At 44.0% G+C, this 71,900-nt stretch overlaps 1 protein-coding gene and 2 pseudogenes across 6 annotated transcripts in view; 2 read left to right on the top strand and 1 right to left on the bottom strand.

Moving 5' to 3' along the window:
• The window catches only part of LOC309653505 (myosin-8-like), a 17,788-nt pseudogene extending 9,577 nt beyond the window's left edge, over nucleotides 1-8,211 (top strand). Inside the window, exons 16-25 of the transcript in view lie at nucleotides 1-134; nucleotides 1,271-1,454; nucleotides 1,539-1,704; nucleotides 1,800-1,924; nucleotides 2,861-3,169; nucleotides 4,133-4,336; nucleotides 5,312-5,437; nucleotides 5,521-5,757; nucleotides 7,642-7,837; nucleotides 8,201-8,211. The exon at nucleotides 1-134 is cut by the window's left edge and continues 63 nt beyond it. The product of the transcript in view is annotated as a myosin-8-like (transcript). The remainder of the gene's footprint in view (nucleotides 135-1,270; nucleotides 1,455-1,538; nucleotides 1,705-1,799; nucleotides 1,925-2,860; nucleotides 3,170-4,132; nucleotides 4,337-5,311; nucleotides 5,438-5,520; nucleotides 5,758-7,641; nucleotides 7,838-8,200) is intronic.
• Nucleotides 8,212-15,306: 7,095 nt separating this feature from the next.
• On the top strand, nucleotides 15,307-51,297 carry LOC309653507 (myosin-13-like). Of its 4 annotated transcripts, XM_082478448.1 has the most exons (9): nucleotides 15,307-15,384; nucleotides 19,114-19,235; nucleotides 32,529-32,606; nucleotides 43,739-43,882; nucleotides 43,968-44,124; nucleotides 45,949-45,976; nucleotides 46,781-46,892; nucleotides 49,771-49,834; nucleotides 49,926-51,297. In XM_082478448.1, the coding sequence occupies exons 4-9, from the start codon at nucleotides 43,772-43,774 to the stop codon at nucleotides 50,105-50,107; spliced, it is 654 nt and encodes a 217-aa protein (XP_082334574.1). In that variant the 5' UTR covers nucleotides 15,307-15,384; nucleotides 19,114-19,235; nucleotides 32,529-32,606; nucleotides 43,739-43,771; the 3' UTR covers nucleotides 50,108-51,297. The 4 variants fall into 4 exon arrangements, with proteins under 4 accessions (XP_082334574.1, XP_082334576.1, XP_082334575.1 ...); XM_082478450.1 differs by lacking the exon at nucleotides 19,114-19,235 and having other exon boundaries at nucleotides 15,326-15,384; XM_082478449.1 differs by lacking the exons at nucleotides 15,307-15,384; nucleotides 19,114-19,235 and having other exon boundaries at nucleotides 31,940-32,606.
• Nucleotides 40,052-42,473, bottom strand: LOC309653503 (UBX domain-containing protein 4 pseudogene; annotated as a pseudogene). The gene has a single exon. The product of its transcript is annotated as a UBX domain-containing protein 4 pseudogene (transcript).
• Nucleotides 51,298-71,900: the final 20,603 nt, after the last annotated feature.

Below are 71,900 nucleotides of genomic sequence, written 5' to 3'. Positions count from 1 at the left end.
CAGTATGAGGAGGAGCAGGAAGCCAAGGCCGAGCTGCAGAGGGTGCTGTCCAAGGCCAACAGCGAGGTGGCCCAGTGGAGAACCAAATACGAGACGGACGCCATCCAGCGCACAGAGGAGCTGGAGGAGGCCAAGTGTGTACTGTGAACTCTAGAGGAGGGACATGACATGGTTTCCCAGCTGCCCAACTCAGCAACTCCCAGAAACAGCTGTGATGATGATGATAACATAATAAAAGCAGAAGCTACCCTAAGTGCATACTGTGTCAAATACTATCCTATTATTAACTCATTTCGTTTTCATAGCAACATTACATTGCATTATTATTCGTATCCCTGTTTTACAGATGAGGAAATTGAGACTGTGAGAGGTTAACCAACTAACACAAGAGCATATGATTAATAAATAGTACAGCTGGGATTAGAACCAGACATTCTGATTCCAGAGACCACCTTCTTAAGTATTGTAGTACAAAGACAGATCTCTTAAAACTCATGTTGGAGGCCATCTGAACTGTGCATAATGTTCAGGGTTAGTCTGAATAAAGTAAAGTCTTAGTCTGGGTACAGACCAAAGGAGACCTTCAGGTAGATCTTCTAGAGCATTACGGCTAAAGGTTTTTGTGTACCTTAGGCATGTATAGTTGGCACACAATTGGGAGTAAAGCAAGAATGTAGACAATTCAGAAGGAATAAAAAGAAAAACCCTGCCTTTGCTTCGACTACATGAATTATCCTGATTTATTTATCCATTTCTCTCTCAGGTGAGACTGACCAAATATATATTATTAGAAGAAACTGGCTATTTTTCTCTAGGAAGAAAAGTATATAAAATAAAATGTAAAGTCTGAGAAAGCAAAAGAATATGCCCAGTATATCTGTGACCAATAAAATATCTAGTTAGTCTCAAATCCTTTTTGGAATGAGATGAGATATAAATCAATCAATAGAACTGCCCTGGCTAATCATTCTCCATACCATACTCAATCAGAAGCCCTGAAAATCCTGAAATCATATGCTGTAAGATACATACAATGTCAGCTCCAACAATGGCCTCTAACAATTCAAAAACAAAAAGGACTTGAGTCCAGTTGTTCACCACTTTGGACCTTTTCACAGTTTAATCCATCTGGAAAGCAGTTCTGGCTACCACAGTTTTGAAAACCATGCTACTTGACATTGTAGAAAAAGGACTATGAAAGGGGGCTGAGGAGTTTAGCACTTGCCCCTGTTCCTGACCTCTCTCCTTAACTGCCTGGCTAACTTTTCAGGAAGAAGCTGGCCCAGCGTCTGCAGGAAGCCGAGGAACACGTAGAAGCTGTGAACGCCAAATGCGCTTCCCTTGAGAAGACCAAGCAGCGGCTCCAGAATGAGGCGGAGGACCTCATGCTTAATGTGGAGCGGTCTAATGCTGCCTGCGCGGCTCTCGATAAGAAGCAAAGGAACTTTGACAAGGTGGCCCAACCTGCTCAAACTCCACCGATGTTTTACTTAGTCTCCCTTTCTCCTTCCATTAGCTGACAGTTTACCGCTTTTCAGGTCCTATCAGAATGGAAACAGAAGTATGAGGAAACCCAGGCTGAACTTGAGGCCTCCCAGAGGGAGTCCCGGTCTCTCAGTACTGAGCTGTTCAAGGTCAAGAATGCCTACGAGGAATCCCTGGAACAACTTGAAATGCTAAAGAGAGAAAATAAGAACTTGCAGCATGAGTGCTCTTGAACTTCCCTACCCTATATGGCCCTGGAAAGACCTTTCCATGTTATATCAGTCTGACCACTTCTCCCTTCTGTTCACCCACAGAGGAGATTTCGGACCTCACTGGGCAGATTTCTGAGGGAGGGAAGCAAATCCATGCACTGGAGAAAATAAAGAAGCAAGTGGAACAAGAGAAATGTGAAATTCAGGCTGCCTTAGAGGAAGCAGAGGTATGCATATTGATGTTGTGGGGGGAAAATCAAAGATAAACATTGGTGGAAACACCACTGTTTTCATTGGGCAATGGTACTATGAGATGGATCCATTATTACAGAGCAGGTGAGAATCTGAACTCATATAACCTTTATGAAGGGCAATTTGGCAATAGTTATCAAAAGTCTTAAAAATGTAATAATATGACCTATCAGTTCTATTTCTAAGAATCTATCCCAAGAAAATTATCCTAAATGTAGGCAAAGCTTACACACAAGATGTCCAATCCAAAAACAAGGTAAAGCAAACTATAGAACATCCATATGATGTAATTTTCTACAGCGTTTAAATGTAGTTAATATGGGGAAATATTTATGGTAGAGGATAATTTTTAAAGCAAGACACACATTTGCATATACAATAGAACTTTATCATGTATAAATATATATAAATAGGAAAAAAACTAGAAAAAAATGTACCACATTAAAATTGTGCCTCTAAGTGGAGGCAAAATAGGAAGGTTTTGTTTTTATAAATTACCCCACATTCCACAATGGACACATATTTTGTAATCAAAAATATGGATATGTTTTAAAACTGAGAATTTCTACAACAGGAATCACATGAACGTTTTAATTTATAGAACGGGAGAGAATTCCTGTTTACTACACATAAGTTTAATCATATAATTTTTGTTACTACTCATATGAATAATATTTGTATAGCACTTTATACTTTACAAAGCACCCTTATTACAGAGTTGCCCAATAAAGTCTATGACTGAATAAATTAAAGGATGATTTACCTAGTAGGGTCCTAGAGCTGTTTTATTATACTTTGTAATATTAGACAAACTGATATTAGTAAGAGTTTGGCTCACAAGGGAATACCCTCCAAATATTCATTTTCCATTATTAATTGATTATTAATTAATTGATCACTGTTTTGTTAAGGCACCTCTTGAACATGAAGAGGGAAAGATCCTGCGTATCCAGCTGGAGTTGAACCAAGTCAAGTCTGAAGTTGATAAGAAAATTGCTGAAAAAGATGAGGAAATTGACCAGCTGAAGAGGAACCACATTAGAGTCATGGAGACCATGCAGAGCACACTGGGTGCTGAGATCAGGAGCAGGAATGATGCCCTGAGAGTCAAGAAGAAGATGGAAGGAGATCTGAATGAAATGGAAATCCAGCTGAACCACGCCAACCGCTTGGCAGCAGAGAGCTTGAGGAACTACAGGAACACCCAAGGGATCCTGAAGGTAGATGGGTCCACATTAACAGCCCAGACAAGTCAGGGAAGTGACCCGTCTCCCATGCATCACAACACCTTCTTGTTACACCATCCTTTTTTTTTTTCTTTTAACAAATTATACAGTTCATAGTATGGAGGTAGCTAAAAATAAATACACATAGAATATATATTTATTTATTTTTGGCTGCATTGGGTCTTTGTTGCTGCACTCAGGCTTTCCCTAGTTGCGTCGAGCAGGGTCTACTCTTCCTTGCAGTGTGTGGGCTTCTCATTGCGGTGGCTTCTCTTGTTGCGGAGCATGGGCTCTAGAGCGCAGCCTCAGTAGTTGTGGCACACGGGCTTAGTTGCTCCGTGGCATGTGGGATCTTCCCGGACCAGGGCTCGAACCCATGTGTCCTGCATTGGTAGGCAGATTCTTAACCACCGCACCACCAGGGAAGTCCGAATATATTATTTTTAAAGAAACGTTCTATAAAAGAACAAACAGAAGCCCAGAGATAAGCTATGATATGAGAGAAATTAAAAGACTTTGGCACCAATAGGCCTGAGGTCGAGTCTTAGTTTTGTCACTTACTAGCTGCCTGATTTTAGGCAAGTTATTATAACCTCTCAGACCCTCTGTTTCTTCTACTAATTAAGAATGAAACTACCCACCTCATAGGGTTACTTGTGAGGATGAAGCGAGAAGACAGATGTCAAGTGCTGGGTACAGCATATGGAAAATGCTCCATAAATTATAGATACTGGTGACTCACACATGAAAAATAACAAGTTGATGGCATAAAACACAACAAGAATCAGTCTCCTGATAATCCTCTCTCACCTAAGCAGGTGACATCCCCATTCTCATGCTCCTCCAAATGACAGGCCTGTCATTTCCCGTTCCTGGCACCAACCCATTCTTCCAGTTCATCTCCTGGGATGTTCACATCCTCTTCAGAGTGTCTAAGCCTTTTTATTAACTTAACAGGATACCCAGCTCCACGTGGATGATGCTCTCCGGGGCCAAGAGGACCTGAAGGAGCAGCTGGCGATCGTGGAGCGCAGAGCCAACCTGCTGCAGGCCGAGATCGAGGAGCTGCCGGCCACCCTGGAGCAGACGGAGTGGAGCAGAAAGATGGCAGAGCAGGAGTTCCAGGACACCAGCGAGCGCGTCCAGCTCCTGCACACCCAGGTGGGACCCTCACATCAAACAAATGCTGGTGTACTGTAAAGTGACGAATCAGAATTATAATATGGAAGTACTCTATTTTTATAAATATGTGTATATTTAAAAGGATGGGGGAGATGCTTTAAAATATTAATTGCAATTACCTAGAAGTGATGCGATTATAGATGATTTTTTGCTGTGTGTTCTTTTTAAGATTTTCTACCAAAACGGGGCAGGGGTATTACTTTTTTTATTTAAAAAGATTTGACTAGATTATTTTGAAAACCATGGTGTGGAATAAACTTGAATAAAGATATCTGTTGACTCCAAAATCTGAAAATGTTCCGCGTAGCGTTTCCCATCAGGAGCACTTCAGCGTTCAGCACTGCTATGTTCACAGTCCCTGTGCCTTGCAGGACACTCAGCATCGCTGACCAGCCCGGGCGTTAAATGCAGTAGCACGCCCTAGTTATTCTGACAACCACAAATATCCACCCCCATACATTTCCAAATACCCACTGAGGTGATATTGCTTCCCTTAGAGAACCACTGGGTTGAAATTTTAAGAAAATGTTTCGTAAGAGTAATTCAGTATTCCCCAAGGGAGCAAACCATTCAAGCTAACAGAGAATAGATTCCTTCTAACTGAGAAACTCTCAGTGCCAGGCTCTCACAAAAAGAATCGACTCTTTTCTAATATTTCCAACCTTTTAAGGACAGAACACTAGCGATGTCTGGTTGACATATAATTGAAAGAGCAATTAACTAATATAGACATTCTTGAACCTCCATGTCCTTATGCATAAATCAGATGGACATTGGGGCAGTGGTGGGGCGGGGTAACCAACCTTGCAAATGATTAACATTTTGCACTGAACAAATATTTAAAGTTCAGTGAAATGTTGCCATTAGTCCCCTGCATAAGCCAACGAGTAAGACATTTGTAAAATCCCAAGTGTGCAAACTGCACGTCTTGTAAATTTCCACTCCTTTTAACAGAACACCAGCCTGATCAACACCAAGAAAAAATTGGAAAATGATGTTTCAAAACTCCAGAGTGAAGTGGAAGAAGTAATTCAAGAATCGCGCAATGCAGAAGAGAAGGCCGAGAAGGCCATCACTGACGTGAGCAAATGAGCATTTGTTTAACGACACTGTGTGTTACCTGCCATTACCAGGTTTATTATACTGGTTTATTTACTAATTAGGCGGCCATGATGGCAGAGGAGCTGAAGAAGGAGCAGGACACCAGCGCCCACCTGGAGCGGATGAAGAAGAACCTGGAGCAGACGGTGAAGGACCTGCAGCACCGCTTGGACGAGGCTGAGCAGCTGGCCCTGAAGGGCGGCAAGAAGCACATCCAGAAGCTGGAGGCCAGGGTGGGTCTCTCAATCTCTCTGAATCCGGGAAGTGAAAACGGCACTCCCCCATCCTTCTCTCTTCTTGTATGTTGACTCCCATCCTTATCCTGTGGCTGGGGACAGCCACCCAATATCGTCAGTAGGTCCTGAGTTAATTAACATCCCCCAAAACTGACTATATAAGTATCTTTCCTGATTGTAGGTACGTGAGCTTGAAGGAGAGGTAGGTTGAAAGTGAGCAGAAACGTAATGCTGAGGCTGTTAAAGGTTTGTGGAAACACGAGAGAAGAGTAAAGGAACTCACCTACCAGGTAAGGGGAAGAGCTTTCTAGAATATCCAGACTTCCTGCACAAAGGGAAATTGAAAACCTGGTGACTATGTGGTACTCACAAATAGCTACATGTTAACTTGATATACATAAGGGGCAAATGACACAATCACCTATCACAGACCCTTTCCTAAGCTAGGAAAATCAGGAAGGCCTTTAGAAAATCGAGTAAGTGAGGAAAGAATACAGGTTTCAAAGACAGATAAACTGGTATTAGTCCTAGTTTGGCCTCTTACTTTTTAAACTCGGATAGGTTACCTAACACTCTCAACCTTAATTCATCACCTGTAAAATAGAATAAAAACATCTACTCACCAGAGTAGGGAGGTAAGGATTAGAGACATGTATAACTCTCCAATATAGTGCCTGCACACAGTGGACATTTAACAAGAGTGGCTACTGTTAATACTATGAAGGAAGCCTCAGAGTGGACCACATTTACCCCAGGCCCACCTGCCATCATATCAAAGTGATTTACTTCACCACCTGTAGTGGGTTGATTTTGTTGGATTCAATGCAGACCATTTTTTTCAAACTTCCAGACTGAGGAAGACCGCAAGAATGTTCTCAGGCTGCAAGACCTGGTAGATAAATTACAGGCAAAGGTGAAATGATACAAGAGACAAGCTGAGGAGGCTGTAAGTATCTTTAAGCCCTTGAGGGAAGAAGGAAACTTCGTTGGGGGTAGAAAGTATATTAAGAGAATGTGTTAATGAGAAAGAAAGAGACCAAGTAAGAATATGTCATTCTTATTTTACGAGAGAGGATATAAATATGAATTTACCCCCAAATCCTAATTATAGAATAAGACCACAGGACGAGATATTTTTATTATTAAGCAATTTGTAGGGGTTGGGGGGAAAAAAGAAAATTCCAAATAACCCACCTTACTTGATAGCTGCAAAGAATATCCAGCAGAAAATCTAACACCATGATAAATATTCCTCTCCCTCTAGAAATGCACAAAATCAATTGTTCCCAAAAGCCAAACAGAAATCTTTTACCCCAGCTGATTCCTTCCCTCACTACCACTGTCATCAGCAGGGACTTATCCCTGCACATTCGCTGTAGCAAATTAGGATGTGTTGGAAGATTCTCCAGCTTCACTTTTCCTGGTTGTTCCCCACTCTTTGAGACACAATGTAGTGGGTAAGAGGTAAGAAAAGGGAACACGAAAGGGAGAGGCACGAATGGTAGTAAGTGCAACCAACAAAGGGCATACTTTCTTCCTATCCCCATCCCCCGACCCGCAGCGTCTCTGTATACCAGAGTCAAAATATATGGCAAAAACATTTCAACTGGGATTTTCCCGAAGTTAGAATTTGACCTTACATTTACTGTCTATCCTCTGTGAGCGAGCGCACATGGGTCTCTTCCTCCTTTCCACTCAGTCCATACATCGTAAATAGACTTCACGTATACATGGGTTTGACATAATGAGCTCGTCTCTTCCATTTCAAAACTACTTCTTCTTTCATTCTTTAGAGTAAAAAATGTAACTGAAGTTACAAGTTCTGTCTGGATTTGAAATCAGATATGACAAACCGTTAGAAGGAAATATCTGAGTTGAGGAAATAATCCTGTTTGTGACAAGTGCAATGAGAACCACCAAGTCTAACTCTCACAACTTTATTCTTAGGAGGAACAATCCAATGCTAATCTTGCCAAATTCCGCAAGCTCCAGCACAAGCTGGAGGAGGCCGAGGAACGGGCTGACATTGCCGAGTCCCAGGTCAACAAGCTGCGGGTGAAGAGCCGGGAGATTCACACACAAGTCAGTGCAGAGCGAACACATCTGCCTGATGCTGCCAAGGGGCTGAAGAAATGCACAAAATGTGCTATTTTGGGTCACTTGCTTTCTGATGTTTTTCTCTTCATGTTGAATAAATAAAAACTACAGTGAACTGATAAACTGAACCAGACTCATTTACTTCCAAAATTATTTACTCTCAAACACAGTTCTCACCTAGCTATTATTATTCTAACATTATATATGGCTTTGTGGAACATTCAATATCTGTACCTCCCTCACCACCCCACATCCCCGTTCCCATCTCCAGCTCCACCACACACACACACAATGACCTTTTACTGGACTTAAGTTTATTAAATCTCTCTAGACTGTTACAAATTACTAAGGAAACCACTCACTGAGGTTACCCCTTCAGACAGGACACACTCATGCACCCACTCCACAGGTGGTTACTGAGCATCTACTATGCGCCGGGCACTGCTCTCAGTACTATGGGAAGAGCAGTGAACAAAGCATAGTTCCCTCCCTCTGGGAACTTATATTCTGCAAGGAAAGAAAGGCAGTCAACAGATAAGAAGCTGTGTCTACTATATTTAAACTAGATAATCAACAAGAACCTACTGTATAGCACAGGGAACTCGGCTCAGTATTCTGTAATAACCTAAACGGGAAAAGAATCTGAAAAAGAATGGACACTTGTATGGGTATAAATGAATCACTCTGCTGTACGCCTGTAACTAACACATCATTGTTAATCAACTACACTCCAACATAAAATTTTTGTAAAAAGATCTACAAAAAAAATAAGAAGCTGTGTAATGTGTCAGGTAAGTGCTCATGAGAAATAAAAAAAGTAAGAGGGAGGCAGTTAGTACTTTGTGGAGAGGAGTCAAGCAAGGCCTCTCTAAGAAAAACACATTTGAGCTGAGACCTGAAGGAAGCAAGAGTATTCCAGGCAGAGGGAACAAAAGAAAATGCAAAGGCCCTGAGGCAGGGGCAGTTTGGCATGTCCCAGGGACAGGAAGGAGGCCAGCAGGGCTAGAGGAGAATGAGCAAGATAGTTACAGCATAAGAGAGGAACCTGGGGCCCCAGGGATCATGTAGGGCTTCAGGGCCACCTGAGGACTTTTTTCTTCACTCAGAGTGAGATGGGACATCTTTGGAGTGTTTTGAGCAGAGGAGTGATATTAACACACATTTTAAAAGAATCACTCTGGGGACTTCCCTGGTGGCGCAGTGGTTGAGAATCTGCCTGCCAATGCAGGGGACACTGGTTCGAGCCCTGGTCCTGGAAGATCCCACATGCCGCGGAGCAACTAAGCCCATGCACCACAACTACTAAGCCTGTGCTCTAGAGCCCGCAAGCCACAACTACTGAGCCCGCATGCTGCAACTACTGAAGCCCTCACACCTAGAGCCCGTGCTCCACAACAAGAGAAGCCACCTCAATGAGAAGCCTCTGCACCGCAAGGGAGAGTAGCCCCCTCTCGCTGCAACTAGAGAAAGCCCGTGCGCAGCAAAGAAGACCCAACACAGCCAAAATGAATAAATAAATAAGTCTTTAAAAAAAAAAAAAAAGAATCACTCTGCTGCATTGAGAATACAGTGAAGGAGGCAGAGGTAGAAACTGTGAGACCAGTTAGGAGCCTACTGCAAAATAAAAGATAAAAAATGACAGTGGCTTAGACCAGAGAGATAGGCACTGGGAGATGACGAGAAGCAGATGGATTCTAGATGTACTGTGAAGGTAGCGCACATAGGGTTTTCTGACAGATTGGATGGATGAGTGGGTGAGGGAGAGAGAGAGAGAGAGGACTTATGAAAAGAGGAAGAATAAAACAAGAAAGATTTAGTGCAGTATAAACATGAGGAGTTTGGTATCTAGAAAGAGAGGAAGCAGTAGAACAAAAATGCAATCTAGACAAAAATTGTACTTTATGCACCCCTGTCCCACTTCCTCCTTCTACCATCCACACTCCCTTGCCTCCCAACCCCTATCAGCCTCACTCCTTTACAGTATAAACTGCACAGGCCTCAATCGCAAAAATGTCTAAAATTAATAACAGTTTAAAACAAAAAAATTCAAAATACTCTCCTAAATTAAAGTTTAGATCAAAGAGGAAACCAAAAGTAGAATCACAAAAACTTCTAGAAGTAAACGTAAGAGTAAATCATTGTGACCTTGGTTTACACAAAGATTTCTTAGATGCCAACACCAAAAGCACAAGCCATGAGAGAAAAAATTGATAAACTGGATTTCATCAAAATTCAGTTTCTGCACTTTGAAAAACACTGTTAAACAGAATGAAAGGACAAGCCACCGACTGAGAAAAAGTATTTGCAAATTATACCCCTGATAAAGGACTTGTGTCCAGAATACATACAGAAATCTATATCTTCACTAAAAAGAAAACAAATCACCCAATTTTTAAAGAGCCAAAAGATTTAAACAAACATTTCACCAAAGAAGATATACACAGAGCACATGAAAAATGCTCATCATGAATCATTAGGGGACTAATAATTAAAACATAATGAGATATCACAACACACCTATTACAATGACTAAAAGTCCAAGTGTTGGCCAAGAGGTGGAGGTACTGGACCTCTCACACTGGCTAGTGGTCATGTAAAACAGCATAACCATTTTGGAAAATAGTTTGGCAGCCTCTTAAAAAGTTAAGAAATTACCCATTTGTTCCAGTCGTTCCACTTCTAGGTATTTACTCAAGAGAAATGAAAACGTATGTCCACACAAATATTCACAGCATATTTATCTGTAATAGCCCCAAACTGAAAACCACTCAAATGGCCATTAACAGGTGAATGGAAAAACACATTGTGGTAAATCCATATAATGTAATACTACAAAATGATAAAAATAAACTATTGGGCTTCCCTGGTGGCGCAGTGGTTAAGAATCCGCCTGCCAATGTAGGGGACACGGGTTCGAGCCCTGGTCCAGGAAGATCCCACATGCCATGGAGCAACTAAGTCCATGCACCACAACTACTGAGCCTGTGCTCTAGAGCCCGAGAGCCACAACTACTGAAGCCCACACACCTAGAGCCCGTGCTCCACAACAAGAGAAACCACCGCAATGAGAAGCCCGCACACCGCAACGAAGAGTAGCCTCCGCTCGCCGCAACCAGAGAAAAGCCCGCCCGCAGCAACGAAGACCCAACGCAGCCAGAAACAATAAATAAATAAAATATTAAAATAAATAATTTTTTTTAAAAAAATGATGAAAATAAACTATTAACACACACAAAAACATGGATGGATCTCAAAATAATAATGCTGATGGAAAGTAGCCAGACCAAAAAAGTGTAGACTCTATTATTCCATTTATATAAAATTCTAGGGAAAAAAAATGAATCTATAGTGACTGAAAGCTGACTAGTGGTGGTTGCCTAGGGACAGAGAGGCAGGATTTATGGGAGGCACAGAAGGACAGTAGGATGTATTACAAAGGACCAGGAGGAAACTTTGCGGGTGATGGACATGTTCATTATCTTGATTCAGATGATGGTGTCACAGTGTCTACATATGTCGAGACTCTTTAAATATGTACAGTTCGTTATACATCAATTATATCCCCATAAAGCTGTTAAAATTTTTCATTGGGGGAAATACTACAATTATAGTGCTTTGGGAAAATAATAATTAGGATACTGTATGTCCAACTTTAAAGCCAGAGTTATAATTTTTGATAGGAATTACATTAAATCTATTTACCAGTTTGGGGAAAATTAGCTTACTTACTATGTTGATTCTTCCAATTCGTGAATAAAGTATGTTTTTCCATTTATTCAGATCCTCTTCAATTTCTGTCTTCCTTGTTTTACAGTTTCCAGCATACAAGTCCTGTACATGTTTTGTTAGATTTACACCTAAATTCTTCTTTTTCTTTCTTTTTGTTTTTAAGTAATTGTATATTGTATTGTATTTCTTTGTTTTTGTTTTTGTATTTTTTTGGCTGCATTGGGCCTTTGTTGCTGCACGCAGGCTTTCTCTATTTGCAGAGAGCGGGGGCTACTCTTCATTGCGATGCGCAGGCTTCTCACTGCGGTGGCTTCTCTTCTTGTGGAACACGGGCTCTAGGCACATGGGCTTCAGTACTTGTGGCTCTCGGGCTCTAGAGCATAGGCTCAGTTGTTGTGGTGCACGACCTGAGTTGCTCCATGGCATGTGGGATCTTCCCGGACCAGGGATCAAACCTGTGTCCCCTGCACTGGCAGGCAGATTTTTAACCACTGCGCCACCAGGGAAGTCCCTGTATTTCTAATTTTGGTGTCCACATGTTCACTGCTAGCATACAGCCTAAAGAAATACAACTGATTTTTGTATGTTTATGTTATACCCTGAAACCCTACTGAACTCATTTCATAGTTCTGAGTTTGGGGGGAAATTCTTTGGGATTTTCTACATCAACAATCATGTACCTCAGAAAACAACCACTTAAGGTGAATCTAAATTAATTAAAATGAAGTCCAAAATTACACAGTAAATTGTGGGGAAAAAGTCTGACTGGGATTTTATCATAAAAATCAAGCCAGAACTACTGAAATAAATTTATTTTCTCTTATACTTCACAAGATTTACGTTATAACTGCATCTTTGTTAATTCTTAGAACAAAGAATGAATCAATGTTGGAGTTGGGAGGAAAGGAACATCCTTCTCACAATCTTGTATGATGTGGCACCCTTTATGTTTAACTTTTGCAATGCAATCATAAAGAATGTCCTTTTTTGCAAAAACTGTATGATGTCTTCATTGATATTTTAAGGGTCTTCCTAATTCTTTGATCCTAAACTCACTCCCTTGAAGCACTTATTGGATCATCATTGACCATGTTCAGAGTTTTATAATTATTAACTAGTTCAGTGCTGCTGCATCACCCTGGCCAGTGGCTTTGCAAAATTCAAGCAGGTTTCTAATACCACTTTCATCAACTTCATTAAATTCTGAAAATTTTGCAGTATTTGCCATTTTATTTTGCAGTCATGTTGCACTGACTATTGCATATTTACGACACCTGATAATCAGTATGCTCATGTACTAGGGAATAACAAAACTGACTCCATATCAGATCTGTTTCTTTTACTTTAACCTTTGTACTTTGTTTTTGCTACAACTTAATGTTGCCTATAGCCTGAAATATACAGGATAGCCAATTCTCAAGGCTCTGGCCTTTACAGGTGTAACACTTTTCCATTCATAGAGAGAGAAAAAGTTGCAGAACAGAGAATAACGTTTGTCTTGTTGGAGGTTTACAGGAACACCATGACCTGACCTAAGTGGACAGCTACAAGAACAAAGGATTCCGACACCAAGTTTGCAACAGCTAACAACACTCTCTCCCCTTTTAGTATAAAAAAAGCCTGAATTCTACCTCGGGGAAGATGGTTCTAGCCCATCTTACCTGAGGACCCTAGCCCACCATCTTCTCGGTCTGCTGGCTTTCCGAATAAAGTCATTATTCCTTGCCCCAACCACTCGTCTCTCAATTTGTTGACCTGTTGTGCGGCAAGCAATATGAGCTTGGGCTCCGTAATGATCATTAGAGAATACTTATTGTTTTCTTACGCCACATCACTACTGTGGAGACTCTAATAACAGGCATTGTACTACTGCAAACCTTAAAACAGTCATACCCTTTGCCCAGAAAGTCTATTCTATAAATATCGTCAAGATATGCATAAACATATGCACCCATATGTTTACAGGAATATTTAAAAGAAAAATTAGCGCACCCTAAGTGCCCCAAAGTAGAAAACTGAGTACAGTCATAGGATGGAACGATATGTAACTATTAAAAATCATGATGTAGAAGAAGAGTTAATATCATGGTAAAATTTCCCATAATCTGTTAAGTTGCAAAGGCAGAATACAAAACCATGCTTACAGGCTGATACCCTAACTGTGTATTTGTTTAAAGCACGTGTTTTAAAAAAAAAAAACAAAACTGTGTGTATGTTTACAAACATAAAAAAAAGTGTAAAAGGACTTAATCCAAATTCCAGTAGAGATTACTTCTATGCTAAAATCTTAGGAGTGATTTAAATTTTTCCTTCAGTATGTTTGATTATGTTTTTCAATCTTTCTACAATGTGTACCTCACTTTGGGAATTTTTTTAAAGGCTCCTATTTTTTAAATACAATAAATAAAAGGAACGTGCTTCTTAAGAGGACTTCATATCCAATTCTCATCAAAGACATGGGTATAACTGACAAGAGAAAGGTGCAGAGGAGAGGGTCATTTGATGGACGAGACTATTAGCACAACTACTAAAAGCTGTTGCCTTTCAGCCAAGTTTTCCATAAGCATTACCATTCCAGGGCTAACACAGCAGCTGTCGGTGAGCAAACTTAAATTCTGCCTCTTGGCTGTGACAGAGGTTTGGGCACATGTTACATTGACACCAGTGGCCCCAGGCACCTTCACTGTGGACTTAGTCGGTCACATTTTCCTAAGTGGGAAGCTGAAGAATCAGCTGTGGGCAGATGCAAAGAACCTTACTTCCTTAAGGATGGAATTTACCAGCCTGATTCCTCCCTCCTGGCTCCAAGCGCCACCAAGATGCTGCTTCCGGAGCCCACGAGAGAAAAAGAAAGCCTCTTCGCTGATGAAGGAGAAAAACATTCCCCTTGGGGAACACACCCAAACCAGGGCTTTTCTTAAATTATAGTAGCCTGACCTTCCCAAGAGGGCGGGCTATTTTCTCAGCTCCTCACAGAAACAACGGCTTATGGCTCTCTCTCAGGGAAACTGAGGTACAACACAGGGGGAGCCCTCAAAGTATGAAAAATGTTGTTAAGAGGATGTTTGGGAAAGGTGGTATCTTTGGAACAACAGAATCATGTTTTTTTCCGGTATATTCTGAAAAATAATTCTATTGATATCCACAGTTTTTAGTACCCAAAAATGGATTTAGCCCTATATATTACATAAGTACATGTATATGCAATGTAATAAAACGCCTACAAACGTACTGGAAAACTTCAAATGGAATTTGGCGACTTGAGACTTTTCAGAAATTTCCTTGCGGCCCAGTAACGTCAAGAGCTGGGGGTTCGAATTCTCTCGCCACTTCCAGCTTCACACCCTCCCACCACATGCACAGTTAAGCTCTGGGATCGTGGAGCTGACGAGAAACGCCTGCCTCTCTCACAAACTCCAAACATACACTCACCGGCCAGGGCCCCTCACCGTCTCCAGGCTGGTCCCAACCCTGGCGGAATCACTTCCAGCCTTTCCTTCCCCGGTGGCGCACTCCTCCCATGATGCCCCGGGGCGCACCCCTCCCATGATGCCCCGGGGCGCACCCCTCCCATGATGCCCCAGGGCGCACTCCTCCCATGATGCCCCGGGGTGCACCCCTCCCATGATGCCCCAGGGCGCACTCCTCCCATGATGCCCCAGAGCACACTCCTCCCATGATGCCCCGGGGCGCACCCCTCCCATGATGCCCCGGGGCGCAACGGAAGCAACTCCTCACCTCTCTGGGAAATTGAAACCGCCTTTCTTCTCGGTAGTTACCGTGTGTTTCCTTGGAAGTCGACGGTTGCTGATTTTTTCACGTGTTTTCAATACTGTGATCCACCCACCCTCCCCGAACTAGATGGTAAGCTGTTTGAGAGAACCAACTTCTAATCCCCAATGCCTGGAACGGTGTCTTTATAAGCCGTTTGCTAAATGAAGAGCAGCTAAACGTTTTGTTTGACAGAGTGAAGCAAAGCTGAGTAGAAAAACAGCAGATAACAGAGCCAACGCTCAGCAGAGAATATGGAAGAATAGTGTTACCTTTATAATAACAGCTGGCATTTAAAACCCTAAATCCTTACCTTAGTTTGCAAGGCTCTAAGCATCTGGACCCTAGCCGCTTCTGCCACTTCATTCCTTGCTACTGTATCCCTGGCTCCTTTCATCCCTGCCCTACAGGCCTTTATTCTGTTCCTGTGCAGGCAAGTTCCCCTCCCAGAGCCTTTGCATTTGTTTCCTCTGCCTGGAATACTGTGCCCCGTTGATATTCTCCTGGCTTGCTCTTCCTCTAAGTGCTCAAATACCATCTCTTTAGAGAAACTTATCCTGGTTGATCCATTTCAAACCCACACAGCCACTGTTTCCTTATCCTAATTTTCCTTTCCTTCAGAGAATTTATCACTCATTGACATTTGATATCTGTTTGTTTGTTGTCTGTCCCCACATACACACACACTAGAATAGAGTTTCCATGAGGGCAGAGACTTTGCCTGTTCTGTTCCCTAGTGCTTAAAATCTTCCCAGCATGTAGTAAGCCCTCAATTAATGTTTGATGAATAAACAATTGAATACGTGCATGCTCCCTGTTACCGGCTCTGTGCATTACAGCTTCAAAATTAGCAATTCCATATGTGAATTTCATCACCATCCTGGTTTTGTGAGAGATCTCAAGCTGGTTCCATCTAGCACCATCTTGGTCAAGTTTGAGGATTTTGCCATCATACCCCCAACCACCTTTTGGGTAGGGTGATAAATTTATCTGGGTTTGCCCAGGATTGTCCTGATTTTAAAACTGAAGTCTCAGGAATCTCTTCAATTCCAAGCAAATTAGGAAGGTTGGTCACCCTGCTTTGAGGTATCTAGGCTCCATCTTCCTCGTCTTGTTTTATTGTTGTGAGTGTGTGGAATGAGGGGGTGGGGGGTGGGGGTGACTTAGGAGTGTTCTGGGCCATCTGGAGAGGAAATTGGCTATATGTAGTGGGTAGAATGGGAGGGCTGGATGGCCAGTAGTGAGGCTGTGGTCAGCTGATGGGCCTTACCAAACAGCAACAAAAAAGAGATGAAAAAACAACATAGAAGATGCTGTCCTGGCTTCCAGAGCCCTCTGGCACAGGCAATGGTTGGTACATTCTCTAGAGAAAGTTCCTGGCTTCTAAGTCTCAGGCTCTGCTGTTGACATGGCCTCACCCACTCCATGTCACTTTCAAAAAGTAGCCTATCATGCATTTATTAACTCAGTTGTCACAAGAACCCCATGAGTTAGGTATTGTTATTATCCCCATTTTACAGATGAAGAAACTGAGGCTCAGAAAAGTAGAATAAGTTGCGCAAATTCAAATAGTTTAAATAGTGAAGTCAGGATTTGAACCTCAGTAATCTGACTCTCAAAGTCCACTCTTAGTCACTACATTATCATGCAGCTCTTAACAATGTAAATATGCATTTGGGCTATGCCTAGCCAAGGGCATAAAATCTTTTTTTTTTTTTTTTAGGCTATGTTGTTTCATACCCCAACAGTTGAAATTAAAAGTAATTGATCACGCGTTTCTTAGTTCTAATGAGGCTTTAAGCACTGAAGAAACCAAAAAAAAAATACAACTACTAGACAAAAAAGGGCAAATGACATGGACCCTAAGTTTCACAGGCATCAGTCAAGATTATGAGGCCAGATAAGAAAGTCTCCAGTTTACTGGACAGACCTAACTGGTAGAATTTCTTCTCTGAACACAATGTTCCCAGGCCATGCACACACTCTCTCCATGATATTTTCAGAGAAGGATGCCTCGTTTGCGTGTAATTCTGAGAAGCATGTATAATTCTGAGAGCGTTAGTGTCTTAACAGGATCTTGCAAAGCCAGAAACAGCTGTCTTGTAGTGAAAACACAAACTGGACTTGGATTCAAACCTGACTTGTTCTAGCTCCCATTCTGCCACTTACTAGCTGTATGACTAGTCACTTAATCTTGCCAAGCCTCAGTTTTCCAACCTGTAAAACTGATAAATCTATGTCCTCACTGATTGAAGGAAAATCAGTTTAAATATTTCTCTGGATAATCCCCCATCAACTTTTTGCTTTGCAAAATTGTAGTGTAGAAATGCCAGCAGTATGGAAGTTTATGTATTGCACTTGAAAGAGTTCTGAACTAGCGCTCTTGGATCTGAGAGTAGAATGGGAAGGGGGTCTGTCTAATTAATTAGCATTAATTAGGTAACCTGTCCAGAACCTCAGTTTCTGATTCTGTAACATCATGGTTAGATTAGGTAATATTCAAGGTTCCCCTCTAGTTCTGGATCTAATATTCTCACTCAATATTTTTAATTACGTGATTAAATATAAATTTGTATCATTCACTAATATACCTGTCCTGTGACTTTTGCCCAGAAATTTCTGTTTCTGGCTGGGGAACTTCTTGCTGCTTTTGGAAATTTCATCTGTTAGATAGCTCTTAGATAGTTGTAACGGGTAAGGGATGATCCTCCTATCAGCACAATTAACTGCCCTTTCTTCTCAAGTAGCCCTCTGCGGAATGAACTTGATTACACTTGTTTCCTGGGCCTCTCTATTTGGCCCTGCTGCTGCTTTCTCCATCCAAATCTGCATTTCCTCTGAATGCGCCTCATATAGTGATTGGTGGAGAGATTTGCTCCCAGGGAAATCAGGAAACCTTTTTCCTCCTCCTTAACACCTGCTCACTCCTTAATCCTTGCCTTCAAAGCTACCACCACCACCATCCTGCTGACATTAATGTCAGGATCACCTCTCTGACTGACCCAATGCCCTTTTCATGGTCCTCCTTTTCTCCATCTTCTCTGTAGAGCTTTTTACTATATCCTCTCTCTTGAAAATACCACCCTCTCGAAGATACCACCTGCCTTGACTTCTTCTGACACTAATAATGAAGTTCCCATCACTTTAGAGTTGACAAAATGATTCTGTAACAAGACTGGAGAAAACCCTCATTGGCAGAACTCCTCTCAGGGTTGGGAGAGATGGAATGATGGTGTGGGGTGTGAGCTGGGGACTACAGGGCATAGTGGTGGGATAAAGATGAAGCTCCCAAAGGGAATATGTGAGTAAAAATAGGTGATCACCAAACTTGCTAAGTATAAAACTGGTGTTCTTTACTTGAGGACTTTTATTTTGTTGAGTAACCAGAGGAGTAGGCATGCAGGTCAATGGCAGAGCTAAAGGGCCCCATGTAACAGAGGAACAACTGAGTACCCATAGGGGTCGGGCAGACACCTCAGGGGAAGAAAGGAAATCAACCACCTGCATCAGTGTGATGGAAAATGGACTTCGTGGAAGTCATTGCTGATGGAAACTGAATACTTTAGGGGATGTAATATAATCCTCTTCTAGTCTGCTCTACAAAATCTTCAGTAAAGCCTGCATTGCTCACCTATGTTTTTTGTGCTAGTGGATTATTTGCCAAGGTCTGTGTCAAGGTTGATACAGATTGAAGCATACTGTTTGGCACTGGCTGGAAAGAGACTGCCTGCGGAGACAGCCACATCTTGACCGTATCTCATTTGATCCCCACACTATCCTCATGACTTGGGCACAAACAGAATTATGTTTATGATTTTGCAGCGGAAGGAGGAAACATCACAGCTGCGAAGAGAGGTGATGGGACTTGCCATTTATGGCAGTAAATGACAGAAGTAAAATATGGATCCACGTGGCTCTTTTGACTCCAGCAAGATCTCACTCAGGTATTTGTTTACCTGAAGAATAACCTTTTATTTTCCCACTCTTTTTGTCTTCATTTCCGCCTCTCACCTCCTCAACATGCAGCCTTTCTCTGAGAACCCAGCTTCCTTAATAAGTTCAACTGTCAACTGCATACAGGTGACACCCTCATACTCACAGACCTACATCTTCAGTCTTTTTTTTTTCTTCACACACACACACTGTATTTTATTTTTACAAGAGATAAATAGCCTGACACCAAGCATTGTACATGGATGACCACAACAAAAGCAACAATGATTGCCATTACCAAACATGAAACACACTCATACTATGTCATAATATTGACATTCAGTCCAGTAATCCTCCACTGTAACAGCTCCTTTACTTTGCCGTGAAAATTGATTTGTATATTCTTTGCCTCTGAGTCCTTGTGGGATTTTTTTTTTTTAATTCAGACAGAAAGTCACAAAAATTATACTCATCCTCATCAGTTCACTCAGTCCCATGTAATTAATTGTTTTTTTTCATCTTGATCTTTTGTTAGCACTTTTATGAGTTCATCAGTTTTTCATCAGAGTTCTGAAAATGCTTATTCATTCAGTTCAGCAGTACAGTCAGTTACCAGAAACCTGTACATGTCAGAGTCTTTTCCATGAATTTCTTGAAGATGAAACCCTTTTATAGGAACATATTTGCAAAATCATCAGAGTACACCCAGAACTGTCTGTAAACGACAAAAGACTTAAAAATGACCACGGTAAAAGATTTGATGAAAGTTCATAATAATGCATTTGACAAGAAAATTAGTTATTTCTGAGATATACATTTTAAAGTAATAACTAGGATTATTACTTATAACATTATACCAGAAAATATAAGATTTTTAGAAATTTCATGTAATGTCTGAAACATTAATATTAACATATTTCCATACAAATACAAATATAAGATTTTTAGAAATTTCATGTAATGTCTGAAACATTTATATTAACATATTTCCATACATATTTCCATACAAATACAAATATAAGATTTTTAGAAATTTCATGTAATGTCTGAAACATTTATATTAACATATTTCCATACAAATAACCCAATGAAAGTTTAGTATTTGTTGTTTTCTTTGCTTTTTTATACTGCAGGTTCTTATTAGGCATCAATTTTATACACATCAGTGTATACATGTCAATCCCAATCGCCCAATTCAGCACACCACCATCCCCACCTCACCACAGTTTTCCCCCCTTGGTGTCCATATGTCCATTCTCTACATCTGTGTCTCAACTTCTGCCCTGCAAACTGGCTCATCTGTACCATTTTTCTAGGTTCCACATACATGCATTAATATATGATATTTGTTTTTCTCTTTCTGACTTACTTCACTCTGTATGACAGTCTCTAGATCCATCCACGTCTCAACAAATGACTCAATTTCGTTCCTTTTTATGGCTGAGTAATATTCCATTGTATATATGTACCACACTTCTTTATCCATTCGTCTGTTGATGGGCATTTAGGTTGCTTCCATGACCTGGCTATTGTAAATAGTGCTGCAATGAACATTCGGGTGCATGTGTCTTTTTGAATTACGGTTTTCTCTGGGTATATGCCCAGTAGTGGGATTGCTGGGTCATATGGTAATTCTATTTTTAGTTTTTTAAGGAACCTCCATATTGTTCTCCATAGTGGCTGTATCAGTTTACATTCCCACCAACAGTGCAAGAGGGTTCCCTTTTCTCCACACCCTCTCCAGCATTTGTTGTTTGTAGATTTTCTGATGATGCCCATTCTAACAGGAGTGAGGTGATACCTCATTGTAGTTTTGATTTGCATTTCTCTAATAATTAGTGATGTTGAGCATCTTTTCATGTGCTTCGTGGCCGTCTGTATGTCTTCTTTGGAGAAATGTCTATTTAGGTCTTCTGCCCATTTTTGGATTGGGGTGTTTGTTTCTTTGATATTGAGCTGAATGAGCTGTTTATATATTTTGGAGATTAATCCTTTGTCTGTTGATTCATTTGCAAATATTTTCTCCCATTCTGAGGGTTGTCTTTTCGTCTTGTTTATGGTTTCCTTTGCTGTGCAAAAGCTTTGAAGTTTCATTAGGTCCCATTTGTTTATTTTTGTTTTTATTTCCATTACTCTAGGAGGTGGATCAAAAAAGATCTTGCTGTGATTTATGTCAAAGAGTGTTCTTCCTATGTTTTCCTCTAAGAGTTTTATAGTGTCCAGTCTTATATTTAGGTCTCTAATCCATTTTGAGTTTATTTTTGTGTATGGTGTTAGGGAGTATTCTAATTTCATTCTTTTACATGTAGCTGTCCAGTTTTCCCAGCACCACTTATTGAAGAGACTGTCTTTTCTCCATTGTATATCTTTGCCTCCTTTGTCATAGATTAGTTGACCATAGGTGCGTGGGTTAATCTCTGCGCTTTCTATCTTGTTCCATTGATCTATGTTTCTGTTTTTGTGCCAGTACCATATTGTCTTGATTACTGTAGCTTTGTAGTATAGTCTGAAGTCAGGGAGTCTGATGCCTCCAGCTCCATTTTTTTGCCTCAAGACTGCTTTGGCTGTTCGGGGTCTTTTGTGTCTCCATACAAATTTTAAGATGATTTGTTCTAGCTCCGTAAAAAATGCCATTGGTAATTTGATAGGGATTGCATTGAATCTGTAGATTGCTTTGGGTAGTATACTCATTTTCACAATGTTGATTCTTCCAATCCAAGAACATGGTATATCTCTCCATCTGTTGGTATCATCTTTAATTTCTTTCATCAGTGTCTTATAGTTTTCTGCATACAGGTCTTTTGTCTCCCTAGGTAGGTTTATTCCTAGGTATTTTATTCTTTTTGTTGCAATGGTAAATGGGAGTGCTTCCATAATTTCTCTTTCAGATTTTTCATCATTAGTGTATAGGAATGCAAGAGATTTCTGTGCATTAATTTTGTATCCTGCAACTTTACCATATTCATTAATTAGCTCTAGCAGTTTTCTGGTGGCAGTTTTAGGATTCTCTATGTATAGTATCATGTCATCCACAAACAGTGACAGTTTTACTTCTTCTTTTCCAATTTGTATTCCTTTTATTTCTTTTTCTTCTCTGATTGCCGTGGCTAGGACTTCCAGAACTATGTTGAATAATAGTGGTGAGAGTGGACATCCTTGTCTCGTTCCTGATCTTAGAGGAAATGCTTTCAGTTTTTCACCATTGAGAATGATGTTTGCTGTGGGTTTGTCATATATGGCCTTTATTATGTTGAGGTAGGTTCCCTCTATGCCCACTTTCTGGAGAGTTTTTATCAGAAATGCGTGTTGAATTTTGTCAAAAGCTTTTTCTGCATCTATTGAGATGATCATATGGTTTTTATTCTTCAATTTGTTAATATGGTGTATCACGTTGATTGATGTGCGTATATTGAAGAATCCTTGCATCCCTGGGATAAATCCCACTTGATCGTGGTGTATGATCCTTTTAATGTGTTGTTGGATTCTGTTTGCTAGTATTTTGTTGAGGATTTTTGCATCTATATTCATGAGTGATATTGGTCTGTAATTTTCTTTTTTTGTAGTGTCTTTGTCTGGTTTTGGTATCAGGGTGATGGTGGCCTCATAGAATGAGTTTCGGAGTGTTCCTTCCTCTGCAATTTTTTGGAAGAGTTTGAGAAGGATGGGTGTTAGCTCTTCTCTAAATGTTTGATAGAATTCACCTGTGAAGCCATCTGGTCCTGGACTTTTGTTTGTTGGAAGATTTTTAATCACAGTTTCAATTTCATTACTTGTGATTGGTCTGTTCATATTTTCTGTTTCTTCCTGATTCAGTCTTGGAAGGTTATACCTTTCTAAGAATTTGTCCATTTCTTCCAGGTTGTCCATTTTATTGGCATAGAGTTGCTTATAGTAGTCTCTTAGGATGTTTTGTATTTCTGCGGTGTCTGTTGTAACTTCTCCTTTTTCATTTCTGATTTTATTGATTTGAGTCCTCTCCCTCTTTTTCTTCATGAGTCTGGCTAATGGCTTATCAATTTTATCTTCTCAAAGAACCAACTTTTAGTTTTATTGATCTTTGCTATTGTTTTCTTTGTTTCTATTTCATTTATTTCTGCTCTGATCTTTATGATTTCTTTCCTTCTGCTAACTTTGGGTTTTGTTTGTTCTTCTTTCTCTAGTTTCTTTAGGTGTAAGGTTAGATTGTTTACTTGAGATTTTTCTTGTTTCTTTAGGTAGTCTTGTATAGCTATAAACTTCCCTCTTAGAACCGCTTTTGCTGCATCCCATAGGTTTTGGGTCGTCGTGTTTTCATTGTCATTTGTCTCTAGGTATTTTTTTATTTCCTCTTTGATTTCTTCAGTGATCTCTTGGTTATTTAGTAACATATTGTTTAGCCTCCATGTGTTTGTCTTTTTTAGGTTTTTTTCCCTGTACTTCATTTCTAATCTCATAGTGTTGTGGTCAGAAAAGATGCTTGGTATGATTTCAATTTTCTTAAATTTACTGAGGCTTGATTTGTGACCCAAGATGTGATCTATCCTGGAGAATGTTCCGTGCACACTTGAGAAGAACGTGTAATCTGCTGTTTTTGGATGGAATGTCCTATATATATCAATTAAATCTATCTGGTCTATTGTGTCATTTAAAGCTTCTGTTTCCTTATTTATTTTCATTTTGGATGATCTGTCCATTGGTGTAAGTGAAGTGTTAAAGTCCCCCACTATTATTGTGTTACTGTCGATTTCCTCTTTTATAGCTGTTAGCAGTTGCCTTATGTATTGAGGTGCTCCTATGTTGGGTGCATATATATTTATAATTGTTATATCTTCTTCTTGGATTGATCCCTGGATCATTATGTAGTGTCCTTCCTTGTCTCTTGTAACATTCTTTATTTTAAAGTCTATTTTATCTGATATGAGTATAGCTACTCCAGCTTTCTTTTGATTTCCATTTGCATGGAATATCTTTTTCCATCCCCTCACTTTCAGTCTGTATGTGTCCCTAGGTCTGAAGTGGGTCTCTTGTAGACAGCATATATATGGGTCTTGTTTTTGTATCCATTCAGCTAGTCTATGTCTTTTCGTTGGGGCGTTTAATCCATTCACGTTTAAGGTAATAATCGATATGTATGTTCCTATGACCATTTTCTTAACTGTTTTGGGTTTGTTTTTGTAGGTCCTTTTCTTCTCTTGTGTTTCCCACTTAGAGAAGTTCCTTTAGCATTTGTTGTAGAGCTGGTTTGGTGGTGCTGAATTCTCTTAGCTTTTGCTTGTCTGTAAAGCTTTTGATTTCTCCATCAAATCTAAATGTGATCCTTGCCGGGTAGAGTAATCTTGGTTGTAGGTTCTTCCCTTTCATCACATTAAGTATATCATGCCACTCCCTTCTGGCTTGCAGAGTTTCTGCTGAGAAATCAGCTGTTAACCTTATGGGAGTTCCCTTGTATGTTATTTGTCGTTTTTCCCTTGCTGCTTTCAATAATTTTTCTTTGTCTTTAATTTTTGCCACTTTGATTACTATGTGTCTCGGCGTGTTTCTCCTTGGGTTTATTCTGTATGAGACTCTCTGCGCTTCCTGGACTTGGGTGGCTATTTCCTTTCTCATGTTAGGGAAGTTTTCGACTATAATCTCTTCAAATATTTTCTCTGGTCCTTTCTCTCTCTCTTCTCCTTCTGGGACCCCTATAATGCGAATGTTGTTGCGTTTAATGTTGTCCCAGAGGTCTCTTAGGCTGTCTTCATTTCTTTTCATTCTTTTTTCTTTAGTCTGTTCCGCAGCAGTGAATTCCACCATTCTGTCTTCCAGGTCACTTATCCGTTCTTCTGCCTCAGTTATTCTGCTATTGATTCCTTCTAGTGTAGTTTTCATTTCAGTTATTGCATTGGTCATCTCTGTTTGTTTGTTCTTTAATTCTTCTAGGTCTTTGTTAATCATTTCTTGCATCTTCTCAATCTTTGCCTCCATTCTTATTCCGAGGTCCTGGATCATCTTCACTATCATTATTCTGAATTCTTTTTCTGGAAGGTTGCCTATCTCCACTTCATTTAGTTGTTTTTCTGGTGTTTTTTCTTGTTTCTTCATCTGGTATATAGCCCTCTGCCTTTTCATCTTCTCTATCTTTCTGTAACTGTGGTTTTTGGTCCACAGGCTGCAGGATTGTAGTTTTTCTTGCTTCTGTTGTCTGCCCTCTGGTGGTTGAGGCTATCTAAGAGGCTTGATGGTAGGCTCTGGTGGTGGGTAGAGCTGACTGTTGCTGTGGCGGTCAGAGCTCTGTAAAACCTTAATCCACTTGACTGTTGATGGGTGGGGCTGGGTTCCCTCCCTGTTGCTGTGGCATCAGAGCTCAGTAAAACCTTAATCCACTTGACTGTTGATGGGTGGGGCTGGGTTCCCTCCCTGTTGGTTGTTTTGCCTGAGGCAACCCAACACTGGAGCCTACCCGTGCTCTTTGGTGGGGTTAATGGCAGACTCTGGGAGGGCTCACACCAAGGAGAACTTCCCAGAACCTCGGCTGCCAGTGTCCTTATCCCCACGGTGAAACAGAGCCACCACTCGCCTCTGCAGGAGACCCCCCAACACCAGCAGGTAGGTCTGGTTCAGTCTACCCCAGGGTCACTGCTCCTTCCCCTGGGTCCCAATGCACACATTACTTTGTGTGTGCCCTCCAAGAGTGGGGTCTCTGTTTTCCCCAGTCCTGTCAAAGTCCTGCAATCAATTCCCACTAGGCTTCAAAGTCTGATTCTCTAGGAATTCCTCCTCCCGTAGCCGCACCCCAAGGCTGGGAAGCCTGACGTGGGGCTCAGAACCTTCACTCCAGTGGGTGGACTTCTGTGGTATAAGTGTTCGCCAGTCTGTGAGTCACCCACCCAGCAGTTATGGGATTTGATTTTACTCTGATTGCACCGCTCCTACCGTCTCACTGTGGCTTCTCCTCTGTCCTTGGACGTGGGGTATCCTCCTTGGTGAAGTCCAGGGTCTTCCTGTCAATGATTGTCCAGCAGCCAGTTTTGATTCTGGTGCTCTCGCAAGAGGGAGTGAGAGCACGTCCTTCTACTCCGCCATCTTGGTTAATCCTCTTCATCTTCAGTCTTAATGTCTCCTGTATGTAAACTTTGAATCCTTATCTCTACCTACTTAGCTGGATATCACCATCATCTCAATCTCAATCTGTCCAAAATCGAAATTCCTATTTCCCCCCCTTCACTATTTCTCCTGGGCAGGTATCATGCCCCTAGATTTCTAGGCTGCAATGAGGGCTGGATGAAAGGTAGGATCCTCTGATTCCTTTTTCCTCCTCAAACTCAGCATCATCAAAGTCTTGTGGATCCTGCCTTCAGGGTATCCCTTGGGTTTTCTCTTTCCTTTTACATCTCATTTCTGTACTGCTTAATCAAGGCCCTCTTCATTTTACACCATGATTATTTTTATATTCAATGCAAATAGATATCACTTGCATGTTTAATATTATGTTGAGAGGATTGTAATATATTATTGTGGGATAGGGCCTCGAAAAATAAGTCTAGAGGACTTCCAAGTGGTCCAGTGGGTAAGACTCCGCGCTCCCAATGCAGGGGGCCCGGGTTCGATCCCTGGTTGGGGAACTAGATCCCACGTGCATGCCACAACTAAAGATCCCGCATGCCACAACGAAGATCTCACATGCCGCAACTAAGACCTGGAGCAGCCTAAATAAATAAATAAATGTTAAAAATAATAATAATAAGTCTAGAGCTCAGAGAGGTCTTAAATGAGAGAAACATATTCCTTTCACCTCCTGGGGTTCTCTTTTTGCCAGGCCTAAATGGGACAGTGAGGCAGACAACTTCAAGCCCACACAATACTCTTCTTGAACCTACGGGATGGACACGGAGATACCAGGGGACAATCACTGGGAAAGCCAGCCCTCTGGTGCTATGGAGAATTTTAACACACATCTGAACTTATAGGGTCATCCAGGGGTTAATTCTAACTGCCCACCTACTCCCATAAATCATATCAGAGCCTGTATAATCATCTTGGCAAGTTGTACACCAAGATTTTCTAAATAGTTGCTAAGTGGTTCTAGGACCTCAGGTTCTCCCTCTCCATTATATCCCACCATCAGTTCTATACTAATCTTCAGATATATGTGTGTGTCTACACACACACACACACACGTTCACTTTTCTGCTTAAAGCCTTGAAAGGTTCCCCAATGATCTCAGAATAATGTCCTGACTCCTTCCATGGGCATTGGGAGCCCATCACAGACAAGCCCAGCCCACTTCTCCAGCCTCACCTCCGTGTTATCCCCAACCCTTCCATCCAGGCTTGCCCATTCCACCTTCCTGAAACACACCCTGGGAAGTCTTGTTTCTAACCACAATCCCTACGTTCCCTAAGCCTGGAACCTCCTTCCTGTACTCTTAAAATCTGCCTCCTTTAAGAGAGAGTAGAGGATAGAGGAAAAGGCGAGGCTTTGGAATCAGCAACCTGGGATTCCAATTCTGGCTCCATTGCCTACTAGCTGTGGGGCCTTTTGGTCAATCACTTAACTCCCTTAGGCCTCAGTTCCCCATATGGACAATGGGAATAATAAGAATATAAACAGTATAACCCCCTAAGGCTTGCAGAGAAAAATAAACATAATAAAATATACAAAAGTGCTATGTAAACTGGAAAGAACTACAGAAAGCATTATTATTTTTTTATTATTATTATTATTATCTCCACAGTCACCATCCCCTTCAGATCTCTTCTCTCCTCCAAAGCAGTATCATTATCATTAATAACAATTCGAGAATATTTTACATACAGAACACACCTTACGGGTTTTAAATACCTTGTCCATACATCTAGTCCACTGTGCATCTCAGTCATCTTGGCACTTAACCTTGGAAAAGTAATTTATCTTTCCGTGTCTATGTACTCTCTTCCCATGTCCATTATCACCTCCTTTGGAGCAATGTCCCTATTTCATATCTCCTTTCCCCATTGCCAGCACTCAAAAGTGATGGGCTTGCAAAAGTGAAAGGTTATAGGCATTGGCTCTAGAGCCAGAGAGGATTTGAATCCCATTTCTGCCACTTACTAGTTGTGTGGCCTTAGGCAGTTTATTTAAACTCTCAGTTGCCCAAATTTCTTCAGCCATAAAATGGGAATGATGTTAGCACCTACCCCACAAAACTATTATGATGCTTAAGTGAGCCAATATGGATAAAGCCTGGCATGTAGTGAGTTCTTAATAAATATAAACTATTACTATTAAGTGAGACTGAGTCTGATTCCATTCTTTTCTGCCTTATCACTTCAGCCCTCTTTCAACACAGATTCCCCATGAATCGTCCTTATTCATTTATACGCAGGAACAAAATCTACTGAGCATCTGTTACATACAAAAGACTGTCCCTTGGATAAAAGCAGCTGTGTTTATGCCTGATCACTCTCTGTTGCTTTCTCCTGGGCCAAATGGTACTAAGAATGACACCAGTTCTCTGTGGATTGCAGCCTTCAGCCTTCTCCTCTTGTTTTCTCAAGCAGGGAGTAAGATGGTGTTCCAACATCAGATCACCAGGTACAAAAAAGTTCTTCATATTTTTTTTACTGAAAGGCTTCTCAGGCCCCTTAACATGCTAGTATTTATGGTGAATCTCCAACAACAGGGAATAGAGTTGGCCACATTTCCTGGACTCATTTAGCCACGGCACCTTTTGTTTCACAGTTTCTCTCAGAATCAGCATTCTGTCAAATCTACTTTGGAAAATGCTATGTGGAAATCCTATTCCTATCTGTTTCTCCTTTGTCCACAATTTCATTTTGACTAATGCAAACTGTCCTTGGAAATGCCTCACCTATATGAGACTACCCACAGGAAGACTAGAGAATCTTTTTTTCTTTTTAATTGAAGTATAGTTGATTTACAATATTGTGTTAGTTTCAGGTGTACGGAAAAGTGACTCAGTTTTATTGTTTTCAGATTATATTCCATTATAGGTTATTACAAAATATTGAGTATAATTCAGTACACATTGATCATATACAACATAAACAAGTCAGGCTGTATTGCTGTAAATGGCTCTAACTTCTAAAATGTATGGTAATTCCTACATACTCAAATATTACTTATGTTTCAGCCAAAAAACAACCCCGAGCAACCATAAGAGTTGTCACAAAGACCATGTATTTCCATTAGAACTTCTAGAACTTCCCATGGAACTTATGACTCCTTTTTTTTGTTTGTTTTTTCCTTTAGCTTGCTCATCTGTTTCCCATTCTATAGCAGATTAGAAAAAGGAAGATTGGGCTCACAGAGGCAAACACACTAACCACAGACAGAATACAGCCGTGAAGGTGTAGATATAAAAACTAGAAAGGTGACACAAAAATTCATTGCAACCTAGGAACAATTAGTGCAGGGTAAAATCCACGAAGAATCTATAATATCCCTGACGACTTTATTACATAACCTCCCAGGCCCCTGAGTGATCAAGGAAAAGTTGAAGTCTATTCAAGATAGTAGATTAAATAAATCAAGATAATATATAATACATTTTAGAAAGTTTTCCATCTACAGTGGATTTTTTTAACAAAATAAATTAATGGCTAAGAATAGATGGGTTAGATGGACCTAGAGATTATCACACTAAGTGAGGTAACAGACAAAGACAAATATACGATATCGCTTATATGTGGAATCTAAAAAAAAAAAATGATACAAATGAACTTATTTACAAAACAGAAGTAGACCTACACATATAGAAAACAAATTTATGGTTACCTAAGGGGAAAGGGAGGTGGGGATAAATTAGGAGTTTGGGATTAACACATACACACTACTATATATAAAATAGAAAAACAACAAGGACCTACTGTATAGCACAGGGAACTATATACTCAGTATTTTGTAATAACCTATAAGGGAAATGAATCTGAAAAAGAATATATAGATATATATGAGTGTGTGTGTGTGTGCGTGTGAGTATATATATATATATATATATATATACATATATATATATATATATATATATATACACATACATGAATCTCTTTGCTGTACACCTGAAACTAACACAACATTGTAAATCAAATATACTTCAATTAAAAAATAATGTTTTAAAAAAAAGAATGGATGTGTTAAATGGTCAATCTTATGTTTTCCGGAGATTTCTGAGGAGAGGCGCACACCACCTCATGTTTACTATGCTGGGTAAAGGAGATGTACTTAGTATCCATGCTATTGATCATCCCTCGCTTGACAATTCACCCTGTGGCTCTGCCCTTCACTGACCTTCTTAGCACACTCTGCCCCAGTTCTGCTCGGCCTCTAGAACTCTCTAAGTCTCAAAGATCTGTGTCCAACGTCAAAATCCCTACGCAGCTGACTTGGCATTATACAGCCTCCGCTGGTCATTTATCCAAGTAACTTAACAAGAGTGAAAGATCAGGGCTACGATGCATTTACATCTAAGGAGTAAATGGTGATCCCCCAATACAGCCACGTTAGAGTGCTGGGCTTGCGCATTTGGGAGTATAAAGGGAGCTGGGGGGCCACACTTTCGAAACTGCTTCGACCACAGCATCGCAAGGTAAGTGTTCACAAGTGCCCTCTTTTTTGCTCCATGTAGCTGTGATTATACCTGATCAGGTTACCTGGCGAGGAGAGAAGGCAACACAGCAGCCTTTGCTGAGGGCCTACTAAGCGTAAGGAACTGTGTTAAGGGCAATATGGGAGACAAGATGGCGAGGCCTTTCAAGAAGCTTCTACAAAGAGTAAAAAGACAAGAATATAAGCAATTATGACACCAAAAAAAAAAAAAAAAAAACTAACCTGCAGGATATAAAGCTGAATATAATACGTGCTTACCCCTCTAATTGTTTAGGTCAATATTATAATTGCAGTTAGCAAATAAACATGCTAGTTTGTGATATCTCTTCTGTGATTGCCTTGAAGTATTATTTGAAATTTTTGTGGTTGGTTATGTAAATTTTTTTCTTATGTCAGGATTTCTGGGAGATGATTGCGGGAAGAAATTCTCCCATGCATTTTATCCATCTCAGAATGCATCCTAGTTTGCTTATTAATGACCAGTTTCCAGACTGCTCATGCATGGCATGCCTTGTGGACTTTGGGCTGGGTCATGTCTGACACTGCAGGAGCATCCCTCAGAGGGATTCTATAGCTTTAGGAGCTTGCGATGCTTTGATTTCTGGCCACCATCTTCACCAGAATACCTTCTGTCGTACATTCACAGGGTTAAGAGAAATCGTGGGGATTTTCTGGTCCATCTGTCTCATTTACAGAAGGAAACCAAAGCTCAAGGAAATTACAATAGCTACTTTACAGAGCTTGCATTAGAAAACCGAGGTTCTGCCTCCATGTGTGATTTCGTTTGAACCAAGGATTCAGAATATGATAATTAATCATTTAATCTTTTCCTGAGAAAGTTGTGAGAATTTTAGGATATAGCTGGAGATTATTAGAAACTCATAAAAGGAAGAGACCAAGAGTACGTGACCAAAGTAGGAAAGCAAGTGTTGAAATGTCTCTTCCTGCCTAAATGGTATTTCACGACATGTTCCCCAGGTTCCATAAAAGTACTGTGTGGTAAATGGGAAGTTTAAGTTAAATTTGATATTGAAAATTATTCAGACTCTTATGGTATCCTGAGATCTTCATGTAGGTTATCAACTTCTGGACTGAGATTCCTTAGTCCCAAGTAAGTTATCAGCTATCCTACCTTCATCTTCTCCAAGAGAATATAGGATATTTAAGAGAGTGCCCTTCCTAGACCTCTTAAAGAAGTCTTGCCCATAATTCACAACTTTTCTCTCATTGCCAAAGAATTCAACTTCTGATCTAAAAGCATCCAAGTTACAATCCGGATCATTCCCCTCCCTCCCTCCTTTCTTTTTTGACCCCTCACGGCCCCCTACCCTCAGCCAGAAGCATCATCTCTCTAAGTCCCCATAACACTTCATTTAGACGCTTACAGAATTTGTATTATTCTTCCTTGTTCAAAGATTTATTTGAGCATTTCTCTTAACTGTTCCTAAATTTTGCATTCCTTTAGGGTAGAGACTGTCTTTATCCTCTTTTATACCCCCTTAAGGAGCTGACATGGTACTTTGCACACACAGAAGATACTCAAAAAAAATGTTAATCAGTGCTGTAATTACCCAATTATTTAAAGAATGATGACTTAACCGAAGGGAAAAATGGAAAATGTATTTCCATCCCACACCATCCACTGTGTACTATTTAAATGTAACTAAACTTAGAAAAGTACAATTTCTAGATTTATTTAAACTCTTCATAGTTCATTTGTTCTTTGTTTTGTTTAGTTTTGATTTCCGGAATCACTCTCTCAGAAGCCACTTCATTCCTGAAGGACACTAACCATTGCTTTGGAAACCAAGAAGGTAAGAGTCACTTTCATCTTGATTGGGAATACAATAATTGAAATTAGCAAACAGTGTTTTACACATTCTCATTCTTGCCACACTCATAGGAATCTGAAACTGATGAAATTAAAATCCATTACTTAAGTATTTCTAAAGGCAGATTACAAAATATGCAGCTAAGGAAGCAGGGCTTCCCAAATTTGCTCATCACACTAACAGGAATAAAACACACTGCAGAACTTTGACACACAAGCTCCAGGTCAATATACTTAGGTTGGCCCCAAACATGATGTTCGTAGGCTCAAGATTCAGTCTTCACACAAGTCTAACTTTGTTGTTTTTTGAGCAGAGGCCGCACCCGTGAATCCCCTCAGCTGTGTCTTTACTCACAAATGATGCTGAGAGAATAAGGAGAAATGGATTCAAACCTATGTCCACTGTAGTAATAAAAAAAAATTACTCCCCCACCTCAAGATTTGTGTTTATTGGAAGTAATTCTAGATGAATTAGGACCAAGGAAACCAAAGTATAATTAAGTCATGACCACACCATTGCTGACAAGATGCAGTAGCTGAGAAATTCCCAGGAGAGGGCTGAAAGTTGAGAGCAGTGTCATAGCGCACTGACAGCAGTAAGAGGGTTTGGGGAAAACTCAGAAGGTGGTGCTGCAGGTCAGGGAGACTGGGATGGCCATCCCCATTGGAAGACCCCTAAAGACAGGAACAGAGGGGATGGTTGGAGGGACACAGCTGTGTAGGGCTGGAAGCAGGTCAAGCTCTCAAAACCAAGAAGCAGATAATTAGGGGACTTTCTGGGGGTAGAGTTTCCAGGGACACGATGAGTCATGCCAAGAGAGTTGGATGAGACCTAACAAGGGAAAGTTTTATCAGCCAAGAATACATGGTTTTAGCCCTGGGTCCCAGAGTACAGTTGTATAAATATGGGGACAAGATCTGACTTAGCAACCAGACGCACACAGCGTGCGTTGAGGGGCTTTGCTTGACAGTGAGTGGTGAGCCATCGGTGTAAGGAGGCTGCCAGAGGGCAGTCACCACCTCGGGCATGACACCTAGGTCAGGAGAGGTGAGGGCACATGCTGATGGAGGATAACATGTGGTCTGGATGTCACACTTAAGAGATTAACAGGAGTGTGCTTACTGTGATGGTAAAGGAGATGCAGAAGCACATCACGGAAGAAACAGATGAAGAGAGCACTGGGGCTACTTAGCCTGGAAAAGAAAAAGCTAAGGAGGGACTTCCCTGGAGGTCCAGTGGTTAAGACTTCGCCTTCCAGGCTCAATCCCTGGTCGGGGAGCTAAGATCCTACATGCCTTGCAGCCAGAAAACCAAAACATAAAACAGAAGCAATACTGTAACAAATTCAATAAAGACTTGAAAAATGGTCCACATTAAAAAAAAAAAAAAAAAAAAAAAAAGCTAAGGAGAACCCAGAGCAGCCATCAAATGGGTGAAGTGTTGTCTTGTGGGGAGAAGGTTTGAACGCTTTCTGTTGTTACCGAGAGCCGAAAGGAGGATCAAACATCCTGAAGTCACAGAGAGCCAGATTTCAGTTTAAAGCAAGAAGTATCTTTGGCCTGCAGAAACTACCCCAAATGATTTTCCAAAATTTTCAAAAGGGAAAAAAGTCATCTTGAAGGCATTTGAGTAGGCTGGACAACACATTTGCAAGAATATCGCTGAGACAACTCATGCATCATCTAGGCAGTAAAAGTAGGAGATACTGGATTCTGAGTCATGGTTAGAGCTGTGGGTGGAAGAAGAAAAATCTTCACCTCAGCACACGCAGTGACTTGAATCCCAGACGGAAAGTCTTGTTTTTCTAAGAGACCTAAAGGTATAGTTTGACCATGAGTCATTGTAGTCTTTCCCCAACTTCAGACTTCATTCTTATACTACTATCACAAATTTTGCAATACCCATTTAAGACCAGTACTGCTAATTCACTTAATATTTTGATTTACCTTGATTCCTTTTTCTTCTTAGATGTGTTTTACAAAGTTACCCTATATGCTTGCTATGAAAGTCTGGACCGTCTATCTCAGCATCAGCTGAGACATTTAGATATTCAAAATCTCAAACTCTACTCCAGATCTGCTGAATCAGAATATCTATTTCAACAAGATTCCCAGTTGGATTCCTATGCCCACCAAAGTTTGAGAAACACTGCTTTATATCACTACTATAAACAGATATTTCACTGTCTCTAAGTCGTTAGCACATATTATTCTATTTTATTCTAACTTTCTTCACATTTTCACAAAATATTATCTCTAAACTTGGGATGCATCTTATAATCAATGAAAGGAGTACTGTAATTAGCAGGGTGTTTTCCTTTATTAGTGGGACACAAAATAGGTTATCTTACAATCGATGGCATCTTACATTTTGCTAAAATAAGGTAATAGACTTTAATATAACTATTAAAATTAAGAAAGAGTTGCCTAAAATCATTTTGTATTTGACCATTGGGACTATGCCATGGTTTTGGAAAGAGTGGCTTTATAAAAGCAAAATAATGCTCTCAAACATCACTGTGTTTGAGGCCCTTGAGAACAATTCAGTTTCCTCAGTCCCAACCACAGAGATTCTGTTGCAGATGATTTTGATGTGGATCAACTTTCAACACTTTGGGTAGCAGGCTGAACACTAAGTCAAGCTAAATGACATCAGATCATACACTTGCAGCCTGATGAGATTCCCTCACACTATAGTGCAACCATTCTCAAACTGTGGCCCATGGATCCTTGGAGATTCCTAAGAACTTTTCAAGAGGTACATGAGGTCAAAACAATTTTCATAATACCCAGATGCCATGTGCTTTCTTCACTGTGTTGACTTAATGATGCAAAAGCAAGGATGGATAGACGATCTGACACTTTATTACAAATCAAGACATGGCACCAAGCTGTACTAATAGTCATAGTATTCTTCACAGCCATACACTGACAGTGAAAAAGAATTTTTTTTTAATTTAAAAAGCCAGCTTCAGGACTTCCCTGGTGGCACAGTGGCTAAGAATCCGCCTGCCAATGCAGGGGACACGGGTTCGAGCCCTGGTCTGGGAAGATCCCACATGCTGCGGAGCAACTAAGCCCGTGAGCCACAACCACTGAGCCCGTGTGCCACAACTACCAAAGGCCACACGCCTAGAGCCCGTGCTCCGCAACAAGAGAAGCCACCGCAATTAGAAGCCCGCGCACCGCAACGAAGAGTAGCGCTCGCCGCAACTAGAGAAAGCCTGCACGCGCAACAAAGACCCAACGCAGCCAAAAATAAATATAAATAAATCAATAATTTTTTTGAAAAGCCAGCTTCATTGAAAAATGACCTAAAATTTGCAGCAGTGGAGAGTATTAATTTGATTACATCTCAAATTTATCCACATCTTTGTAATATTCTACATGATCAAACAGGAAGTCCATGAAAAGCACTCCTTTTGCACACTGGACTTTGACATTTGTCTCAAGGAAAAACACATGTGCAGTTGTCTGAGTTGCAAGATGAACCAGCCACTTGATTCATGAAGCACCATTTTTACTTGAAAGAATGACTAGCGGACAAACTATTGTTTCTCAGACTTGTATATCTGGCACACAGTTTCTCAAAAAGCAGTGAAGTGTGTTTATCCTTTCAAGGAAAACTACTGACAGTATTTTTTACTAATGATATAGTGGAGTTTTCAAGCAAAAATTAAAACTTTGGAAGACTTGTATCTACTATCATTAGCTTGACAACGTCCTAATATTTGAATTTTCTAATGAGATCAGTACTGATATTAATGATTGTGATTTTTTATACTGTATAATGAAACGTGCCAATATTTGGAAGTTCTGTATAATTCAGTGAACAATATTTTCCAAATGATCAATGTATGATGTTTACACATGGGTAAAAGTTTCATTCAAAGTTCAGCACAGACCAACAGATCATAATGTTTGTTGATATGGTTTCAGATTCCACATTGCAACTAGCCTTTAAGGAACTACCACAGAAACTACCACGTGTCAAGTTTTGGTATAGTATCTAAAAAGAATTCCCACAATTATGTGAAAGGGCAATTAAAATACTCTTTCCTTTTCCAAATTATATATCTGTGGAAGATTTTCTATATCTACTTTAACCAAAAAACAAAAAACAAAAAAACAAAAAACCATACAGCAACAGACAGAATACAGAAGCAAGCATGAAAACCCATCCATCTTCTACTCAGCAGACATTAAAGTGAGTTGCAAAAATGAAAAACAATGGTACTCTCGCCACTAATTTTTTTGTTTTGGAAAAGATAGTCATTTTCATAAAAATATGTCATTAATGTTAACATGCAATGAATTTGATAGGAACTTTAAATGAATTAGATTTTCTCAATTTTGACTTCTAATACCATAAATATTGGTAGATATGACCTGCATAAACCAAACTCACTGGGTTCTCAATGGTTTTTAAGAGTGTGAAGGGGTTCTGAGAAAACAAAGCTTGAGAACTGCTGCTGTCGTAAAACTCACTTAAGCCACAAAAGTAGGGACTATCTTCACAGATGAGGAAACAATATGGATGAATTCTTCCTCTCCACCAGGCAGTAACTGAGAAAATTTAAACCGCATGAAGCCTGCAAGCCAGAGGTCCTCTTTGCGGTGCTATATTGAGTTCCAATCTCTTAACTATGAAAACTTAACCACGAGCACACAGATGGTTCAGCAGAGCCGCTGGCCAAAGTAGCATCGAAATGCAACTTATCCTGAATAAGATCCAGAGGGAAGCAGTTGCTCCTCTTTCTGTAGGACTAGATCCCCCCAGAATCTCAAGGAGGGATATTGAAACAACAGTCAGTTACCAATGAAGAGTAATTTCATAAAGTGTAAGATTGAGGGCGGGGAAAGTTCCAAGAGACAACCATAAAATGTTCAATTTTCCCACTTTTAATAGGAAACATAAAAGGCTTTATTCAAAACATATGAACTATTTCTTAAGAGAGATATGGGGATACATGTGTGTAATTGAACTCCATTTTATGGTCACTTACAGAAGAATGTATGGAAAGGAAAAAGCAGAGAAAGAAAGGGAGAAAGGGAAGAGTTGTGGGGAAAAGAAGTAGAGGGTCAGGAAGGATACGGGAAGAGGTCCAGCGGGAACAGGAAAAGCAAATGCAGATGAGGAAAAGGAAACAGAAAAGTCACACAACCTGCAGGGGCCTTAGAAATGAGCTAGGCTTGCTTCTTCATTTTAAGTGAAATTAGTGGCCCAAAGAAGTTAAGTGGTTTGACCAAGTTCAGAGCCGGGACGTTAAGCCAAATTTTTCTAGCTTCTAAGCAAGGAAAACACATAAAGAGAAGGTCTGTGAAAGGGGATGGTTTGGAAAGAAGTGACGGGGGGTATGAGCGGGAGGGTGGACAGAGAGAGAGAGGCAGAAAGATACATAAACACACCATACACGCACATGAACACACACACACACGCTAAGCAGTGAGTTCTAAAGCAGGTATTTAATTAAACACTGTTTGTCACACCCCGACACTGCTACACATAACTAAAGTTTGGAGACCCCTGCCTTAAGCCCAGTACTTCTCAACTCTACTATGCCTAGAAATCACCTGGAGATCTTGTTAAAGTGCAGATTCTGGTTTTGTAATGCGGGGTGGTTCTGAGATTCTGAATGTCTAACAACTCCTCAGTGATGCTGATGCAACGTGTTCAAGGACCACTCTTGGAGTCAGAAGGCCCTACACCAGCAGTTCTCAGAGTGTGGTCCCTGGACCACAATGATGAATTCACCATCAGCTGATGAATGCACCACCAGCATTGCCTAAGAACTTGCTAGAAATGCATATTCTGAGGCCCCATCCCATACCTACTGAATCAGAAGCTCTGGGGGTGAGGCCCAGAAATCTGTGTTTTAACAAGCTCTCCAGGTAATTCTGGCGCATATTAAAGTTTGGAACCATTGCACTAGGCCATAATGTCTCCTATCACCTTGTTGCCTGTAATTGGCTAAACAAGTGTGGCAGTACTTTATGTTCAAGTCATTACTTTTCACTGGGCTATCTGAACTTTCTACTAGGAATTATCAACATTCCAGTAATTCTTTTCAGACACCCTTAAGATTTGGGAATGACACCGAGATCATGAGGCTCAAATGTGATGTGTAATTAAGGAAGTATTTTCTGAGGCCTGCTTTATTAGGCTCAGCTTGGCTTCCTCTAATTGGTTTAGACTTCCACACCTGGAGCTGGACTAAGAGATGTCCCCTCAAACTTTTTTCTTGGAGTAAAATATCTCCTTTAGCTCACCCCCACTTGCCCACTCTAGGCCCTTATACCAGGTCCTGGATTCCTCAGAACGTAGGTTAATCCCAGGAACTTTTGAATCGGGCCCCCTGTCTGAATGGAAATAACAGGATGGAGCTCCCCAAAGCTCCAGACTCAGCAGGCCTGGTCTTCCCAGCCCCTGCAGTCATGAGCTCTGATGCAGAGATGGCCATTTTTGGAGAAGCAGCTCCCTACCTGTGGAAATCAGAGAAGGAGAGAATCGAGGCTCAAAATCGCCCATTTGATTCTAAGAAAGCTTGCTTTGCAGTGGATGATAAGGAATTTTATGTGAAAGGTATGATCCAGAGCAAGCAAAATGACAAAGTCACAGTCGAGACCCTCCACAACCGGGTAAGTGTTGATCTCAGATGTCCTTGCTCACATGGGCATCCCCCTTTGCCTTTGGAGTAGAATAGTAGAAATTGCATGCTGGTCCATAGGAATCTGAAGATAGAACAAGACTCACATTGATCTACTCTGAGTGAAGTTGCAGGTAAAAACTGCCATGGCACATACCTTTCCTCTGGCTCTTTCCTTCGAGGACTTGGGCTTTGAGAGTTTTTATGATGTTTGCTTTGGAGAAAGGGGAAGGTGGTGGTGGAAGAGTTTGGACTGTTTAAGGGAGAGATTGATACAGATTGCTGCTGGATGGGCGAATATACCAAATAGACCTCTCTAGGCTGCAGAGTGACTTACAGAGGGAGCTCCAGAGGCAATGCCTAATTTAATGCAGAGAATTACAGAGCACCATTCAATTCAATCCTTACTGGACACGCACCATGTCTAGGTCACAGTGTCTATCACTCTGCAAATATGAGCAAATCTCAGTCCCGCTTCCCCAAAGTTTATCATCTAGTGTAGGAATCAAGAGTACATGGTGGGTATGGGGACTTCCCTGGTGGCACAGAGGTTAAGAATCCGCCTGCCGATGCAGGGGACACGGGGTCAATCCCCGGTCCCAGAAGATCCCACATGCCGCGGAGCAACTAAGCCCGTGCGCCACAACTACTGAGCCTGCACTCTAGAGACCGCGAGCCACAACTACTCAGCCCGTGCACCACAACTACTGAAGCCCGTGTGCCTAGAGCCTGTGCTCTGCAACAAGAGAAGCCATGACAATGAGAAGACAGTGCACCACAACGAAGAGTAGCCCCCACTCGCCACAACTAGAGAAAAGCCCGTGTGCAGTAAGGAAGACCCAACGCAGCCAAAAATAAATAAATAAAATAATTTTTTAAAAAAAGAGTACATGGTAGGTATGAATCGCAGTTCACAAATTCAAGCATACAAGACAGATGATGATGACGATGATGATGATGATGATTGTTATTATTAAACTTAACCTCTGGTGTCAGCCTCTTTTCACAGGGCCGGAAATAAATTTTCTGGAGTTACTATTGGGGTCCCCTCCCCAGAGCCATGCCACATTTTCAGTAATACCACATGGGGTGTCACTGCCCCCCTGAAGGATTGCTAAGAAACAAGCCCCAGGTTCTTTTTTTTTTTTTTTTTTTGGAAAAGATTTTTTTATCCAGTGTTTAAGTAAGATTAAAAACTACAAGATTTTGCTTGCAGCTGATGAGCAAGAAGAGAAAAGTTAAACCCAAATTATCATCTGATTGGCTAGTTAAAACGCTCTGACTCAAGATCAAATTATTCAGTGACACACCAGTTACTTTGTGTGGGCTGAGGAGTTCTGGAGCAAAACAGCCCTAAACAAAACATATCATCTGAGAGCACAGGGCTAATGGGCATATGAAATACTAAACAAGAAAGCTGATAAAGGGAGGCTGTCGCAGACCTTTTGCTATTTTAGGCTTCTAGCAGTTGGTTACCATATACAAGGACCTAGCAGCCAGTTATTTTATCTCTTGACTTATCTGAGGTTAAACAACTTTAACCCACTAAGCGGGAATAAAGAGACACTTTGTAGATGAGTTGGAAAACATAAAGCAGTCTCACTTCTCCAGTAGAATTTTAGTTGAATTAAATCATAAGAGAAACAATGATTACTGCACATATTGTCCTTGTCACACTGCATCTGTTGAGTAGAATTTCCATTCCAAGTGTTGTTTTCATCTTCACCATCGTCTTGAGTCCTCAATCTGTATATCTTGCCCTCCTTTTTCAAGTCTTCCCCCCGTTTCTCCAGCACTCTTTTTCTGATGGGTTCCCTTTTTTCTGAGTTGCTAGAGGATGCAAGGTTTGAGGATTCCAATGATGCTGCTCTCACCGAGGTCTGTGCAGGAGGAGGATTACTAAATAAGAAGTTGCTAATCAATCTCCAGATGGCAAGGAATGGGTAAAGGACTGTCCCCAAGAATGTCCAAAAGTCGCCACTGGAAGAATGTACCATGGATGTAGTTGGTCTTCCTGCTGGCAACAGTACCACTGAAGCACTTGGGGCAAGTTCCAAATCCAGTAATTTCTTTTTATAATCTTCTTTGGTAAATTCCCTCCTGGGAAACATTGTTGCTAATGAAAAATTACCGTAAGTGTTGCCAACAGTCTGTGCAGCAAACTGCCTTGCTTCTTCTAGAGGAGCATCAGAAGGGAACTGATTTGTGAAGGAAGAACCATCAGGAAGACGGAATTGAATTCTCGCAACACTGCTTCTTTCTGTTGTGGAAGAGTCTCTCTTGACTTCCATTTCTGCCTGTTTGGCCAGCAGGGCAGCAGCTTTAGCAGCTTCTACTTCTTCCTTTGTCTTTGCAAAACGAGCAGCTCTCTCTGCACGGTCCAGTGCAATCTTCTGTTTTATACGCTCTCGAGCTGCCCTATCTTCTGCCTTTTCTCTGTTCCTTTCCTCTAACACTCTTTTTGTTAATTCTTCTTCTTGCTTTCTTTTATAATCCAACATTTCTTTTCCAGTTTTCCTCCTCTCAATTTCCTCCTTAATCTCTCTCTGTTCTTCCTCTTTCCTTTTCTCTTCTCTCTTTTCTTCAAGTTGTTTGGTTAGTCTTTCCACTCTGACGGTGAGCTCCTCTGTAGGTCTCTGATTTGAACATCCACCAGGCTCTGGAGACACAGTGGCCTGGCCTGAAATTTCTCCTCCTGTTGCAGAATCTGACTTTGTATCAGAAGCGGGTGGTGTCTCACAGAGCTCTACATTTCTGGACTGACAGTTTTCAGAAGTGTTGTTCTGATCAAATGAGGTGGATGGAGTAGAGACTGAACTTTCTCAATGGCCACTATTTGCCACTGATATTTCACTTTTTAACGAGTGCATCTGCCGGACTTTGTGGATTCTGGTAACAAGTTCATCTGCAGGAACATTTCCTGCTATTACTTCCAAGGGAATTCCACTGTCTCCAATAAAGAAACTGGATGGAACACGCACTACAGGATAGATCTGTGAAAACTGTAGGCAGGCTTCACTTTTGGTATCTATTTTCACAGCAACAAAACTGTTTGAAGATGCTTCTGTCACTTTCTCATCTTCCCAACTTGCAGCCATCTGTGTAGCCTGTTCATCATCACCTGCCACGAACACCACGAAGACCACGCTGCTCCTCTTGGCCGACGCGATGGTGGCCAGAATGGCGCCCTGGAACCACAGCATCGCTGCCCTCGGGCACAGGCACTCGCTCGGCGTGTTGCCACCTCGGTCCCGGAGCCGGCCCCGCCCACTCCGTCTTTGGGCCCCCGCGGCCCGCCTCCGGCTCCGCACTGGCGCGCAGGCCCGTCAGCGGCTCCCAGGACGCGTGCAAGCGCGCAGTCCGAGGCGCGCCCCGCGACGCGTGACGCCACGCGTCGCCGTTGGCAGCGTGCCCCCATCCTTTGTCTCGTTGGCAAGTCGGTGCATGCGGGAGCCCGGGAGACCGCAGGCCCTGCAGTCCCAGAAGTGGAAGGAGCTCCCCAGTTTCTGAACCTTCAGGACACACAGATTTTTCCATCTTCCTTATGCTATTTTGGATGTCCCTCTCTCTCTAGTTTAGGGCGGTGGGGCAGAAGGGCTTCCTTTCCTCAAGAGATTTGGTCTATATCAACAAATCTCCTCCCTTTTATCTTTTCGGTAAAACCCTCAAAGCTCTTCTGAGGATTCGGGCTTTTGGAAAACAAACGCTAGAAAGGCTTACAGGCTCTCTCGCTTTTATGCCCTATTTTCTACCTTTCCTGAGTAATGGAGTGCCAGTTGTATGCTTAAAGGGGAGGGAAAACAGAGAGGGGAAAATTAGGTAATAGTCTCAAAATACTGTTCAGGCATGGACCATGCTTCAAGTCCAAATGTTTTAACTATTAGGGCAGCGGTGCAAGGAATTCTGGAAGCCTTGAAAAGACAGGGGAGAGCAGAAACAGGTCATGGAAGAGGTGGCACTTCAGAAGAGCTTTGAAGGTTGCTAGATGTAATTTCAATGTAGATATATTCCAGACAAAGGGACCCACATGAGCAGAGGTATTGAGGTGGAGATTTACAGAATACACTGGAAGAGTTTTTTCCAATCTTCCAAGCTTAATCTCATTGCAGCACTCATAGCAAATGGGGTAAACAGAGGCAAGCTGCTGTGGCCTTGGCCATCCTGAGTTCCACCTGGCCACCCTGAGGCTGAAGGGCTCTATAACTTTGCACACCTGTAACCCTCTTCTGGCACACAGAATGGCATGCTGACTTGGGGGCATCAGACCAGAATTGGTTATACAGTTTGACCAGTCTTAGATTTATCAAGAACAGTTATTTACGGATCATCTCTGGGCACAGAAATGATCCATAAAGTTAACCACGGTAATGGGGTAATCTCACCACAATATCTCACCATTTTCACCCCACTGGTAGGTCACCACATCGGCTCTCCCACTCATCATGTGATTTTTCCTCTCACTATCCAGACACTCACTCCGAACAGTGACCAAGTCTTCCCCATGAACCCTCCCAAATTTGACAAGATCGAGGACATGGCCATGATGACCCACCTACACGAGCCAGGAGTGCTGTACAACCTCAAAGAGCGTTACGCAGCCTGGATGATCTACGTGAGTACCCTTCAACCTCTCTTTATTCCATTTCCTTCTCTTAGTAAAGTCAAGATCCATAGCTTGAATTTTCTGATTTTCTCAGACCTACTCAGGCCTCTTCTGTGTCACCGTCAACCCCTACCAGTGGCTGCCGGTGTACAACCCTGAGGTGGTGATGGCCTACAGAGGCAAAAAGCACCAGGAGGCCCCGCCCCACATCTTCTCCATCTCTGACAATGCCTATCAGTTCATGTTGACTGGTGAGTAATTTCTTTAATCCATATTTTAAAAAATAGTTTTAGTGAAGTATTCAAGTCCTTTAACTGCACTGGTTCTTAGGTAATTACTCGAGCCCTTCACAGGCTTTGGTCATCCAAACGGTGCAATGACCAAAGTGACCTCAGTAGATTCAGAGGATGTCAGGATGGAAAGCCAGGGGCGCAGTATCTTCCATTACCAGTCACGGTTCTTAAGCCAGAGCTTGGGACTGAAGCCACACTAAGTACATGCTTCTCTGGGGGTGGATGTGAAGCACAAGGAGATGCACTGCCCCCACCTCCAAAGAAACCCCCAACAGGAACACACTTGGAAGAGAGACTATATTAGTAGCCACTTAGGAATGCAAAGTTGGAGAAATGGGCACAGCAACTTCCCTTCACCTGTTTTCTCAGGCTCCCTCTTTCTCCTCCTTAAATTTCCAGAATAGCAGATGAAATAGCAGAGATGTGGTAATACTGTCACCCTTGTCATGCCTAACATCACTTCGGTCTGTTCAACTTTCACCTGATTTGACTTGGTGCAGAGAGAAGAAGTAGAAGCAAGCATCTGAGATCTGAAGATGCTTAAAAGTCATCCAGGACAATGTTGCCCAAACTTCAGCCATTCCAATGTCACATTCGCAATCCTGGCCATTTCTGCATATTTAAAATCTTTCCTTATAGTGACTGAAGTTCCGTCCATTTCAAAAAGGAAGAATAGGGAATTCCCTGGCGGTCCAATGGTTAAGACTCTGTGCTTCCACTGCAGGGGACACGGATTCGATACCTGGTCAGGGAACTAAGATCCCACATGCCACGTGGCGTGGCCAAAAATAAAAATAAAATAGGAACCGAACAAATCTGCCCTTTGATCTGGAGGAAAACTATTTTTTTTAAAAAAGGAAGAATAATATCACAATTAGTATTAGTTTCTTAGGACTGCCGTAACCAAGTACTACACACTGGGTGGCCTAAGCAACAGAAATGCATTGTGTCACAGCTCTGGAACCTGGAAGTCTGAGATCAAGGTGTCAGCAGGGTTGGTTCCCTCTGAGGGCCGAGAGGGAGAATGTGGTCCAGGCCACTCTCCCAGCTTCCGGTGGTTTGCTGGCCATCCTTGCCATCCCTTGGCTTATAGAATCATCACCTTGATCTGCACTTTCATCTTCACATTGTGTTCTCATCTGTCTCCAAATTTCTTTTTATAAGGACACCAGTCATATTGGATTAGGGGCCCACCTACTCCAGTATGACCTCATCTTCACTAATTACATCTGCAATGACCCTATTTCCAAATAAGGTCACATTTTGGGGTACTGGGGGTTAGTTAGGGCCTCAACATATTAGTTTGTTGGGGGGAACACAATTCAACCTATAACACTCTTGTAAATGGAAAATCATGGTCACTGTCCACAAGTAGAAAGTAAAGGTGAAAGAAAAAGGCAATGACAACAAATCAGTGTCCATAACTTCTAATTAGAAGCTGTGGCTTCTTACAAGTTCTAAGTCTGAGACTTGCTTTCTTTGTTGAATAGGGAGATAAGAAAGTGCTATTGAGGAGGTAAAGATCTGTGAACACGAATAAGTTCCACACTGTGGGACTCACCGTTCACTTCTCATGCTGCCCACATTACACATCCAGCATTTGGGAAATCTGCACAAATTGTCTCAAAGAAGATTCGACATGCCCAAATCATCACACCACTAGTTAATGGCAAAGCCAGAACTAGAACTCATGGGCTCTGTCTACCCCCAATGTTGCCTGATTTGTATATCCTGCCTGTATGTTGTTTATTTATTCTGTCCTGCTTCCTTCTGCATTTCTAGATCGAGACAACCAGTCCGTCCTCATCGCGTGAGTAACCTGTCTTGTTGCCATGATGACTTGGAAGGGGCTATCCATTCCTTCTGCTCTCCTTTAGCTGACTTACTTTTTAAAAAAAAAATATTTTATTGAAGTATACTTGATTTACAATGTTGTATTAATGTCTGCTGTACAGCAAAGTGATTCAGTTATACACATATATTCCTTTTCATATTCTTTTCCATTTTGTTTTATCACAAGGTATTGAATATAGTTCCCTGGGCAATGCAGTAGGACCTTGTTGGTTATGCATTCTATATCTAATAGTTTGCATCTACTCATCCCAAACTCTCAATCCATTTGTCCTCCATTCCCCCTTTCCTTGGTCCCCTTGGCAATTACAAGTCTGTTCTCTATGTCTGTGTATCTCACTTTATTTTATTTTATTTTACTTTATTATATTTTATTTATTTTTGGGTGCGTCGGGTCTTAGTTGCAGCACTCGGGATCTTTTGTTGGGGTGTGCGGGCTCTTCGCTGTGGTATACAGGCTTCTCTCTAGTTGTGGCAGGCGGGTTTTCTCTTCTCTAGTTGTGGCACACAGGCTCCAGAGTACGTGGGCTCTGTAGTTGTGGCACGCGGGCACCAGAGCGCGTGGGCTCTGTAGTTTGTGGCACATGGGCTCTAATTGAGGCGCGCAAATCAGTAGTTATGGCGTGCGGGCTCGGTTGCCCCGCGGCCTGTGGGATCTTAGTTCCCTGACCAGGGATTGAACCCGCATCCCTTGCATTGCAAGGCAGGTTCTTTACCACTGGACCACCAGGGAAGTCCCTTTCACTTACTTTTAAATCAACAGCAGAGAATCCGGGGCTGGGAAGACAGTCAACACCAAGCGTGTGATCCAGTACTTTGCAGCAATTGCGGTCACTGGGGAGAAGAGGAAGGCGCAGCGGCCGGGCAAGATGCAGGTGAGCAGCTTCCTGCACCTGGAAGGCTTGCTGGAATGAGTATAACTGAAACCCCAGGTGATCCCCAAGTGTCCGCAGGGCTTTGTGCTCAGCAGAGATGCACAGCACGAGGTCCTGCCCCAGGGGGTGTTTACGGGGCAAGGCAGGAAATGGCTCCACCTTGTGGACTCGGGCTCTAGCACCAGCTCCATCAGCAACAGCCGAGTGACCTTGAACAACTCCACATCCTCCTTTGGCTAAGGAATGGTTTAGGCCAGTGGTCCTCAAACTGGAGTGCACGTCAGAATCACCAGGAGGGTTCGTTAACAACGGATTGCTGGTCCCCAGGCCCAGAATTGCTGACTGAAATTCCTGTCTCACATTCAAAATCCTGGCATGTTGCATTTCTGTCATGTTCCCATTGTTCATGCCCTGTGCAGGGATCACACTTTGAGAACCACTGGGCTGGACAGTAGTTTCCAAACAGCTCTGAAGTCAGAAAGGCAAGCAATCATGTGGGGAAGGGGGAAAGGTGAAAACTCTGCTTTCTATAAGTGGATTTCTACGTAATAATTCTCACAAAATATTTTATGCAACTTAAACATTTTTTTGAGAACCACTGTTTCTATCATATGGGTCACTTTCATTGCTCACAGTCTGTTTCTACTTCTGAACCCGAATATCTGTATAAATGGGTCCTGGTGCATGCAGGAACAGAGGCCTATATTTTACAAATCCATAATTTATAATAAAATGTTATCAGAGAAGAAAGGCTATCTGGGAGATTGAGAGGTAGCGGGTAGGGCTCCAACCTGGAATCTGGTGTGGCCAGAAGCCACTTTGATGCTGTGCTAAGACTCCTTCTACGATGGGACCTTGAAGCCTCCTTGGGTGGGGTGGGGATGGGCCTGTGGGTACTCAGCACAACTGTACCTGCCACCAGCCTGAGATGGGCGACATCTCTCCCTGGGACCTTCCCAGAGCATCCACACTTTTGAGTCACTGGGAAGTTACTTCGGAAGACGTCCAAAGTCCTCTCTTTTCCTCTTCTCACATATTATTAGGGAACCCTGGAAGACCAGATCATCCAGGCCAACCCCCTCCTGGAGGCCTTTGGAAATGCCAAGACCGTGAGGAATGACAACTCTTTGAGATTCGTTAAGACTCAGTCCAATTGTCTATGACCCCCAGAAAGAAAACCCTCTCCTCCAATGCTGAATATGAAAAATGGCCACATAAACTAGGATATACCTGGCCTTAGTCTACCCCCAAGCGCTTCAGATCAAGCTGCCCAACCGGGATATTCTGATAACCCTTCAAAGAACATTTTGTCTTATTCCCAGCCGAAGGAAGATTTAGCTGTCCTTCCCTAACTAATCAGCATCACCTCAGAGCCTCCTGAAGTCACAAGGATTCAAGATTCAAATTCCACAAGTACAAAATGACTTCTCTATGCTAAAATTGGTCTCTTCAGGTGGAAGCATTTTAAAATACATAAGTCCATTGAACAGTATCCACTGACTTATTAGCCACGAAAACCTTAGTGTGAAGTTAGTTAGCAGATCTGACCTTCTCCAAGTCAGGAGGTGCTGGGAGGAGGGAAAACCTGGTGGAGGCAGCAGAGCTCAAGAATTGGGAAGAAGTGGGGCTTCCCTGGTGGCGCAGTGGTTGAGAATCTGCCTGCCGGTGCAGGGGACACGGGTTCGAGCCCTGGTCTGGGAGGATCCCACATGCCGCGGAGCGGCTGGGCCCATGAGCCACAATTACTGAGCCTGAGCGTCTGGAGCCTGTGCTCCGCAACATGAGAGGCCGCGATAGTGAGAGGCCGGCGCACCGCGATGAAGAGTGGCCCCCACTTGCCGCGGTTGGAGAAAGCCCTCGCACAGAAACGAAGACCCAACACAGCCATAAATAAATAAATAAAATAAAATAAAAATTAAAGAAAAAAAAAAAAAGAATTGGGAAGAAGTTGAAACTGAAGATACTGAAGGATATGTCCCATCCTTCAATGTTTCACTTAGGATTAGCTCAACCAAAGAGGCATTTACTTCCGACACTGTCAAATAAACAAGTATCCAGTCTCCTATCTAATTTCACTGGCCAGTAGAGCAAGTACCCAGAGGCACTTGCATTCAGCAGCTAGAACTCCTGAAGAGCGAACACATAATTCACATAAACCTACACTGGTCCTTCATTAACTCTTCTTAGGCTTCATTCAGAGAATACTGAGAATACTACTGAGGATGTACTACATTCCAGGGTCTGTGGGTGAACAAGCAAGGCAATATTTTTGCCCTCCAATTGGCTCACAGAGTGGTAGCGACCAGTTAAGCAGATGATGTAAGAAGGGAGTATACACACACACATATATACTATATATAATTTCACCCCTCACTCCCCAAGATTGGGGGAACCCAAGTGCTGAGTGGGTCTTTGGGGAGCCAGGAGGCCTGGCCTGGGAGCTAGGTTTGCATGTAGTAAGTAGTAAGGAAAACTGAGGCAAGAAATCTCAGAAGTAACATCCAGAGGCAAAAAAGAAGTCAGATAGTCCAACCAGGTTATCAGTTCAAAGGTGTTACAAAGAGTTTGAGCAGGATAAAGACCAAGGAGACAGTCAAGTGTGAGGTGGTCCCAAACCGAGGCTTGAGAGGGAGCTTGCAGGCATCCCCAGAGCTGTGGGAACAGGGCCAGGTGCTTTGGGCAGAGCTACCTGAGTCTTGGCTGAGCCAGCGTGGGGACCAGATGCCAAGCAAACAGAGAGGAGGAAGGTCCTCATGCTTCTGGCATCACCTCCTCCGTGAGCCTACACAGCCCACCCATCCTCAGTAGTACCTAACAGAAGCTGGCTACAGTACCATAGAAAGAAAATAACTGTGTTTTTCAATCTGTCTTTGGACAGGGGACGTTCATTCGCATTCACTTTGGAGCCACAGGAAAGCTGGTGTCAGTGGACATTGAAACCTGTGAGTCCAAACACTCTATCTGGCACCTTGGATTTGGCCACAGAGGCATCTCCTGGGGACCCTAAAATCACATCGTTTTTTGTTATCTTAGATCTCTTAGAAAAATCCAGGGTGGCATTTCAGTTATCCCGTGAGAGAGGCTATCATATTTTTTACCAAATCATGTCAAACAAGAAGCCGGAACTTATGGGTAAGTTCCTTGGTTATCATTCTCATCTTCCAAATCGATCACATTGGAAAAAAACTCAGAGTCAGTTGTGCATAAGATGCTAAAGGGATCCTTCTGCTTCACAGACCTACTTCTCATTTCAACCAACCCCTTTGACTTCCCCTTTGTGAGCCAAGGAGAGGTAACCGTGGCCAGTATTGATGACAGTGAGGAATTGTTGGCCACTGATGTAAGTATTTTGTGTGTTTATTTACTTAAGTAAGGAATTGTTGAACTTATGAACTGAGAGGTACCCATGATCTCAGGAGGAAGCTGGGATGCAGGGATGCTCAGTGATTAGACCCAAGAGCTCAGAGAATTAGTACAGATCACACCCCTCCCCCACTTGGTTCCATTTCAGAAGATTCCAGGAAATGGGAATACAGAAAGTTCTCCAAAATAGGCCTTCAGTTCCATTCTCCAGCTTTTTAGAGTAAATGTTTGCATGGATAATGTCTTTAAAGTTTTTGTTGGAAGTTTTCAGGGTACAAAACCATCTACATGGTTCTTTTAAGAAAATCTAGAAAATACAGAAAAGTCTAAAGCAGGAGAAAACAGTCCCGCTCTGCAGCAGCCATTCCATTCCTCTGGCTACCTGCCACCTGGGGCTCACAGTAGGCACCCACCTCCTCAACACACCTGTCAGGCCTCTGGCCTTTAGCTTTGGGGAGTATCTCCAGGGTCAATAACCATAATATTAACTGAGTGCATTGAGCACTCATGCATGCTAGGAACTGAGAAAAGAGCTTTGCCTCAACAAAACCTCTGGGATCAGCACCACTGCTACCCCCCTTTCATAAAGGTAGAAGCTGAGTCTTAGGAAAAAAAACACACGATTTGCACGAAGACAGTTTGTAATCGACGGTCTGAACCCAGATCTGCCCAACCCCAGAACTTGCATTTTTAACCCTAACCCTAAGACCCTGACCCTGACCCTGACCCTGGCCCTGGCCCTAACCCTAACCCTAACCCTAACCTCATAGTGTTGCTGACCCTTCCATTGATATAAATGTATGTAATTGAACTTATTCAATAAATCTATTAAACATCTGCCCTCTGCCCAACACCCTCCCAGGTGTTGGAAATGCAATGAAAATACTCCATAAGATGTGCACCTGGTGGGCACATTGTTAACAAAAGGCTTTTACATTTTCACCAGTAGTTTCTCCGTAAGGTCATCACTTGCCAATTAATGACCATGCTGTTTAGGAAGCTCATTAAAAACCCAGGAGTCACGGTTCCCGGCAGGCTCTCCCGTTCTCCTTTGGGCACTCTTCCACCCTCTCTAGGTTTCAGTTTCCAGGAACTCGAGCCTATTGAGAGAGTGCAGAAATAGCTAATCTGGTTTTTGGATGATAGACCATAAACCAGATTTAAAGAAAAATATGTCATTGCTGGTTTTCATTCAAACAGACAGGTATAATGAAGGAAGGAATCCCTCTGGCCCTCCAGGAGTTGCCTGGGAACCTAGTCTGCGAAATACTTATACATCAAGAGATGGCTCTGAGCTGGAATTCTACAAAAGAAGAGTAGAGCAACCCAGTACAGCTTTATACCCCCTCAGCCGCAGGAGGAGAATGGCTGCAGGCTACTGAAAGCCAGCAGCATTGACAAATTAACTCCCCCCAGCCTTTGCCAAACTACAGTGGTACCTCTGAGTTCTCTGTTTCCTTCTCTATTCTGACTCTTTTCTCAATAAATCCACATTTCTTAATATAGTGTCACAGTGGAAGCAAAACAGACCTTCAATTTTCAGACCTCAATTTATAAAGCAAAGGTTCTAGGGGTTTTGTTTTTAAATTAAAGGACCACATAATTTGAAAATTGTATAGGTTCTAATTCTTCAGTTCCAAGACACCAAACACACTGCATGGGGTTCCCATGGGAAGGCCCCTCTCAGCAGAAGCGCCACCGATTCCACAATGAAAGGGCAGCAAGGTGCCCTTCTCCCTTCTCTGCTGCCTGGATGGCACCCATGTTTTTCAATCCATGCCCCCTGGCAAGTTTCTAAGGTGCAATTCTGAGACCCTTCCCTTTCCCATCCCAGCAGGTGGCCAAGGGCCAGCCCGGGCTGGAGACGTACAGGAAGCAGAGCTGGGCCAGCTGGCCAGAGTGGGGTTTGGGGGTTCTCAGCAGGAGAAATCACCATGCAGAATAAATCCCTTGGCCTTGCCATAAGCCAAGGGCAAATCTCTCAGGGCTACGGGCCCTCTCAGGTTCTCCTTGCAGAGACCTCACGTGGGGCACTTGGCTACTTGGGAAAACCGCGCGGGAGCGAGCTTTACACCAGCAGATGTTTTGTAAAATTGAACGGGGTAGGCTCGGGCCTGTCCTCAAAGCCTCTACTCAAAGGCGAGACCTTCCTGCGGCCGCCAGGTTAGGGGGCTCCGCGACTGTGCCGAACAGCTCTGGTGTGAGTCGTGGTTCCCTCCTGCACCCACCGCCACGAGCCCCCGTCCCCTTACCTGCGGCCCGCGGCCCTCCGCTCCGCGCTCGGATGCCGCTGGGGTGCCAGGGACCCATGGGAGGGGTCGTTCCCAGCCGCCGTGCGCTGGCTCCCCGGACCCGCGCCGGCTCGCCAGGGACCGACGGCGAGGACCCCCAGGACGCCCCGCGCCAGGTGCACTCTGGCCAGGACGCCCACTTCCGGGAGAGGCGCGCGGACCGCCAGCATGCTCCTGTGAGCCGCAGCCAATGCCGACTGAGACCCGCCCCGCCGGCGCCGCGTCCGCGCGGCACAGCACGGTCTCGGCACTCCGGGCACGGGCGCCTGGGGCCGGGCGTCCCCTCTCCTGCGAGTGCGAGGCAGGAAGCGGCGCCCCTGCGAGGCCGCTAGCGATGCCCCGGCGCGCGGGCCCCTGCGGCGCGGAGACCGCTCCAGGCTGGACTCAGCGAGGCCAAGGCCGCCAGGACGATCGCTTGCCGGGACCCGGCTCGGGCGGCGGAGGTGCAGGCCCCCGCAAACAACCCAGTTTTTTAAATGGAAAAAGGACTTGAAAAGACCCTTCTCCAGATAAGACATACAAATGGTCAACAAACACCTGAAGAGATGTTAAACATCGTTAGTCATCATGGAAAGGCACATTAATACCACAACGCCATACCCCTCCACAAACACTAGAAGGCCTATAATCAAGAGAATTAAAAATAACAAATTTTGGCAAAAATGTAGAGACATTGATACAGAGTTTCCCATGTGGAAAATGAGTCGGTCCAGGAGATGGATGGTGAGAATATTTGTACAACAATGTGAATGTAGTCAATGCCACAGAACTGTATACTCAAAATGGTTTAAATGGTAAATGTTACTTTTAATCACAATGAAAACAATGAATGAAGCACTGATGATACGTGTTAGAACATGGGTGAACACTGAAAACATTCTAAGTCAAAGAGCTCATGCAGAAAAGGTCACCCAGATCATACTTAGCTCGTGTGTTTTAAATCCATAAAGGTTTTGAAAATGAGGGAAAGTCTCAATAATGGTTTCAGAAATAGAAAACTGGATCAGAATGGGAAAAGACATTTCCATAGAGATGCGGAGATGGTGAATGTTGAAGTGGGCCCGTAGATAGGATTATAAGGTGGAACCATAAAATTTCGTCTTTTGGTCTTTATGTGCTGGTTCCCTGGGAGAGGACCCCAGTATTGCATAAAACACACTGGAGTAGTTTATGTGAGGTGGTGTATTTTGTACTGCTACTTACAGTTTTTTTATACACTTGAAATTACTGGGGAGTACATTACTTTTCAAAAGAACCAGGTCAAAACCATGCCCCAAAAAAGCAGAGAAGACATCAAACTTCATAATAGAGGCCAAACCTTAACCAGATGCGGTTCACCTAAAGTGGTGACGCTCATCATTCTTGTAGGGTCCACGCGTTATTAACAGTCACCATGGGAAGGTTATATTAGGAGCCACTGTGTCTTGGGTGCTGTGGATGACCTGGCTGTAGTAGAAACAGTGGGATTTCTGAATTCTAGTTTCCCACATCAAACCACCAAAACCCTGTTAGAACTAATAAACGAATTCAGTAAAGCTGCAGCGTAAAAAATCAGTACACAAAAATCACTTCTCTTTCTTTCTTTTTTTGTATAAATTTTTTTAAAAAATATTTATTTATTTATCTTTGGCTGCATTGGGTCTTCGTTGCTGTGCACGGACTTTCTCTAGCTGCGGCAAGCAGGGGCTACTCTTCATTGCGGTGCACGGGCTTCTCATTGCGCTGGCTTCTCTTGTTGTGGAGCACGGGCTGTAAGACAGCAGGCTTCAGTAGTTGTGGCACACGACCTCAGCAGTTGTCGCTCGCGGGCTCCAGAGCACAGGCTCAGTAGTTGTGGCGCACGGGCTTAGTTGTTCCGAAGCATGTGGGATCTTCCCAGACCAGGGCTCAAACCCGTGTTCCCTGTATTGGCAGGCAGATTCTTAACCACTGAGCCACAAAGGAAGCCCTAAAAATCACTTGTCTTTCTATACACTAATAATGTGCCATCAGAAAGAGAAATGAAGAAAACAATCCCATTTACAATTGCATCTAAAAAATACCTGGGAATAAATTGAACCAAGGATGTGAAAGCACACTGAAAACTGTAAAACACTGATAAAAGAAACTGAACAGACACAAATGAATGGAAAGCTATCCCATGCTCATGGATGCAAAGAACACTGTTAAAATGTCCATTCTACCAAAAGCAATGTTCAAATGCAAAGCAAGCCTGGTCAGAATTCCAATGGCATTCTTCACAGAAATATAGCAATCGTTCCTATCATTTGTGTGGAAACACAAAGGCCCCTGAATAGCCAAAGGGAGTCTGAGAAAGGAGAACAGGTTGGAGGCATCTCCCTCCTTGACTTCACACTACATTACGAAGCTACAGTCACCAAAAAGTGTGCAATTGGCACAAAAACAGGCACGCAGACCAGAGGAACAGGACAGAGACCCAAGAAATAAACATACGGTTATGCGGTAAGTTAATTCACAAGAAAAGAGCCAAGAACATACACTGGGGAAACAACAGTCCCCTCAATAAATGGTGCTGGCAAAACTGGACACCACACACCAAAGAACACTGCAGTCTGTCTACACCACACAAAAACTGGCTAAAAACCCAGTGTTCCACATGAAGCCCTTCCTCTCCTGGGTCCTCTGAGGACAGACACCCTCAGCACTCAACTAGACACAAGAACCTTCTCCCCCACTTTTCCTCACCTTTTCCTTTAGCAGCGTCACCTCCCAGCAGGTCCAGAGGACACCTGGCTCCTGTCAGCGTGAACCGGACCCCACAGTGTCCCAAAGCCCCAGTGGGTCCTGAGGAGACCTGGCTTCTGCTACATCCATTCTGCTGTGGAAATTCAAATTGAAATAGAGCCAAATGACCCATGAATTCTCCAAAATAGTTAAGGAGCAATTAACTAGAAACTGTAAGAAATGAAATGATTATAGACACAGACTTTACTTATTTTTTTTTAATATTTATTTATTTAGCTTCGCTGGGTCTTAGCTGTGTCACACGAGACCATTTTCTTTTTTAAGGTGCAACATGCGAACTCTTAGTTGAGGCACGTGGGATCTAGTTCCCTGACCAGGGATGGAACCCAGGCCCCCTGCACTGGGAGCACGGAGCCTTAACCACAGGACCACCAGGGAAGTCCCTAGACACGAACTGTAAAACTTATGCCAAATTCACACAAACTTATTCACAGACATTTCAAATGCAAGGCTATGAAAATTACAGAGAAACATAGAAGAAAATCTACATGACCTTGGGTTTCGTCTATAGATCACGAGCTTTGAGTTTTAACATACAAGGCCAATCACAAAAGAAAAAAATATGGTGGACTTTATAAAATTAAAGATTTCTACTCTCGAAGACCTTATTCACAAAGTCAAAATGAGGCAGGAGATAAATGGTCTCCAGCCTACGCATTTACAACTGGCCTCCGGTTCACACTTCCTGGGGTGAGAAAAAAATGGGCTCCAGGCTGGACATTCATTCCCAACCCCCTGTTTACATTTCCTGAAGCAAGAGACAAACGGGCTCTAGGACTACATATTTATGACTGGACTCCTGTCTATATTTCGAGGTCTGCACCTCGATATGAAAACCAGCAACAGAAATAGGGTAAATAACCAGACATTGGACATTTTTATGGGAGGGACAGAGTGGGACTAAACCCTGTTAAAAGATCAAGAGGTCATACATTTCTCATCCTTGGGGCAAGGGAAACATTGCACATGTGCAGAAAGGTTCCTTGGGGGTCAAAAAGGAAGGGGCACCACCCCAAAATAGGTGATGCTAAGGTCGTCCCACAGGCCTCTGGGTGGTAATCCATGTTGGAAAAAAGTTGCACACGCATGTTGGGGAGGGTCCCAGGGCAGGGCAGGTGTGGAAAAAGAAAGCAGATAATTGGCCAGAGGTGAACAGAGACCCGGAAGAACTGCCCTATATAAGTGACTTAACCGCCTCTCTACTGCACTCCTCCTCATTGGGGAGGGTGTCCACACCCTTTCTCTCCAGGTGTGCATCTCTGCCTTGCTTCTGTCTTAACTAAACAAACTGTTTCTCTGTGTGCTCTCCCACTTGTTGCTGTGCTATGTCTCTAATAATAAACTTTGTACCTGTTTTTACAGTTTTTACCTCTATGAGAAATGCATTTTTCACTGGGGGCAAGAGCTAGCAGGGGTGGTAGCTAGGATTCCTGCTTTTCATCCAGGCTACCCAGGTTCAATTCCTGTGCAGGGAATGAAGATCTCGCTTCACGCCACCACTCACTGCTGCCTCTCCAAGATAAAAAAGACAAGCCACAAACTGGGAGAAAAATACTTGTAAACCACATATCCAGTAAACGACTTGGACTCAAAATGGACAAAGACCTCTAGAACAACCCCATTTTAAAAATGGGTAAGGATTTGAACACACACCTGGCCAAAAAAGATATACAGCTAATAAAAATCATACAAAAATTATACAAAAAGTCATATACTATTAGGGATTTCCAAATTAAAATCGTCAGCCATCACAGCACACCTACTAGGATGGCTGAACTCCAACAAAACCATGGCAACACCGACTGCTGGAGGGTGAGGAGCAACCCCTCCTCATGGCTGGGGTGCAGGCACAGCCACGAGGCAAGACAGTTCCGCAGCTTTTTTCCACAACAAATCAAGCCTCCCCTCGGGGTCCAACAATTATGCGTCCAGTATATAGGCAACTGCTTTGAAAATCTATGTCTAAAAGCAGACAAGGATGCAATTTTGCACAGCAGCACTATTCATAATGGCTAAAAACCTGAAGAAATCAGGATATCCTTCACTAGATGACTGCATAAGCAAAGTGGAGGACATCCATGTCAAGGCGAGCAGAATACACCACGCCAATATATGTCTCTCTGGCATAAGGATTATTTCAGTCTCATTCAAAAAAAGAAAGATAGAAAAAACTGAGTAGAGACTGACCTTTTATGAAGGACATTTATAAGGAAATCTCCATTTGTAACGGAGTGTCCCTCTTTGCACTGGAAATAGAAGGATGATTAAATCTCAAGTCATTCTTATCAACGGAGAAGTCCCGACTTAAATCTGCATACAATACCTTTGTTTACTGTGCTTTGCATGATAACCTGCCACTATTGGCTTCCCCCCTTCCCCAAGGTCTGTTGTTTTTATCTGAAGATGGTATTTGGTATTTAAGGTGATGGCTTTGGCCATTTCAGGGACTGACTCAATTTTTCTGGGTAGCTCCCCTGTATACAGGAGGTATACATGCTGTTAAACTTTTGTTTTTCTACTGTTAATCTGGCTTTCATTAGACGTCGGGGGTGGGGCTCAACCAAGAACCTAGAAGGACAGAGTGAAAATTGTTTTTCCTCCCATACACATGCAACGGAATACTACTGAGCAGCAGAAAGGAATGCACCATCAACCCATGGAAAGACATGGATAAATCCCCAGTATATATTGTTAAGTGAAAGCATCGAGGCTGAGGAGGCTGCACACAGTATGACCCCATTGGTGACATTCTGGGAAAGGCAAAGCTACACAGATGATAAGCAGATCATGGGGTGGGGGGTTTGAAGTGTTCCATGTGACACTCTAGGATGGATACCTGTCACTATGCATTTGTCTAAGCCCTCAGATGTGTATAGCCCAAGGGGTCAGTCAAACTCTATTCAAATTTAGTTATTTACAGTGTAGGGGTATTACAGGATGGAATACTCAAGGTGACCGAATCTAACTGTATTAGAAATGCATGGAAAAATCTCACTGTAGGGGATGGGATAAAAGGTGCTGACCTAAGTTAACTGTGGAAATGAACGCAATCTCTAAACTAAATGCAAAATGTACACAAACAGTGGACTTTATTTTATGGAGTTCTTTCCAGGGTGTAGCAGCTAACAATTCTGAAACCTCTGCACATGTAATCTGGAAAGGAGCAATGCATAGGTAAACGGCAGATAGTGGGCACCATGCTCCTCATTGTGGGAGTGGGAAGTTACAGATAAGCAAGGGGAGAGCCTCTGCCCTCATAATACTTGGCTGAGCTTCCTGGGAGGATGGTGTGGGGAGTTCACTGGCCATAGGACATGCACAGATCTTTACACTGGGAAGGCTGTGAAGACATAGGAAACTCACACCCCATCTTTACAACCATACCTGCTGCAAACACTCAGCCCTCTGTAATCAGCCAGTTTCACCTTTTTAGACATTCTCGCCCCCAGGCACATAAAGGAGCGTGAGGGTCTTGCATTACCTCTAAGCTGTCCCAGAATCCAGGCCCTGGGGGATGGAGCCAGGATGGGGGTGCCTGGGCTCCTGACCAGCAGGTGAGAGGAAGGAGGAAGACCAGTCCGGAGGACAGAGGTTCCCTCAAGTCTGTGAGCCCTGGAACCCTGATCGGATTCACCCCCAGTGGGGACATGGGTGGGGCCTGCAGTGGTTCTGTTTTCCACCCGGGCCCCTTTGATGAAACCATGGCAGCAATGGGCCCAGAAGTCTCCTGGTGGTGTTTCAAACTGACACAGCAGTTTTACAAAGGAACAGGAGAATGAAGCTGAGCTCCTGACGGCCACTTCTTCTGGCTCTGAGTTGCTTCTGTCAGGCCCACAGACACATCCGTGGAGTCTGCTGTAACCCACCTTCCCCAGCCTGGTCTTTCCTCTCCCTCCCTGCGATGAGTCCCGTGACATTTCCAGCCTGGACCCCTCTCGCAGGCCAGACGCCTCTGTCCAGTCACTGCACCCCCATCTCACCTTGGGGGCTAACAGGGCCCTCAGGGGACCGGGATCCAGCAGCTCCCCACACCCAGGAGCAGCCCCACCTTCCCTGGTTGCTGAGCCCAGACACGGGGTGTAACCGAGCAGGACCCTACGGGGCCTTCCCAGGACAGACCCACCCCCCATATCCTCTGCTGTAGCTCCTCTCTGAAGTACCTGGATAACAGCATCTGATGCACGCTTCCTGAGTTGTTTTACAGACTTCTACCAGATGGAAGACATTAACTAATGTACTTGATGATCAAGAGCCCCCAGACCTACTGGCACCTAAGGATTGATACTGTTCACTACCCTGTTACCTCACAATCAACCAACCAGAGAATTGTGCACCAGCTGATCTCATACCCTGCGGCCCCCTCCTCCAAATTCACACTAATTCCCCTCTACACCCACAGCCCTGGCCCAAGCCCGATCTAGTGCCTGGTTCCTCCATCAGGCCCTGACAAATCTGCCTGCCCCCACGGTGCGTCTCACATCCCACCCCAACGTGGTCTTTCTGAAGCATAAACGAGACTGTGACTCTCTCCCACATGTAATCCCCAAATATTTCCCCACTTTCGCTAGGGTATCTGCTGGGAGAGACATCTGTCAAGGCCCTGAGAGTCCCTGGCATCCTTACTAGGCTGGTGGCTCTTGGATCCTTGATACTGAGCACCTCAGCCAGCCAGGAGACACGTCAGGAAACCCCAGAACTGCTCACCTCAGGATGGGGCTGGCACTGCCGCTGCCTCATCAAAGAGAGCAGAGAAGGGTTCCCCAACTGGGACACAAACACTGCACGAGTGGCCTCTCCCTTAGCTATCGCATGATCCCCATGGGACCTGAGGGAAGGAAGGACCAAGGCACACTTGGTTCCGAAGGAGGATGGGATAGGCTCAGTCACATCCCCCCAAATTCACATGCTGAATCCCTAACCCCAGGACCCCAGGATGTGGCTGTATTCGGAGATGGGGTTTTTAAAGAGGTGATCAAGGTAAAATGAGGTCACTAGGGTGGATCCTAATCCAATAAGACTGATGTCCTACCAGAAGAGATTAGGACACAGAAGATCATGTGAGAAGATGGCTGTCTACACACCAAGAAGAGAAGCCTCAAGGAAAAACCAGCCTGCAGACACCTTGATCTCAGACGGCATCCAGGACTAGGAGGTAGGTCTGTTGTTCAAGCTCCCCGGTCTGTGGTGTTTGTTATGGCAGCCCCGAGCAGACTCACACACAGGGTAAAGAATGTCTCACACTAGATAGCCCACTCTCCATTCCCCTTTATGTGAGTTACAGTAGGCTCAGGAACTGAGGAAGGTGTGCCCGAGGAAAGGCACAAGATATGAGATTTTAGGCATAACACGACTGCACTGATTTTTTTTCCCTTTTTAAAGATTTTTAAAATCTTTATTTATTTTTGACTGCGTTAGGTCTTCATTGCTGCACATGGGATTTCTCTAGTTGCGGCGAGGGGGCCTTCTCTTCACTGCGGTGCGCGGGCTTCTCATTGTGGTGGCTTCTCTTGTTGCGGAGCACGGGCTCTAGGCGTGGGGGCTCAGTAGTTGTGGCACACGGGCATAGCTGCTCTGCGGCATGTGGGATTTTCCCGGACCAGGTCTCGAACCCGTGTCCCCTGCATCAGCAGGCAGATTATCAACCACTACACCATCAGGGAAGCCCCATGACTGCACTGATCTTAAACGAGCCTGATCTACATTCACACGAGATGGTTTTGTCCTGTATATACACCCACATTAGCAGCTTCAGTCTCAAGGGCAGACCTTTGTCTTCACCACCTCCACTGAGAGCATTACCTTAATCTGCTCTGAACCACCTCCTATAGGATTTCCAGAACCACAAAGCATCAGAGACTGCATGCTGCTGTGTAATCATGTTTCACAGGACCAGAGGCTGTGCACCAGCTTCCGGGTGACCCTGCCACAGCAGAGCCGCCCAGCTGTCCACCAGAACCCACGTCCCTTTCTCCTGTTCACAGCCAGCCTGCACCTCCCAGCCTTCCCACCCATTGCAGTTCCAAATGGAAGTGCTGGAGGTGGTGAGGGCCTTGGCCAGCCTGTGTCCTAGGATGGAGGGCACGGTGCCATGTGGTCACGCCATCCCCTGCTGGTTGGAGCCCTCCACCTGAAAGCAGGGAAGAGAAACAAGGAGGACAGAGCCTGGGCCCCGACCCCCACCTGCCCTGAACTATCACATGAAGGGAACACAGACATCTTGAGCATCAGACTATTTTGGGGGGACACTTTGTTCCAGTAACAAACCTTTGCTTTAAAAACCAAGGTGCTTTACAGATCCTTCCCCAACTGTAACAGAAAGTGAGGCTTAATTTCATCATAGAATAAAGTTATGAGGAATTTACAGGCCAAAGAAACTTAGGTTTGGGATACTCAATTAGTGAAGAATCTAAACAGAGTTTGGGCTTGGGGCAGTAAATTAAAGAAGTACCAAGGGTTGTTCATATAGGCTTCTGCACCTTTCACATGAGAGACTTATTTCCTGCTTTCAAGGAGATAGAGAGTCAGAGTGTCGCTCTTGCATCAGCCGTTTATTAAGGAACTGTAATTCAAAATACTTGATATGCCATTGTGGAGCACCCCTCCCTGAGACCCAACAATACACAGAGGTGGGAATACATGCATATATTTCCTTGCATTGTCAGCTGAGCACTTTCAGCTCCTATATGGAACTTTTTCATAACATTCTCTAGTAAAAGGAACCAGAGCTCTTTGAAATAATGGCTGACACTAGGACTGACACAGTAAATATATGAGCCAGGACAATCTTGAATCTTATATCAGAAAATAAGGAAGTATCAAGAAAAAAAATCCACAGGGTGCAATGATGTCAAAGGAAAACAGGAGCCAATGGAAAGAGCTCTCAATAGCCAAAGTAGGAATGAACTTAGCAACAAAATCTGGACTGCTGGATTATAACAAAAAGTTAAAAAAACAAAGAAAAACAAACAAAAAAAACTGTCCACAGGTGTCCATGCTGGTAAAAATAAGTAACTGCATAGGGTTTTGTTTGTTTGTTTGTTTGTTTTAATCAATAAGTTTGAATAGAAATCTCCTATGCAGAAGTCCAAATAATTGATCTGGACACTCAGCCATCCATGGATTGTGGAGGTGGAGATAACTCCTGTCTCCATAACTGCTGGTTCCCAAAGTAGCTTCCTCCTAAAGAAGACACACAGCACGGAAATGGGAAAAACTTAACTTCATGGTGGGGAAATCTGACAAACTTATTTGGTCAGCCAGGTGACCAAAGTTAATAGTAACAGTGATAAGTTGCCTTGAGAGCCTGTTCCCTTGATACAAAGTGATGAGAAAGCACTTTACCTCTGTGATCTGCTTACTCAAAACCCATAACTCAAGCCTAATCCTGAGAAAAACACCAAGTAAATTCCAATGCGGGACAGTCAACAAAATATCTGACCAGTACTCCTCACCAATGTCAAGGTCGTAGAAACAAGGACAGTCTGAGAAACTGTGAAAGCCCAAAAGAGCCTAAACAGACATGATGACTAAATGTCACGTGATACACTGGATGGCATCCTGGAAGAGAAAAAGTTAGAATGAAGAAAACCCAAATGAAATTTGGAGTCAGTTAATAAGTGACAATTCAGTTGAAAACTAGAATGACAAACCTATTGCATCACACTAGAAATCTAGAGGAAATGGGTAACTTCTAGTAAAAACACACATTAACAAAACGGAACATAACAAAGGAAAATACAAACACAACAGTTAAGCCACCAAAAGACCTCGTCCCCATTTTGCTTGTCCTTTCACTGTTCCAGGATTTCACTCTCCTGGGACAGAGAAGGCACAGAGACACAGCAGTCAGGCAATTCCCCTAACTTCGGACCCTGCTCAGTGTCTTCATCTCTCCCAGCCACGCCCCATCCAGTAGGGCTCCCAAGGGAGTCTCAGGGATTATTGGTTCTGATGTATCAGCTATGACTTTTTTGATTCCAATGGACTGGACACACTTATGAAAGTAAAATAAAACATTATTTTTAAACGATAGCAATAAATTAATGACTGCAAGAGATAGGTTTAAGAGTGGATTTGGACCTGGCAGTTCTGGTGGCTCACTCTCTTGCAGTGTGATCTGGTCTCCCTCCAATCCTTTGTGCTGCTAAATGCCTTTGGGTGGCCCCATTCACAGGAACAGTCTCTCTCACTGCATCCAGGGATTCCAGAAACTGCAGGCGACACCCACTCAATGTCCATTTTAACAGAAAAGAAGAGGTTCAGTTAAGGTCAGTGACTGTGGCCACCCATCCAGGGGTCTTGCTGTCCTCCCTTGATGGCAGGAAGCTCTTCCACTAGCTAGAATAGCAACTTTGCTGTTGGTGGTAAACTCAAGACTCTTGCTTTGGGCATCGGGGCCTCACATCAGAGGCTGGCCCTGATTACCTGTGTACCTCAAAAGGCACACAGACTTCATTTGTGTCCCTGGGAGGTGGGAGACCAGGAGTCACACCTGCCCTCTGACTATATTAATCACCCATCTCCACAGAACACATTTGCTCATTTTCCAGTCTCTTCTCTCTCCTTTACAGAGAACAGAAACCAAGTGGTAGGTGGTAAGGAAACTGTTACTCAACGGAGCAGTGTCTCAAGGATGATTCTATACCGTGGAATCCACAGTTGGCTGGCTTTCCGGAGGCCGCAGGGACTGGGCCCGGGATGCACGGGGCTCCTGGAGACCACGTGGCCTCAGAGTGAAAACACCAGCTGGGAAGCCACTTGCTCCAATACCTTTGATTTTTAATGAGTATAAATGTCAAAGGTTTTCAACAACCCGAAGGCCAGAGGATTGCAGGGCTATAGTCTGCTGTATGCTGGTTGTGGCCAGGGCCACACTCAATGTCTGGAGGGTTATTTCCTCTCGGAAGGCTGAGAGGCTATGAGGGAGGAGGCCCTTTTCTCAATCACATGGATGTAGGGAACTGAAACATCCCAAGGGGCCGTCTACGCTGAGCAGGTAGCTCTTCAATTGACCAGCAGCAAGGTCAGCTCAGTGATTGGCCACAGGGGCTTGACAGGGCCCAGGCAGGACTGAGCTGGAGGACCACAGATGCCTGCCTGGATGGTCAGGGGTCAAGGGATATTCTGAGATTTTACTATCTACTACTGCCCACTCAAATGGGATGAAAGACGCAGCCAGTCCTGAGAGCACCGCCAGCTCTCAAGAAGGCAGCATATGGGGGCTGGCAGCGCTACAGCCTTGCATGCATGCCAATATGTCCCACTGAGCGCACTGCGTGTCAGGGCTGGGCTGGAACCTGGGTCCAGCCCCACCTTCCCCATGTTGGCGGCGGGGGACCTTCCTGACTTCTGAGGCCCTCCACAACCACAGACTGAGGTTAAGTTGGAGATGAAACAGCCAGCAACCAGAGCAGACATTTCATTCATCTTCTTTAGAGTCCAGGATGCAGAGAGGAAGCAGAGACGGAGCAGAAAACCAACAGTCCAGCTCGACCCCGCGTCACGTGTACCAGGTGAGTCCTGCCCATCGTGGAGGCTCAGATAGAAGACAGAGGGGAAGGCGAAGCAGGCCCATTAGACCGTGAAAACTAGGTGTGTAAAGTATGAGTACTTTCTGGTTTTCTTTTTATTTACAGGATTTTCTATTTTTCAATCATTAAGATACACTATTAGTAAAATAAAAAGATTAAAATTGTGTATACCTTTTCACACGCCCCTCACTAAATGTGAATTCTGTAGAAGGTACACATCTTCTGAAATCTCTTCTTACAAGAGTCACGGATTTACTTACTAAAAGCTGGCTGGAATCAACACAGGTGACTTTGCAGTTTTAGGATTGCCTGGGTCCGTGGCTTGCTGGGCTGCAGTTCCTACTTTCCACCTCTGTAAGATGCAGGTGGAGAAGCAAGGGTGAGACCTGTCTCTCTATGAGCTGTTCAGCTAGGACTCTGAGGTACCTACCTTGTGCAGCACGTGGTAGCAGAAGCACGGGTCACAGCAGGAACAGAGTACTTGGTCTTGGCCCTTAGATGACCCAGAGTGGACATTACATACTCAGCCAACAACCAGAAAAGAGAGTCCCTTTATTAAAAAAAAAAAAAAATTACATTCAGCCAGCACCTTGGGTTCACCCAGGCCTGCTCTGACCTTCTGTTCCCCCTCTAGCACAGGCCAACGAGATAGCTCTGGGCAAAACTGTGTTCCCACTCACCTCCCACCCACCTCAGTCAGGTCTTGCTGAACCCAGAGCACCAGGAATGCTGACCATCCTTGCAGTTTGGGGCCCCAAAGCTATAAGCTCATCCCAGCGGGCCAGCTCTCTGGGGTCCTGCCGGCACACTCCCGAGGGCAGTGAAAGGGATGCAGCTGGAATCTGAGTCGCACAGTCTGCTCATTTCACCTTCACTCGTTACGAAAAAGGTCTTTACCCATGAAACATTCACCCCACTTTTGGTCCTTTAAAAAAACAAATTTTCTTAGGAACTTTTACACCAAAGTGTCTTCCGGAAAGCAAACGTTCAGCAATAAGATTTATTTCAGTACAATTTCATTTTATGTACATACAAGTGTACTTAAAGAGGGCCATGTATAAAATGAGATGCCTAGTTTGCCACTTCTTTGAAGTCTGAGGCACCTGCGGGTGAGCATACCTGAGGTTTGTGATTGTTGCTTTCATGGAGTACTGTCTTCCCGCCTTTATCTCCAGACCCAAGGATGGGGAACAAAGGTGAAACAGGTCTGCACACTGCAAAATATCTTCAGAAATCTGCAAACCCAGCTTCTTACAGGAGTTAAAGGTTAAGGACCAGGACAATGAAAGGGTGTGTGGGGGAAGGAATAGCAAGTAACCAAAACAAGGTGTCTGCGACCAACCCACCTTCTCTGTCACGAGTGTGCACCTGGAGCTGGTCTCTGTGTTTGGGGAGCCCTTGTGCTTCACAGAAGCAGTGCTGACCCAGGGTGGAGGAGCTGGCCACAGACACCACCTGCCAAGTACCTGTGGGACCCACTCTCAGTCCTGAGCTAAGGTTAAACCATAATTACATTTATTTACTTATTTACTGTGACAGGCAACGTGCTCAGTATATGGAGTGACTATATGCCCCCCCCATTTTATTGTTTTAAGCCACTTTATGAAGGTATCATTGACATACAGAAAGCTGTACATGATTAATACATGCAACTTTGTGAGTATGGAGACAGATTACACCCATGAAACCATCACCACAATCTACACCATAAACATATGTCACTCCAAAGGTGTCCTCTCGACCTATTCATTCCTTTATTTATTATTATTCCTATTATCATCATTCTTTGTGTGTATGGTAAGAACACTTAAGATAGGAGCCATCATCAGTAAATTTTAAGCACACAATACAGTATTGTTAACTACAGGCACCATATTATACAGCAGAGCTCCAGAACTTGTTTTCATCTGGCATAACTGAAACTTTGTGCCCTTGGACTAGCACCTCCCAATTTCTCAGGAACTCAGAAGGGGTGACCTGTTGCCTCGGGCCTTGACAGCTGGGAGGAGGCAGAGCCTTGGCGTCTTCCTGCGCTGTCCAGACCTGCACGCGGTCTGCAAATGCTCTGCCCCTGGCCGCCGCCCCTTGTTCACACGCCCTGGTGTAAAACCCCAAGTTTGGACCCCAGGCCACCCATGCATGAGTGGCAGAAACCCTTCCCCAGGGACCTCCCTCTGCCTCCTTTTCCTAGTCTCCTCCCTCCCTCCCTCCCATGCCTCTCCTTGCTTCCCCGTGAAGAAGGAGCTGGTGGAGAAAAGCGAAGCCCGGCGGCTACAATGACACACACACACACACACACGCACACACACACACACACACACGCACACACACACACACACACACACACACACACACTCACTGCTCCCTGCGGTGAGGGCTGCTCTCAGTGGTCGGTGCGTTCACACATTAAGCCTCATGACGACCTCGGGAGGGCAGTCCTCACTGTTCCCCCATTCCACAGATGAGGGCCCGAGGCAGAGGACAGCAGTAGCGCATCCACCCTCACACAGGATGAGGTCCAGACGCCCCTAACCTGTGGCTCACCTGGCTCCAGCCACAGCCGCCTCGGGTTCTCGCAGACTCTGCTGGGTCTTTTCCACAAATCCCTTCGACACCTACAGGCTCTTAACTAATCTACGAGGGCAATTTACTCAAGTTCGTCTGACAAACACCCCCCAGCAGGTTTCTAACCAGCTATGAGCACGGGAAAAACTGAAGACAGATGGGAGAGCCCAGGTTACAGAAGAGCTTGAAGCAGCTGCTTCGTTGGCACAGTAGGAGAAGGGAGAGCTTGGCAAGGAAAAGAAGGTGCGTGGCTGGGAAGGGAGGGGCGTGTGGACCCTCTCAAAGCCCCGTCCTCCACTCAAGCACAGACTTGGACCGAGCCCAAAGCAATGTGAGGACCCTGCAGTCGACAGGTTGAAGAAGGCGTACACCCTGGACCAAGGCCAAGTGCCAGCCAATGTCTTCAGAAGGGAAGAAAAATATAAAGTAGGCAGCTCTGCTTGGAGTCTTTGAGATTGAGCTGCGAGGGGCAGACCCCAGCATCATGCCACTCCAGCACATGTTCATGCCCAGAGGTACATTCTTCATGGGGAACTGTGGACATTTGTGGAACATATCTGCCCTTTTTCTCCACAGAAGAAGAACCTGAGAGTCAGAGAAATGAGGTATCCCATGGAGGAGCACACACCGCTTACAGGTTGTAAATAGCTTCAGGAGGTCACCACTGCTGACCAAGCCCCAGCTGCATGCGCATTTAGGCACACAGGCGGGTCAAGAGTCAGGCAGGGTCCTTTTGCAAAGCTGCCTCACTAAGCTTCCACTCTAATAAGGTTTTGGTTACAGAAATTCATACTCATGGCAGAAGTTTTTAAAATGCAGAAGATAACTGAGAAATAAAAATTCCCTGTGATTCCCTCGCAAGAGATACCGCCACTAACCTACTGATCCATCCATCTCCTTTCAGCCTCAGGCTGAGCCCCTCTGACCTGGACGTCAGTCTAGCGTGGACACCACGCCCCGCACGACCCCTCGATGTCCAGTGTGGAGTGGCCAGCATGCTGGGCTTGGGGATGGGGTGGTCTGCGCCTGGGAGAGCCCTCTGAAAAGGGCAGCTCCGAAAGGCACAGGCCGCGGGGCACGGTGTGAGGCTGCGTCGTCGTCACACCTCTGCTGCTGACCAGCGGGTGCGGAGCCTCGCAACTCAGGGGCGCTCCGCACCGCAGCCGCCACCTCGCTGCTAATCGGCCTGATTCGTCTCTTTCTACCCCAGATACCACCCTGTGCATTACCAGGGACGCCAAGACCAAGCCTGCTAGCGCCAAATCCAGCAATCCCCCCTCCTGGCTTTGCAGACCCTGCTCTACAACAGCGGGGAGCGCGGGGGTAAAGCGCACTGTGAGTGCACAGAATTCGGGGAGCTAACGAGGCCCTCAGGCCCCGACTCCTAAAGCCAGGGCGCTGCGTCACTCACCAGCAGAGGACAGCAAAAGGCCCTTAAATTGGAGCGAGCTACAGGAGAGGACCATCGCCCCCTTGTGGGCAGGAAGGGGGTTGGGCTGTCTCCTGAGCTTCTCCTGGAGGCCAGCATTGCCACATGCATAGGTTTCTCATCCTCAGCACTGCTGACATTCTGGGCTGAATCGCTCCCTGTGGTGGGCTTTGTCCTGGGCATTGCAGTGTGTTTAGCAGCGTCCCTGGCCACCTGCCGCTAGCCCACCCTCCAGACGTTGCTAGGTGTCTCTGGGGAGGGAGGGTAAACTGTTCTGTCCAGGGACCCTTGCACTCATCCTGCCGCTCCGGCCAGCCCAGGGGCCACCGCGCCTGCAGGACTCACCTGCTAACCAGGCACACCGCGGAGGGGGGCGGGGAGGGTACAGGCTGGAGTCTCTTCTCCCCCAGAGTTGGCATCCGAAAATCCTAACTGCTGATTCTGCAACTCCCATGAGGTTGACATTTCTCCCCTCTCTTATCAGGGGCTTGAAAACAATTCATCTCTCTGTGGTTTCATTATTAAATCCCTTTTCTTTCTGATGAAAATGCCTTTGGTCCCTAAATACATAGACGTTTAAGATTTTAAGTGTACTGCTACTTCTATTTTAGATACTGATGACTATGAGGGCAAACCTAGGCCTTTTGGGAAACACATTTTTCTGGGTCTATAACATGTTTCCTTTTTGATACTGGGGGGCTCGGGTAGCAGTTTGGGATGGATTATTTGAAGCCAAAGATTTGAGGATTGCATCCTTACACCTGCCTATCTTCCCTCTCAGTCTCCATCTGAAGCTAGCCTGGATACATGGAAAGTGTGGACCTCGGCAGCCAGGATCTCAGTGAAGGGACGCCGCTGGCTGAGCTCTGTCCATTCATGTGAAGGGCAAACTGCTCACTCCTGAACCTCTCCACCTTGGACCAGGTGTCTCATTGCAGGGAAGGTACAACCTACAGACACTTTTATTGGCAGACCTCTTTAAAGATTTCAAAGTGGGGCCACATGGTGTACGTTTGTTGCCAGGTTATCACCATGAATACGGGAGGGAGCGCTGTGGTGCCCACCTTACAAATAAAGAAAGCTGAGGCTCACTTAAGTGGCTTGCACAAGTTGACCTAGATTCTGGTCTTTCATGGGAAGCCTGCAGGACACACAACAGGAATATAAGGCCTCTACACACTCCCAACACCTCTGATGAGATGGCTTCTGCTATCAGGTCCCCATTTCCCAGCGGACACGTAGCACACTTGCACGTGGTTCCTAACAAGTGAAAAGACACACGAGCTACACACTGGGCACTTCCCTGAATCAGCATTTCTACACGGGGTGTTCTGTGTGTAGTGAACAGCCTCAACTAAGGAATGCCTGAGGTAGGCCTTCGGGCCTGTGCTTCCTCCAAAAACCTGCACTGTAACACGAAGAAATGTGCTTTACTCACAGTTGGAATGCCAGCTGACTTTATCCTGGAGGCAGGGTGACTTCAGGCAGGAGGTCCTAGAAGGAATGCTTAGCAGAGTGCTTTATCAGTGCAGCTCACAATAGGGCAATGAGGCACAATTCCATGGCATATTACACGGGGTAGAAACGTTTTCCTAAAGCTGTTGGAGTGCTGAGAAAATCTAGTTCTCTCAAGGCAGAGTTTAGCATATTGCCCTTTGTTCGGCATACACTGAGGGCATCTGAAGGGCGAACTGACCTAGCTGTTGCTCAGCAAACATAGAGGGGTCTGGCGGTACTCAGTGATCTGTAGGGAAAAGGGTGCCAACGAGGGGGCTTAGGAGTCCTGAAAAGGGTACTTCCTCTAAAATAAAGCAGAAGAGTGACAAAGACATCATGGAAGCAGCTGCACGACTCCTTTCTGCACGGCTACTAAGGGCATTACCTCGAGGCCAGTACTCACGTTGAGTTTCCCTTGAGCTCTAGAGCGTGGCAGGATGAGCTCCACCCCGGCCATGGAAGCACACGGATTAGCTACAGAAAACTAATTTTCTTCCCAGAGCCATGCCTACAGTGGCTAGTGGCCTGTCAACAGCAGTCAATTTCAAGTAGCTTCAAGGCAGCATGAATGGAGCTTTCAAAATGGGAAAGCAAGGCTAGTTCCATCAGGCCCTATTAACATGGGCACACGCAGCATATATCCCTATGTCTTCTAACAAGTCCAAAGAAACAGAGGATACCCAGTAGTTCCTTCCCTGAATAAACTGCACGAGGCAGGGTGTTCTGCATCTAGCAAACGGCCTCAACGAAGGAACGCCCCAGCTAGGCCTCCGGGACCGTGGCTCTTCCAAAGCCTGCAGTGTTACACGAGGAACTGGGCTTTAGTTGCAGTTGGAACGGAAGCCGACTTTCTCCTGGAGGCAGGAGGTCCTAGATGGAATGCGAAGCCGAGGGTTTTTCTCAGTGCAGCTCAGAATACGGCAATGAGTCAGAATTGCTTGGCACGTTGGACCTGCTAGACCGGTGTTCATGGACCTGTGGGAGTGCTGGGGAAATCAAGCTGTCCCAAGAAAGAGTGCAGTATGTTGCCCTACAATCGGCATACACAGAGTGGCTCCGCAGGGCTACAGTCCTGTATGTGGATTAGCAGGCCCATGGAGGCCTGGGGGTACTCAGTGTTGTTGCAAGGATTGGGTGCCCAAGGGAGGCTCCTAGATGTCCTGCAAAGCTTACTGACGTTAAAATAATGCAGAGCTTTGGCTACGGCCTCATGGAAAGTGCTGCACACCTCCGCTTCTGCATGGCAATTCAGGGCCTTACCGCGAGGCAAGTGCTCAAGCTGAGTGTCCCGTTGGTGACACAGCATGGTAGGATGCTGACTTTCTCCTCGAGCAGAGTGACTTCAGGTACGAGGCCCTCGAAGAATTCTACGCAGAGTGTTTTCTCATGGCAGCTCAGACGGGGGCCGTGACGAACACTTCCAGGGCACGTCGCACTGGCTAGAAATGTGGTCCTGGGGCTGTTCCAGTGCTCTGGAAATGTAGCTCTCCTAAAGGAACGTGCAATGTGTTGCCCATTACTCGGCATACACAGAGGGCCTCCGAGGGACCGACCTTTGGGCCTCGAT

This window comes from Balaenoptera physalus (assembly GCF_965194825.1).
Source record: "Balaenoptera physalus genome assembly, contig: HAP1_SCAFFOLD_407, whole genome shotgun sequence".
NCBI lineage: Eukaryota > Metazoa > Chordata > Mammalia > Artiodactyla > Balaenopteridae > Balaenoptera > Balaenoptera physalus.
The sequence above is the reverse complement of the archived record's forward strand: the minus strand, read 5'-3'. Positions and strand labels throughout refer to the sequence as shown.

What these genes read in the sequence shown, in the direction of transcription:
- LOC309653507 (XM_082478447.1), top strand. Translation starts at nt 43,613, where the DNA reads ATGATCCATAAAGTTAACCACGGTAATGGGGTAATCTCACCACAATAT. An exon ending in ACGCAGCCTGGATGATCTAC is followed by an intron (nt 43,883 to 43,967) that starts GTGAGTACCCTT and finishes TGATTTTCTCAG; the next exon opens with ACCTACTCAGGCCTCTTCTG. An exon ending in AGCGGCCGGGCAAGATGCAG is followed by an intron (nt 46,893 to 49,770) that starts GTGAGCAGCTTC and finishes GTCTTTGGACAG; the next exon opens with GGGACGTTCATTCGCATTCA.